The 62772-nt window shown below is 43.5% G+C and overlaps 3 protein-coding genes across 6 annotated transcripts in view; all 3 read right to left on the bottom strand.

Annotated features, from left to right (window-relative positions):
* Positions 1 to 2491: 2491 nt before the first annotated feature.
* On the bottom strand, positions 2492 to 21589 carry ercc2 (excision repair cross-complementation group 2). 2 transcript variants are annotated; one of them, XR_013791187.1, is made up of 24 exons: positions 21459 to 21589; positions 21149 to 21248; positions 18837 to 18914; positions 18557 to 18619; positions 16770 to 16883; positions 16243 to 16359; positions 15802 to 15918; positions 15332 to 15455; positions 14336 to 14432; positions 13791 to 13924; positions 13040 to 13208; positions 12551 to 12669; positions 11389 to 11458; positions 10058 to 10127; positions 8319 to 8420; positions 8083 to 8146; positions 7271 to 7392; positions 7068 to 7160; positions 5600 to 5672; positions 5381 to 5451; positions 5151 to 5294; positions 4419 to 4562; positions 2782 to 4008; positions 2492 to 2670 (listed from the first exon to the last, which is right to left on the bottom strand). XR_013791187.1 is itself a non-coding variant. In XM_079515072.1 (23 exons), exons 1-23 carry the CDS (start codon positions 21461 to 21463, stop codon positions 3916 to 3918), a joined length of 2283 nt encoding a protein of 760 aa, XP_079371198.1. In that variant the 5' UTR covers positions 21464 to 21589; the 3' UTR covers positions 2756 to 3915. The 2 variants fall into 2 exon arrangements, 1 of the variants encoding a protein (XP_079371198.1); XM_079515072.1 differs by lacking the exon at positions 2492 to 2670 and having other exon boundaries at positions 2756 to 4008.
* A 1657-nt stretch (positions 21590 to 23246) lies between these two features.
* On the bottom strand, positions 23247 to 32691 carry LOC306932296 (uncharacterized protein). Of its 3 annotated transcripts, XR_013791096.1 has the most exons (3): positions 32575 to 32691; positions 23641 to 25894; positions 23247 to 23427 (listed from the first exon to the last, which is right to left on the bottom strand). XR_013791096.1 is itself a non-coding variant. In XM_079514044.1 (2 exons), the coding sequence occupies exon 2, from the start codon at positions 25282 to 25284 to the stop codon at positions 24247 to 24249; it is 1038 nt and encodes a 345-aa protein (XP_079370170.1). In that variant the 5' UTR covers positions 25285 to 25894; positions 32575 to 32691; the 3' UTR covers positions 23247 to 24246. The 3 variants fall into 3 exon arrangements, 2 of the variants coding, with proteins under 2 accessions (XP_079370170.1, XP_079370171.1); XM_079514044.1 differs by having other exon boundaries at positions 23247 to 25894; XM_079514045.1 differs by lacking the exon at positions 32575 to 32691 and adding an exon at positions 26118 to 26240 and having other exon boundaries at positions 23247 to 25894.
* Positions 32692 to 49047: 16356 nt separating this feature from the next.
* zc3h4 (zinc finger CCCH-type containing 4) overlaps positions 49048 to 62772 on the bottom strand; it is a 19362-nt gene continuing 5637 nt past the window's right edge. The window contains exons 3-14 of the mRNA XM_079514989.1: positions 62733 to 62772; positions 61466 to 61682; positions 60599 to 60753; positions 60129 to 60240; positions 59390 to 59526; positions 58109 to 58204; positions 57847 to 57973; positions 57434 to 57543; positions 56169 to 56617; positions 55056 to 55402; positions 54591 to 54842; positions 49048 to 52694 (exon numbers count right to left, since the gene is read on the bottom strand). The exon at positions 62733 to 62772 is cut by the window's right edge and continues 74 nt beyond it. Coding sequence (XP_079371115.1) covers positions 50986 to 52694; positions 54591 to 54842; positions 55056 to 55402; positions 56169 to 56617; positions 57434 to 57543; positions 57847 to 57973; positions 58109 to 58204; positions 59390 to 59526; positions 60129 to 60240; positions 60599 to 60753; positions 61466 to 61682; positions 62733 to 62772 — 3751 coding nt within the window. The 3' untranslated portion in view covers positions 49048 to 50985. The remainder of the gene's footprint in view (positions 52695 to 54590; positions 54843 to 55055; positions 55403 to 56168; positions 56618 to 57433; positions 57544 to 57846; positions 57974 to 58108; positions 58205 to 59389; positions 59527 to 60128; positions 60241 to 60598; positions 60754 to 61465; positions 61683 to 62732) is intronic.

Below are 62772 nucleotides of genomic sequence, written 5' to 3'. Positions count from 1 at the left end.
TGACTAAAGAGGGGAGAATCATTTCAAATCTGGCCATGTGGATTGTGGAACGGGCCAGCAAGATAATTTGATTGTATTGATCCCAGGTGGTAAATTCACCTGCAAAAGCATCTTTCCTCAAAGGCAGTGCATTTGTTGAAATGTAAAAATAAGATAAAATGTATCTGTGATAAAAATGTATCTTGGAATGACAGTATCAATGAATACAAGTAGGTCTATATGTATTATAGCACGAGTGAATATCAGCTATATCTATTGCCAATTAATGTTTGACAGTGACACGGTAAACTTACACAGTTGCAGTCCAGCAGAAACCACCTAACTCCATTTTTTAGGTTTTAGATTTTTTTTAATCATAAATAAATGCTATATTGAACACCCTTTACGTCTGCGTCACACCAACCAAACCAATGGAAAGTATTAAAAAGTGCTTCGGCAAAATCCTCCTAACTCCATTGGATCCTCAAACTATCTGCCAAACCAGCTAACTCCACCCGTTTAGCCATCCTTTCTTTTATTTTAAATATAAGTCAGTGCTATTGTATTGAACACCCTTTACATCTGTGTGTTGGTTAAAAAGATATTGAACCAATGAAAAGTATTTAAAAAACGCTTCGACAAAAACCTTGGTGGTTTCTTCCAGACAGCAGATATAAATTACACTACTTTATTAGCAATAGATACTATACATATTAATCAGTCCAAGTGCATCTTTTTAAAGCTGATTTGTTTGATTTTTTTTTAAATCTTTATTGTATTTTCACATATTTCTTTCCCATACCTGTATGAAGCCTGTTTCTGTAGCATGAGGCAGCTTGATGTACACCCCCTGGACATGACGCTAGTATGTTGCAGAGACATACCCCAATCCAACCCTTGATGCGTTGGGTCCCATTTTTCAGAGTATTTGGTATGACCCGGTCAGGGAATCGAACCCCGACCTTCTAGTATCAGAGCGGACACTTAAGTTTAACCACAAGGTCACTGAGCTGGTCAACCTGCTGTATACCTGACCTGATACTTATATCTGTGTTTGACATACTTAAACTGGTGTTTAAGTATATAGCACCTTTCAAAAAAAGATCCCAAAGTGCTGCACAGAGCAAGATTAAAAACAACGGCCAACTAAATAAAATCACTAATTAAATAAGGGAAAAGGAAACAACAGACTCTGGAATGATGCACTGAATATCCACCCTGCAGGGATTGCATTCACAAATTGTGAATGCCCACATGGGAATTTTAAGTGTAGCCATGCACCAGCACTGGCCATGTTTGTCACACACAACATTGGTCCCACTGACATGCAAGTGGAAAAAGTCAACTCGTAGTAAAGAAGTCAACTTTTCCCATAAAATGTACCAAGGAGTACAAATCAGTGCACTCTGGGTCAGTTACCGAAGACAAGCACCAGCAGTTGCGTGACCGATGGAGGGGAAGATGTAGAACTAGGATTTGCATTTGCCCAGAGCCAGAAAAGCACTCTTCCCCAATCACCTGCTTAACCGTTCCAGAAATTGTGGCTCAAGTGCTGTAGAAAGTATTGGAAAGCCCAAATCCATGTCAACTTTTGACCACAATTCTAGGTAGGTTATTGACAATGGCTCTACATTGATGAAACCTAGTAGGATGAACATTCTTTGAATGTAACCTTTCCACTGTAAACAGTAAAAGCAACCACGAAGAACATGCCTGAATTCATTTCAGCCCAGGCCTCCCTAATGTCTCTAATTCCTTGCTCTGACAGAAACCTGGATTACCCCAGATAACACTGCTACCCCTGCTGCCCTCTCTGCTTCACATTAATTCACACCCCCATCCCGCAGGTCGTGGGGGTGGCACATGTCTACTCCCCCAAATGATCTCTTCCTATAGAGAACAGCTGTCATCACAGCCAAGAATAAACTTGTTATATGAAGGCCCCCCCCAACTGATTTGGAGCCCCTCGACAGTTCTTCCAATTACAGTAACCCTGCTAGCTGATTATTAATTATGTTATTAATAACTACTGAATCTGATTGTACATTTACTTTGTTAGAATGTTTGATGGTTGCACAACCGCACTAATCAATGTAAAAAGGAGTGTTACCAGCCTAGCTGAACCTGCTAGAGGAAATGTTACAAACTGAGAAAAGAGCTCATGCTGTACACTTTATACCTGACTCTCTGTTTAGAGTGCATAACCTCAACTCAATGACATTTTATGGGGTATTTTTGTATTTTGTATCTCGAAACCTGGAAGCTTGATGTATTGATGTTACTTTGAGTCTCGACGCCTTTGTCAGCTGTTTTACAGTTCACAATGCCATTTGTCTTGGTTTTATTACAAATGTCAGCTTCAATCTTTAAACTCAATTATACTATCTGAATGATAGTAAATTGTGAATGTTAACATAGTGTAATGTACTGCAGTGCATAGCATGATTTCTGTGCTGGCCTTTTAAAACTACTTCATCCCTTCAATTAAATAATATTTGATCAAAGCCACAAGTCAAGTTACGAAATATAAAATTTATATTCCCGTTTGCATTTAGAAAAGAGATACAAGCAACAAACAAAAAAAATCAATGTACAGATACAGTAGGATCAGAAACAGAGTAACAGTAGTCTTGTCTGTATGACAGACACTTCATTCGACCAATGACTGGTTTGGATCATGGCTGCCCACACCTAACCTGACTCCGCCAGATGGGGCAGCAGAGAGTACACTGGGTTCCCCCCCTCCTGGGAACCCAGTGTACTCTCTGCTGCCTCATCTGGCGGAGTCAGGTTAGCCCACACCCACAGATGACTTTAAACTTTAAACGGAACAGATTAATAATATTGTCAAGCAAACAGCAACAAAACAACCGCACTGTGTTGAACTGAATTGAACATCAGCTGTGTTTTAGGCAACAGACACTATTCTGTTAATATTTTCCACATCTCAACAGACACTATTCTGTTAATATTTTCTACATTTCAACAGACAAAGCTGTAATGTAATGTAATGTTTTTATAACAGTGCAAACACAAAAAACAATTACACTGAGGTACATCAACTTTTGCACATCCCAGTTGTGTAATGGCTTAAAAACCTGTAGTTGAGGTGAAATCAGAATTGTAGAACAGTTTGTTCTACTGTATATTAATCTGGTTGCTCTAATATGTTTTAATACTCTTTGGAGAGATCTGAAATACTGATTCCTTTGGATCTATGCTAGTGTTAATGAAGTTTGGCTCAACTGTGGTAGGCCACCATGATGTAATCATGTCAAGGCCTTCAAATGTACAAGGAATGCTCTGTGCTCTATGATGCAGGTGACTGTGCTCTATGATGCAGGTGACTGTGCTCTATGATGCAGGTGACTGTGCTCTATGATGCAGGTGACTGTGCTCTATGATGCAGGTGACTGCAGGATATAGCTTTTGTACAAGAGAAGAAAACGGCACATGGTGAAGCAGGAGTGCTGATCTCATTAGAATTTAGTTTATTCTATTGTACAAAATTATTTAAGTATTGTTTTATTCTACTTGGAAGTCAGAGTCTATAGAGTGCCTATAAAGTCTTTTAAAGTAAATTTAGCATACCTACCAAGTCAGTGGTTCTCTACTGGTTGGTCCCAAAAGTGGCTTGAAAGATGTTGTGGTAGGGTCTCTAACAAAGACCTCTAATCTGGAATACTGTATTATTTAACATATTGGGTACATTTGGTACTAAACACAAAATGTGTTTCAGTAATAAGAACCAGTTAAGACTATCGCTCTAGTCTGAACGTCACTGATTCTCTACTAACCCTGAGTGTGACATAAGAGGAAAATGGCCACTGTGGTGAATTGGTCCCCGGTCTGGGAACACAACGCAACAGTCTGTGCATCAATAACACTGAAGATCACCATCGTCAGGCCTGGCGTTGTTATGGTGGTTCTAGATCCTCAGGACTGGTGAGCGATCTGAGCGATCTTTTTCAGCATCTCCTCTGACTGGAGCTGCTCTAGAGTCAGCAGAGACAGACCCAGCTGGTCCTCCTGGTCGGGGGAAAGGAGCATATTATGCACAATAAAGAGAAAGACAGATATTTGAGTGTGGGGGTAATAAATATTATCTGTACATGATGCGTCTGTCATTTTGCTGTGCTGTGGGGTAGTACTGTCTGTCCCTTTTGTTCTGCTGTGGGGTACTTTAATACTAATAATCAAAAGTTGGCCTCTTCAGAAGGAAAATGTCAGCTTTCACAGAATGGATGGGGCAATTCTTTAGTTGACAATGACAATGTTAGAGATATCCCAACTGCAACTATTTTATTCTTTTTTTGAATAAAAAAAAGAAGTGATGTAACAACTGTACGACATCTTATTTATGCATGTGTGTGTGTGTGTGTGTGTGTGTGTGTGTGTGTTACAGTACATGCATGTTCACGTGTAATGCTGTACGGCACCTGTCTGAAAGGCTGAGCCATCTCTCGTAGGAAGTGTTTGGAGAGCTGGACGGTCTCGTCCACGGTGAGGTTCAGACTGCCTTCACTGATGTGCTCCTGGATCCACCTGGGAAGCTTCCCGCGCTTGTCGGCCCTGGCATAGCGCTATATGTCGGAGAAGAGAGAGGGATTTAAGAATCACTGAGCTGGGAAACAGCCCCTTCACAGCTACTTATTAAAACCAAAACCAGGAAGGAATGTGTTATATTGACTGCCAAGCACATCATAATGCGTCCCATCAAATCCAACTCTTGACTGACAAGCACAATATTGCATCCTATGGTCTTTTTAGTGGTTTACGCTAGAGCAGGGGTTCTCAACGTTTTTGGCTGGGGCCCCCCTGCCCCGCCCTGCCCCCCTCTCCACCCCCAATGCAAATTGTCCACTACAATAACCTTATTCATAGAGAAAATACATCATAAATAACTACTGAAACCAGATATAATCATTAAGGAAAGCATTTATGCATGTACTATCTGTATTGTGTATGTATGAAAACCCCTAATTTACCATTTTCCAGCCATTCAGTTGCAAAGAAATAATAATAAATGAATGAAGTGAACTGAGATGTTGTAACTCTCCTTCAATGGCTCTGGCTAGATGGCGCTCTTCACCAACGTATGAATGATACTAGGTTGCTACAACCGTAAATGAACCAGAAGTGAAAACTCTTTTCCCAGATTGTTCACACACCTTGTCAGCGAAGATCATGAGTCCGTAATCAGTCTTTCCCCGGATAGCTCTGCCCACACACTGAGCGGCGTGGCGCATGGCATCAAAGGTCAGGAAGTCATTCTCTCTGATCTGGAAATTGTCCCTGAGGTACTCCAGACGAGCCTGAGGGAAACACAAGGTTCAAATACTGATACCCAGATCTCAGTGATGGACAAGAATGAGGGGGACGGCGGGAACGGAGTCTCTACCTTGAGAATACGGCTCTGTGTGTAAACGTACGGCACTCCAAACATGATCACAGCTCGGCCAAAGTGATGCACTGTGGGGAACAAAATCATGTTTTAACGTCATCTTTAATAAAAAAGGGAGCATTAATGTCTATATTGGAGTGATTCAGCCTCTACTATTGCTTCATCAAAACAAAGTATGAATACTGACCAAGGTCTAAGGACATAAATATTATTTACCAAAGTCTATTCCTTCAGACACTTTTCCTCGGGCGACAGACAAAAGGATGGCTCCTCTGCCATTCTCACATGCCTAGAGGAGATAAAGAGACATGGCAAGTGATAGAGAGATAAAAAAAACTAAATTTTTAGTTGCTGTTTTGACAGTTTAGACATTGCCAATTCTCCCCAAGTTTGTATATGTTCCCCGTCACTGCTAACCCCTACTGTATGTCCTGGGGAAGGTGAAGACAACCACATGATTCTGACACACATGGAGTAGGAGTATGACAGTAGGTGCGTTTCCATAAAGCCTTTTTTTTGCGCATTAAGGTTCTTTCGCAAAATCTCCTGGATGGAAACACCTCAAAATGCGCATAAGTCTGCATTTTTCGCAAAAACACTTGGTGGCGGATTTTGGGACTATATCGAAAAAGTGAAATGCGCAAATGGGGTATGGAAACACTTGCGGAAAAGATTTCTAATGAGATAACATTGAACTCGCATTATATCGCTTTTGAACAGTTGGAAAAGAAAAAAAACACGATGGTGAGTAGTGGACTTGTGGAGTGATCGAACGGGAGGGTGGGTGGGATGTGGATACATAAATTATTACATTTACACAATCGAGTCTCGAAGCCTCTGTCTGCAGGCTGAGGCTATTTTGCTCTCCGCGGTGAGGGCGTTCACCGTTGATCATGAAGTTAGATCGGTGATATTTCTCCTAAACAGCTCGGAACGAAACGGACGAGAGGAGACTAGTAGTCAACAACAGAAGCGACATCAACACGGCCAAAATGGAAATGTACTGTCAAGTCGCAGGGCAGGGGTCCCGATCGTCCCTGTACTTCGAAAACGAAACTATACCAGCCCCTGACAAAAACACACGCCTATTTATTTAACTGCAGACAGCCTGTTTGAAAGACAGCCTGTCCCCGTGGCCCATCTGGACAGCGGACTTCATGCAGACCAACTTGAATAGCCTAAAAGAACGTCAAATGCACCGTGGTGAAGAACAAATCAGAAGTGTGTGTGTGTGTGTGTGACATGATACAATAATCGTGTAAGATTATCCTGTAGTGTGTGATGCAGATGCTATCAAATTTCAGACATCAAACGGTAAAATAAACGTCAGATAATATGCGCCTCTCTGCGCGTCTCACTTGACTGGTAAAATAGCACCAATTGCTTATTTAATATCTCCAAAGAAGCGCATTTTATCAGTGGATGGAAACAAGAAAAATACGCTTTTCTTTTTTCGAATTACTTACTTATTTGCTTCCTATTTTCGAAATGTTTTGATGGAAACCCACCTACTGAGGAGTTTCGGGACAGCATAGCACATGTGGACGGCACAGTGCATGTGGAGGGAACCAGCTATGCTTGCCAGTTCCACTCCTTACTGAACAGGTGCCCTAAGTAGCTAGTGCAGTGACGGCGAACTAGTAACGAAGCCGAAGGCGTGTCATATAGTGGTTCTGAGTCTGACCTCATTGTATAACTCCAGGGCCATGCTGGTCTCTGCAGCATCTGGAGTCTCAATGAAGATCAGCTTGTTCCTCTGGACATTCTCCAGGATACCCTACAAAACATGCATACAAGGACATCAAAATAAAACACACACACAAAAAAAGAGACATACATTTTTCCATACATGCACAATGTGTTTCAAAAGTGTTCTCCCGCACACACCTGTTCATACCAGGATGCCACAATATTCTCCATGTAAACGTAGCTAGTGAAAAACGCCACAATGCCATCCGGAACGATGGCCGACATCTCCAGGAGCAGGTTACCGTAGTTGCGGATCACCGCTAGGAAAAAAGAAATGTACATCTATTAAAGAGCAGAAGAAAGAACGTTTCATATGATCTCAGGGTCAGTTGATCCAAGGTTCTAACCATAAGGTGTAACATAAATTTGACCTATCTCCGTTTCATTACATGGTTTGTCTATAAGGAAGTACCACTATAAGGAATGCTGCAGGGTCCTAGCACGATGATATTTTTGATTGCAACAACACGTCATGTTTATTTATTAATGTCAAATACAGTACATGTCTATTTCATTGTTTCACATACTAGTAAAACAAATTATTTGGAATTTTGTTTAATTAAACATGATTATGAAGTAAGACTTTTAAATTGATTGATGATTGATGATTTCTACCATAGAGCCTGCTTGCTTGCTCAGGGGATAAATTGACCATCAGGTCAAAATTCGTGTCAGATCCTATGTCTGTGAGACATGACCTTTGACACAATCTAAATGTCTCAATAGAAGGGCAGGGAGACAAATTACAACGAGCCCAATTGTAGAAGTTATACTGTATGAACATACTCTACCATACAGATTGGACAAAATTACATTTCATTCATTAAAAAAGGTTACATATTAGTGCCGCTTTAAACTTGAGTTAGGAATCATTTCATGTGAATCGGCATAATTTGTTCCAGGTGGAGGATGCCTCGGTTTTGAATTAAATATCTTTCAGCTGTACTAACCAAAGTCTTCTCTGGTCTCAAACTTAGAGCTCAAGGCCACCTGGTCATTTCCCCTGCCCACGATCTACAGAGGATGAGGAAAAGAGTAAGACAGAAAGAGAGAGAGAAAGTATGAGAAAGAATGAGTTACTATTTGAGTAACCTGGAAATGTTTAGTTTTTTCACAATCTTCTTGGCTGTGCACCATAAACTGCTGTGTGTACATGTACGTGTGTTAGTTTATGATTATTACCCACCAGAGGACAGAGACATGTCCGTGCTAGGGTCATGGTGAAAGACATGATGGTGACAGGTCGGAAGTCAAGGATTTTGGGATAAATGTCCAGAGGAGAGAGAGTCTGAGGAGAGGTTACATGAATAAAAAGGTATTAGAACAGTGCAGACATTCCCATTCATAAAAGATCATAGTCATTTAGCTTAGCAGGCGCACATTGTATGGAGTCATGTGTGGCAACAATTAATTTAACCCATTTAGACCCTACGTCGAAATTAAAAAAAGGTCTTCTGAAAGAATATATATTCAAAGATTTGTGCCGCATTTTCACGATTTTTCAAAAATAGCAGACCTACAAGCTCGTAGCGCGCCACTCGGTGGCGCGCTATGAGCTTGTAGATCTGCTATTTTTCAATAGCTAAAGTATAAAATAAAGCTTAGTTAAAACACCAAAAGGGGTTCCCGCCCAAAATGGGCTAAAATACGTATTGATAAACCAATGAAATTCCAACATGCAAGTGTGCAATATCAACTAACAGGCTAGCTGCAAATATACAGTTGTGAAAATAACAGTTTTATGGGTGACAAAGAAAATCCCCAGCCATGCCCATCCACCTGCATCAGCATTATGTTCATGATGAACTTATGTGGCATAAAACAAATGATAAAAAAGGAATAGCAAGAGAATACGTAATAGTTAGCGTTGCGATAATTATTATTATTCAATATTGACCTAATCTCTCAAGAACAGATTCCGAGCTGCACCACTGAATCTGTCGGCAGGGGCATTCAGAAGGTATCCGGAGAACTCTCTAGTTTGCTCTCTCTCTAGTTTGACTCACCGCGGTTTAGTGCATTTTAGTTTTACTTCACCTTCATTTAATTGAATTGAATTGAATTGAATTGAATTGAGAGAGAGAGAGAGAGGAGAGAGAGAGAGAGAGAGAGAGAGAGAGAGAGAGAGAGAGAGAGAGAGAGAGAGAGAGAGAGAGAGAGAGAGAGAGAGAGAGAGAGGATAGTTGTTTAGAGTTTAAACTTTAGCATTCCTACTTCATCTAGTGTAACTGTAAACACCAAAGTACCGAAACAATGTAATTAATTAGTAAACAATATCCTGAATTGGTAGGCCTACTATCACATACAAAGAATTTTCGCTGCGGCGAGTTGGTAAACTGGCGAGTTCTCCGGTATCCATTCAGAAAGTGTCAGTGGGAATGAAAACTTAGGCACCCCACCGCTACCGGAAGAGGAGAGCCAACATCCAGTTATCCACATTCTATTGGGTTGCGCCCTTAGAGTATATATGAATAGAGACGGCACCCGGAGGAAACCCTGAGGCGCAATGGACATAGTGGCCGAATTTATTATTGCAGCGTGGGCCAAACACATGAACGCGCTGGTCCGTTGACTATCATTGCGCACGTTCATGATGACACGTGAACGCGGTTTCAGTGCAATGGCAGCGCGTTCATGTTCTTGGCCCAATCAATCCCAGAATGCACTCTGTTCCTACAAGGAGGGAGGAGTGAAATCTCCTCCCTCCTTGTAGGAACTTTGTAGGAAGTTTGAGCAACTTAATGCAAGTGGATGGGAGGAGAACTCGGGTGACGTCTCTATTCATATATACTCTAAGGTTGCGCCCCAGAGGCAAAATCAAAGGACAACAAACAGCAGAGGGCGCTGTTTTTCCCTTTTTGCAGATGGGTTCCCAGATTGTTACTGACCAAATATAATTTGACCAAAGAAGAGAGGGTTTCTTACTCCAGAAGTGATGATAACAGACTGGAATCGTTCAAAGACAGGCTTGATGGCGATGGAGGGGTCCATACAGCTGAGATGTTAAGGTACAAGGGAAAACACACACACACACACACACACACACACACACACACACACATTCATTGTGAAGAAAAGACAAAAATACATTAAGGCCACACAACACATGACCCGATTATATAGTACAATTCTAAGATCTATGGTTTGTTTGCAAGCATAATGTGGGGAAACAGTCAAGAGTTCAAAGATAGTCAAACCAGTGACACCCTGAGGGTGAGGTCGCGCTAAAACAGGTCTCGCAATACAGTTGAGTATATGGACCTTTTTTGCTTGTTTGTTTTTAATTGACGTTTTCAGGGCGTAAAATGTGTGCTAATTAGTAAGAGACTCATATATTCTTGATTCATTGCGCATAAAGTGAAATGTTTAAAACGTTTTTGTTTTAATCTTGATGATTATACATACAGCTCATGAAAATCTGAGACCACAAACAAATATATTTATAATACAGAATTGTCGAATATCCGAAATGTGTCAATTTAACCCATTTTGACCTGAGATCAGATTCTAAAAATGTCTTCTACATCCTGACAGTTTTCTGAAAAAGCTATGTTTCTATGTCAGTCGTTCTTCGATTTTTCAATAGCTAAAGCATAACATAATGCTAACACCAAAAGGGGTTCCCGCCCAAAATGGGTTAAGCACTCAATACTTGGTCTGGGGCCCTACTTTTGAACAAATGATTTCATCAATGGGGCCGCGGGCGTGGCATGGAGGTGATCAGCCTGTGGCAATGTTGAGATGTTATGGAAGCCCAGGTTTGCTTTTATATCATTATTACGGAAGAAAATGAACTTTTCCACGATATTCAAATTATTTTAGAAGGATCTGTATGTTATTAGGCCTTATTCTTTTTACTAAATCAATTACAATAGTAACAAACCTCAAATATTGTATTGATGTGCCCAACATTTGTCGAGAAAACATGTCAAACGATCTTTATGCATATTATAGACATAGGCAAAATTCAAGTGTGTTTGTCCATTTTGAGGAGTGGTGACGTTGTCAGTTTTACTTCTGACATAAGACGTTCCCGGTTGCCTTGTATCGTCTTAAATAAGGAATGGAGCAATGCAAATGATTCTCCATGTAAAGTGTCTGTGACTGTCATGAGGAACACATGTGATCCACACATTTCAGGGATTTACACGTTGGTGAATCACACAGCAGTTTTTGCTTAGAGAAAATACACCCTCCTTTAGTCACTTTATTTACGAGCAGCTTGGTGAATCAGGCCCATTGTGTTTGAGACTCACCTGAAGTGCAGTACAGGGTTAGCAATGGTAGGAGTTCTGTCCTCAAATGGCTCAATGATAATTGTGAAACCTTGAAGTGGGAAGGATAGAGAAATGCACAGCAGTAGAGGCAGCATTAGCGCCTCTCCTTGTCAAATGTCGCAATTAGATTTTCCAACTGACTTCAGTTCACTCGACATTCGACCAGGGGAAGCGCTAATTGTTGTCCGGGAATAAAGTTAAATTAGTTTAGCTCATTATCGGACCTTTACTGTCACTCATCCATCCATCTCTTCAAAGAGACTGAGGCATCAAACATCTTCAGAACACTTACCGTCTACAGTACACTGATTCCGGCCAATCGCATATTATTTATTTATTTAATTGTTTTGGTTCACCTTCATAGCCTATTTGGATAACACGCGGATCAGCCTCCTTCTCACAAAAGAGCGAGACTTTTGAGTATCGACGCAGCGCTCAGCTACATGCTATTAGATTATCATCAAGAGCTAGTGCAACTAGCAGAGATAGGGAGTGCAGTTGGATGACAGCGAGCGCCCGTTTTGCTACAATCGACCGTTTTTTTTGGTCGCATCACAGCAATTACTTGCAGTGGCACTGACGCTGCCAATTATATTTTAGGGGCATTTGCGACCAACATTGGAGCAATTTGGGGCCCTGAAACATACATACTTTTTGAGGTTATGAGATTATCTATTCTGTAAGTATGGTGGATTCATAGTGCTATTACAATATGAAAGAATGTAATCAAAATCAGTGTGAAACCCAATGAATGAGTATTGTGACCAGTACTGTGATCGACATTGTATGGCTACTTGACAAGATAGAAATTTTACCTGACCAGGTAGGACATTGGGTAGTATAGCTACCTGGCCTGGCAAAAGTTATTTTTAGAACTGTTCAGTGACTACTTCTGTTTCCTCAATCATGGAGCACAGAAACGACAGATAATAATATCTGGGATTTATATAGCGCTAGACACTCAAAGACGATAAAGATGGTCGACAATATCTGAACTTATACATCATGCCCAGGTAGCTATAGAACCCAAGGTTCTTACAAAGTTCAACATCACTTTAATACCATACTTGCAATGTACTACATGTAGTCCTTATACATACTGTGACATACATGTAGGTAAAAAAGGGCTTGTGTCTAGTACCTTGGCTGTAGGTGCTAACCAGGGTAGCAAAGTTGGAGATGAGAGTGATAGGAGAAAAATCAGCAATATCAGCAATCTCCAGGGTCCGCAGTAAAGATCGTAACCTCTCTGCACAGAACCTGAAGACATACAGACGAGACAAATACAAAGATGTAGTGTGCTGGAATGTAAAAGGCCTGACATAACATAATATAGTATGTTTCATTTCATATTTATTTATTTCATTTCAGTTATGGTTTTACATGATTATATTCATTTTACTTTGTACTTATTTTTTACATATTCCATACCAGAAAAGAAAAGGAGCAGGAAGAAGATAAAAGTATGTGACTGTGTAAGTTGTGTTTCTTATTTTACAGATGAGGCATCAATTTCACAGTTTAACTTTATCTTTTTAATTTATTGGTAAGCACCTGTGGACTGATATAGCAGTACAACATGAAACGCATTTTATCCCCTGCCACGACATGGTAAAACGCCCATACTGACCTGAGAGGTTTGCGGTCGATGCAGACCTTTTCAAAGATGTCTTTGAGGAACTGCGGGGTGCTCTCTTGGACCACATGGTGGACCCTCAGACGGGATTTCAGGTACTCCAGAAACCGTTTAAGGAAACCTACAAAGTGCTCCGCTGTACGTATACTGCCAGGGATCGCCTCTGGTCAAGGAGAGAACAGAGATTGGAATGACAGATGATGGTTGGTTATGGAGAGAGACAACTAGAATGCTGTATTGTCAAGTCTATTAGCCATCCCAGCAAACGTGTCTGCTCAACTATGCCATCATATACAGCACAACTCCAATCACTAAACTTTCTCAGTGTTCATCAACATTTGAGCACTTTATGAATAAGAATGCGTTATAACTCGATCATCAGGCAACAAAACTTGGGGCTGATGAGTGAGATCGAATAGTCGAATATTCAATTTCATTTTATCAGTTTGGCATCCTTAGTGGTAAAACCAAACCAAACCACACCAGACATATACTGAAAATGTCTCAATAGAAGAGAGAGCAAGGAGACGCAATTCTATAAGTTATATTGTATTAAATATACTCTACCATACAGATTGGACAAAATACACATTTATTTACTAAAGTAGTTATAGTGCAGCTTTAAGAATACATAATTGTTAGTTATCCTAGAGACAAAACAAATCTAATGTTGAGAGTGAGGGCATCAAGAATTAAATAGATAATGAAACGCAATGAAACAGATTGATAATCAGCTCCTTGGTACCTTTGAGGACTTCGTCTGGCAGCACTGGGTTTGACATATAGACATCCGTTTCTCTGGCAACGTTGGCTTCCTTCAGGCCCTCCACCATTCGCCTATACTCGTCCTTCAGTTTGGCTGAATCCGTCTCTTTTATCCTATCAGCAAGCAGAGGAGGCCGTTTACAACATGGACATGATGTTCTCTATGCTAAAGCATGAAGCGGACCATGGTGTTGCTGGATTTATTCTATTTAAAGGCAACAACAGTTGATTCCCCAAATTCTCCTATTATGTACGCCTTTAATATAACAATATATTTAGAAAATAAGACAGTGTTTTTTCCAATGGTCAAGGTGACTGGACGAAGAGCTCCACACACTGATTTTGTTTTAATCATCAACTATGGAAAATTAAAATATCTTTCTTTACAGCTCAATTACATGAGATTTACATAAAGCATACAAATTAGAGTTAATCTTCAATTCACAGAAATTCAAGGTTGAAAACATGAATAGTGAACAGATCCCTGTCTTTCCTTGCTATATCTGACCAGACTTGCCCTCTTACTTGTGTATGGTAGTCTGGAGTGTCTCCACATTGGTCTGACATTTGTCTAGTGTTCGCCTTGTGATGTTCACACTCATGGAGTCAATACACACATTGTCTGGAGAAGAGGAGAAAGAATGGGAAGGTGATGGAATAGAAAAACCCAGTTAATGGTGGGAGTTGAAGAGAAGAAAAGAGCTCCTTAGAGCTCCTTTTCTTATCTCAAAATCAACCGCTAACACATTTTCTTTTTTATAATTTTTATCCCACGATTTTGTAACCCATTTTTCACCCCTGTGTCAATTATCTAATGTGATCCTGGGCTCTACACACCCTCCGCCAACCTAGTCCCCATATATGGGGGACATGGGGAGAGCAACGGACTTGAACTCATGCTTCCTTCAGGCCTGAGTGTCCAAGTTGCTCCTTTAAACCTGACAGGGGGGAGTTTCCCTTGGACGTAGCGCGTGAAAGGAACACGTTATTCCAACCAGTTCCTTTCCCCTCCATCAGGCGCCCCGGCTGGCCAGGGGGAGGCAGTTTAGAGACCAGGATTACTGCATGTTTTTTGTGAGGGGAGAACATGCGAACATGCAAACTCCATACAGAAAGGCCCTTTCGCCAACCCCACCTCGGGTATGGGCACTGATGACGCGGAGGAAACACGCCGCCAGCACCCACAGCGTCCCGAGTGGGAATCGAACCCAGGACCTTCTAGCTGTGAGGCGACAGCACTACCAACTGTGCCACCGTGCCCCTTAACACATTTGATGGGGGCTGGATAGTAACGTGAGACCAACACATTTTTTTGTACTCAAACGACGACTAGTTAAAATGTATAAATGAAAGTAAACCACAGTGAAGACATCTATACTGGTATTATACCATTGGATACTATTAATTACTAATACTTAATGCATTGCCGTGTGTCCATCTGAGACAATTCCTGGCAAGTGGCAACCTTGGTTGATGTTGCAATTAACGATCATTAAACTGAATAAAAGTATCTTCCCTCACCTATGTTGTGAGCCTCATCAAACACCACTACCGATTTCTTGGACAGTTCCTTGGACACCAGGTCCGCGATTTTTGGGTCCAGGAGGTAGTGGTAGCTGTAAACCACAATGTTGGAATGCAGAAGCTGCGACGAAACACACATACACGCACAAATAAATATATGGTACATCACGTGTCTGTGGCGGGCGGGACGGCCAGATTATGAACAGATTATGCCCAACAACCACCCAACGCAGCACGTCATGCCCACATTCACATAATGGAGATACCCGTGGGTGCGTTCCCAGGAGAAGGGGGAGGGGGGGGGGACATAGAGCCTATTTCAACCATGCAATAACCTGGGTACTGAAACCTGAACCCCGATTGTTATTTGCACTCACAATACGTGTCGCTTCGCAATGCGTCAATTGCTAAATGTTAAGCGATGCTTTGTCACTTCACAAATCACATCCTAGTTTTCTTTTACTCACCGCATGACGTGCCATGAAATAAGGACACCAGCCTTTCTTCCTGCCATATACCTTCAGATCATCAAGGTTATAGATTCCAGGTGGGAGGGGCACCTGACGTCCGACTGCTTCAAAAGCCTACAACATACAAAGCACTCAATAAACTATCTAAATGATTCTCAAGTAAAGATAATATTCTCAGTTAAAAATCATCCTAACTGCATGAGCTGTCCACATTGCTTCGGAGATTCCATTAATATAACATTCATGGCATTAATTATACAACAGCACACACACACAAGGCACACCTGTATAATTGCTTACACTATAAGAATAGGTGAGATGTGGAATACGCTTCAGTCACTAACATCCCGGATGCAGTCAAAAACAAAACAAACAAGATGCTTCTCTTTGATACACTATTTGAAGGACAATAAACAAACACAGGTGTCTTCTTCTTACCTCATAGAACTGGCATACAGGCTTGCTGGAGTCGCTTTGGTTTTGTGCACGAATGTACGAGGCCGTCAAACTGTGGCACTTCCCATCTACCTCCTTCCCATAGCGCAGAGAACACACCTGGATACATGCAAAGGAGCATGCCATGGTCACACTAGATCAGTGGTCCAGGGACCACCAGTGGTCCTTGAGGGGGTTCCAGGTGGTCCCCAGCGTAATGATGGAGAGTTTGTAACCAAATGGTCCCTTATTAGTTCTTTAACTTTTGAGAGTGTAAAATGAAACCAAATACAGCATGGAATTGTGGACAAAATATTCTTTAGTTTTGGGTCTGAGAGGCTAAATGTCATGGTGGTCCTTGGCTCAAATGCAGAATAAATGATGGGCCTTGATACAAAAAGGGTTGAAAACCACTGCACTAGATCCATAAGAAGCCACAACTTTCACACACACATTTCCCAGGCCAAGATGGTGTCGTGACTACAGACACGCATACAATAGACACATCACACACTGCTTGCTGGTCCTACCTCAGGGTTAATACAGAGGTTCTTCCTAGATGAGAGGGCCAGTGCCAGAAAGTTGTTGGCCTGTCCAGTCTCTTTAGAATAATATTCCATCAGCTTCTTCAGCTCCTCCACCACCTCATCACACACACACACACAGGAGAAATGGAACAATAATTTACAACATTCTCAACATTTGCAATGAATTGTTATTCACCATTCATTATCACGGAACCTCTGTAACGTTGAATTAATTACACACAATGCTCAATTCTGTATAAGTGACAGAATTATAATTTTTTCAAACTGAGTGCATCCAGCTCAAATTCTCATTTACATTTGAAGACATAAACATTGGGCATCCGCTGGCCTAGCAGTTCAGGCTCCAATACGTCACGGGTTCGAATCCGGATGATCTGTGCTGCATGTCACTCCTCGTCTCTCTCTCCCCGTTTCTCTACACTATATGTACGGTACTATGAATAAAGGCAGAAAAGCCAGTATATTCTGTGGGGACTGAACCTGCGGTCCTGATAATTTCATTAAATGAATTAGTCACATGTCTATAACTCTTCTCTTGCCAATGTTCTCTGCCTCACTCTAGCAGCATACAGTTGTACACTAGCGCCACCCAGTGACATGTTCCGACATCACTGAATGGCACAAGAACTGTGGACCATGTAGAAGTGAACGTGAATAAAGTAACAAGACCAACTCACAAAGCAATTGCGCATGTACAAATTCCTTGCAGTTCCTTCTATACAGAGTAGACTGTAAATAAATACACATCAGAACCATATGCACAATGCATACTTGTACTGTCGATAATGAATAATAATGGATTACATTTTTATAGCGCTTTTCTATGCACAGTTCTTATTCAAAGAGCTTTACAATGGTCCATTGATTCATTCATACATACATGGGAGGTGAAGCCGCGAACAGTCGACGCCAGCGTCCTCACTTCCCACATTCACACACCAATGGTGGAAACCACTGGGAGCAATTAGGATTAGGGCTTAGGGGTTCAGAGTCTTGGACACTTCGACACTGTCTCTGGGGGAGCCAAGGATCGAACTGGGAACCTTGCGGTTACCATCCGGCTTCTCTGACGGCCACTCTACCCCTGAGCCACTTCCGCCCAATAAGGCCCTGTTAGCAAGATAACTTGATTGCTGATGATTTTATTTCTTCAATTGCAGGGGTTGATAATATAACTGGCTAGGTGGCCCGGATGTACTTTCCGTCCGGGCCAGTAGATGTAGTCATACACTGGCCTTTTTGAGCCAGTGGAAAAAATGCCTTGAAAATGAAATAAAGAATAAAGTCTAATTTCACATGAATCCCCTGTGGTAGTTTTGTAATGATTTCTGTGAAATCGTCTCGGTAATTACCGCTAAAGCAAAAGCGTAGGCTGGTCTGCAAGCAGTTCACAGCGCGCTCGCTCCCATGGAACGTGCTTGCTCACGTGCACGGCTTCTGCTTCTGTCATCGGTTTGTTTAATTAAAAGGTCCATAAACCCCCTCAGTACCAAGCTCAAAAGCTGGGCAAAAAACAGACTATTTTAGACCTATTAAAAAAAGAGCTTCTGACGAATGTCCCGGGCCCAGAGGGCCAGTGGCAAATTTCCCTTATTGAATGTCTACCCCTGAATTGACTACATGGCCATCAGTAATGATTGTACACCCATAAAAAAGTGGTGAAGTTCTATATTCATCATGACGAGCGTCACCTCCACCAACTATGAAGTATGTGGATGTCATGTGAATGAGGTCAGTGTTTCTCACAGTTTTATTTGTCAGCAACTCACTTTCTCAATCTCAGGAACTGTTCTTGAGCAGTAGATGAGTTTTGTCACTTCCAGAGGATAGGCCTGTCAAGAGAGAAAGATGACAGTAATTTAATTTAACACAAGTTGAACACTACCCAGCATTAAACAAAACAGAGGCACAAGACAGAAAATACAGTAAATTGCCTTGTTTTTATTTAACAATAATACAGGACAGAGAGATTATCCAACCCATTGAATGCTGCACAGAGACAGAATGGACAGAGCACTATCAGTCCTGGTAAACTTATATAGGACTCACCTTCTGGTAAGCAACGATCAGTGACAACAGAGATATCGTCTTTCCTGTGCCTGAAGGCATCTCCAGAACCCCATGTCCCTAAACATACACATAATGAGAACTGAGACAGCAAGCTAAACACACTCTCTCACTCTGTTGTGATTTCGGTTGACCAACCATGTGGTCCCTTAACCCAGCGGTTCTCACCTAGTGGTCCGGGGACCACCAGTGGTCCTTGAGGGGGTTCCAGGTGGTCCCCAATGATGGAGAGTTGGGAACCAAATGCACTTTTATAGATCTTTAACTCTAGTGTAAAATTAAACCAAATGAACCCACAGTAAACTAGAAAAAGTGCCCTTCTGGGCACAGGTCTCCACCAGGAGGATAGGAGTGTGTGTGATGTTTGGCAAAATGTTTAGGAGCAATATAAACGTGTGTGTGTGTGTGTGTGTGTGTGTGTGTGAGACGCGGCTTGGCCTGTTGTAGCGCCACCATGAGGCTGATTTGAAAACTGTCAAGTGGCATTTCTTCCAAAGCCTAGTGGGAATATGCATGCACAGTTTCACCACAATCGGACGCTGCATTGAGTAGTTGTGGCGATTTGTACAAAACGGGTACAAAGCGGGCTACTCCTGAAAAGTTTAGAAGCCAATCGTAGCCAATGAGGGTGGATTATGAGAAATCAAACAAACCCGTCTTGATCACATGACTATGAAGAGCATGTGTACCGATGTGCGTGAAATTTGGATAAAATCTGAAGGAGTAATATTAGAAAATGTGTTTTACATATGTCGGCCTCCTGGTGGCGCTATAAAGAGCAGATGTGAAAAATTCCAGGCAAAGGTTTTTCCTTGGCCTCTAGGGAGCTGGCATACAAAGTTATCCACAGTTCCGTGCAGTTAGAGGTAAAAGCACTTTTCGGCCAGTTATAGCGCCACCATGAGGCTGAGTTGAAAATGTTCATGTGGTATTTCTTCCTCTGCCTAGTGTGAATGTGCGTGCACAATTTCACGGAAATCACACGATGTGTTCATGATTTGCAGCATTTTGTTTGAAACTGAGCACTCCTGCAAACTTTGGAAGCCAATCTTAGCCAATCAGGATGGAGTCTGAGAAATCTGAAAGACCCGTTTCGTTGAATGGCTCTAGAGAGCCTGTGTACCAATTTGCGTGATGTTTGGACAAAATCTGTAGGTGTACTGTCCAAAAACTTGTTTTGCACAAAGCGGCCCCCTGGTGGCGCTATAACAGGCCGTTCTGGAAATGTTGGGGCAGAGGTTCATCGTTGGCATCCAGGGAGTGTGTGTGCAAAATTTGGCATCGACCGGGTTAACGGTGCCGGAGATTAGCTGTTCACAGACGGAAGGACGGACGGACGGACACACACACACACGGACGGACGGACGGAGTGCAAAACATACTCTCTCCCCATGCCTTCGGCCTGGTGGAGACAATTATTGTTAAAACATCTGCATTACTTGGTAAGTTAATTTACAAGAAGTCTACACGAGAAAGTAGAAGAATTTTTATTTTGATCAACTTTATCTCTCCTATGGTACCAACATCAATACAGCATGGAAATGGACATATTCTTTAGTTTTAACTTTTGGGTTTTAAAGGCTAAATGTCATCAAATGGAGGTCTGGTCCGTGGCTCAAATGCAGAATAAATAATGAGCCTTATACGGTATATGAAAAGGGTTGAAAACCACTGCCTTAAGAGCCTCCCTCTAAGGGTGGTGAGTGATGTTTCAGTTGAGTCGCACACGGGGACAAGATGACCACCAGGCAGTATCACACTACATGTTCTGAAGTTTATCTCACACACACACACACAATATATAGTATTGGACATGGACACACAACGTGACCAAAAAACAGAAAGTAGTTGATTGTCATGGCGTCAAGTATCAGTATCAATAATGGTCAGACCTCCCTGAATAAATAAAGGTGAAAGAAAGAAGTCTATTACCATAATCATAATTTCATAAGAGTCTCTCACTCTCAATTTCATAAGAGTCTCTCACTCTCAATTTCATAAGAGTCTCTCACTCTCAAACACATTTGTCTTTGGCTCTTACAAAACAAAACAAATCTCTCACACTCTACCATAATGTCACAAGGTAGGTATTCGTATTCTAGACCTATATAATTATGTACAACATAAACAGTTCTCTGGACCAGTGGTTGTCAAAGTGGGGTCCAGCTGTCCAGGGACTCTCAGTCTGTAACTCTGACAGTATCCAAAATATGGTTTCCATTTGGAAACTATCAGAGTTAAGGAGTCCCTGAAATATAAAGCTTTGAGAACTACTGCTCTGTCTGGACAAGTACCTTGGCATCCAGGGTCCTTTTGAGCTCCAGCATGTATGAATACTGCTCTGGATAGATGTAGTCGTACGGAAAATATACCAGGAGACCGTCGATGTTAATCCTACAATCGAACAGAACGTTAGGATTACATTTTATTTTAGAATTGTAATATATAAACATTATATGATAATTTTTTAATAAAATGCGTTGCAGCTTGGAAGCTTCCAAGCTGGATGGTCCAGGATGGATGTGTCAGAAGCCAAGGGGAAGGCTAACAGACTTTAGCTATAGCTACCATTCAAATCAGGAGTGACTAAGCAGGGTCTCTTACTTCATCTTGAATCTTACAGACAATTATCTTCTAGTCCGTCAAGCTTAAATAAGTTGTTGAAATATTCACTGAAGAACAACTTCACTACAACTCCATCACTTCTGTTCCCTTGAAGATCTGCGTCTGCGTCAACTGCCTTTTGCCAGAATTACTTCCGGGTTGCTCTTTCTGGCACCACGAGGTACAATATCGCCCCCTAGAGGTAGGGCAGCAACACTGGTTGCATTCTATTATGGCAGTAGTAGTTTTCAAATATCAAGGGGCAAGGGCCATTATATATTCAGCATTTGAGCCACATACCACCATTTCATTGTTGATGCCTCTCAAAACTAATGAATATGTCCACATTTCCAGTACCATAGGAGAGATATTAAACAGACAATAGTTGATACATTCTCTAATTGTGTAGACTTCTTGTAGGCTAAATGATATAACAAGGTTGGATGGTCCCACCTGACAGAGAGACGAGAACTGCATTGGCACCTGTTCTTGTATAAAGCCATGCTTGGAGATTGTCCTAAATACATCTCATCTTTTCTGAAATGGGACTCTGAACCCTACCACACCCGGTCAAGTAATTTCCCCAAATTCAAGGTACCAAAAGTTAACTCTGAACTTGGTAGATCTGCTTTTAGCTTCTGTGGCCCTAATACATGGAATGACCTGCAAACGACATTAAAATGTATCACATTGGTAGCCTACCCTTGAGTCGTTTTAAAACCTTGGTGAGCATACAGACACCTACAATATGTACTGTAGATATTGTATTGCTCGACGACACTGAAAATGAGTTTAATTTAGAGAATAAACAAAACTTGAATGAAAAAAGTACCGGTAATGCAGATGTTTAACAATAAGGCCCTTGAGAGCGTAAAATGAAACCAAATGGACCCTTTCATTTTACGCTCTCACGATAAGGGTCAATTTGGTTATCAACTCTCCATCATTTAGCTGGGGACCATCTAACCAGTCCCCGGACCACTGGTTGAAAACCACTGTTCTATGGTAATTTCTGTTTAAATTAAATGCGTCCCATAAATCTTTTACAGAGTCAGGGAGCAAGAGTGATACTGTTCAAAATTCACACCCAAAGAAAAATCACAATGTGTTTTATAGGACCATCTTTATTTATAGATTTACAGTGATATATACAGCATATATGACAACTGACTTATAGGCTAATGTGATGATGCAGAAAGTGAGGATTAGAGAGTCCAATGATGTTCTGCTGAAAAAAAGGGGGGGGAAATGAAAGAAAGGAAAAAATGAAAGAAAAAAAATGAAAGAAAGAAAGAAAATACGATCTATGAAACAGCACCTTTTCTGGTATTATAAAGCATTTAAAATAGAAAACAATGAAAACATATTTCTCTCTAAATGTGCAGATGAAATCTCGATGAAACAGTTCTCAAAAACAAGACTAGATGGCAGTCAAGTCATTAAACTTACATCTTCATTCTTCACCCTATACAGGAGGACAGTTAAATTCAATGTAATCATGTACAGTATATTAAAAAAATCACACCCGTGTGAACTGAGTGGTGTAAGGTTTTATATAGCATGATGAGCTGTGGTCTGACGTAATGTCTGACGTAATGAAATCACACCCGGATGTGATTTCAAAACTGGCTGTTTTTGTGCAGAGAAAATGACCACGGTTGCTACGGTCATCCAGTTCACCCGGGTGTGATTTAATTACGTCAGAAATTATTTTGAACATAGCAACCATGGTCATTTTTTTCTGCACACAAAAGCCAGTTGTAGGAGTGGTTTACACCACTCAAAAATACCCTGGCTTTGCAATATTAATATCAAAAGGCTAAAGAAAATAATGTTAATTTGAAGCTTGTAGGTGCTGAAATAGCTTTTTTGGGGGTTTTTAGGCAACAAAAAATAAATTAGTGTACACTACAATAGCTGTAGGCCTAGTTGCTTTGTAGGAGGAGTGAGCATTAATGTAGTGGAAATACTAAAATCACACCTGTGTGAAGCTCTTATCATCATACGTCATCATACATCATGTCATTCTCAACCAATGGCACATCTCCCACCCAAACACAATTTGCGTCCTCACTTTTGTCTTCAATGTTTGTGTTTACACAATGTTTGTGTTTACACAAACACTCAAAGCTGGGCATAGGAGGGGCTAGCGCTCCTCAGAAATAAAGCCATTCATCTCAACAGCCTGCCATTGTGAATTGATAGAAAGCTTGAATAAGTAATGTTCGAAACTAAAGCATATTACATTTGACACCATGGTGATTCCAGACAGGACAGACAGTAGTCCTGTATTTCATTGTGGGTTACACCCCAGCTGTACCCAGTTCAGTATAAAGATATCTAGATCCAATGCATGAGGCCTGAGAACAAGTCAGTTTCAAATAATAAGCATAGTGGTTATAATGGCAATCATCTCTCCGAGCCAAGAGGGATGCATTTTTATGATTCCATGAAGCAGATGGATGATATTTCCACTACAGGTTATCCACTGTTTTGTCTTTTGTCTCTTTCAGTCCTGGCGAAGGCTTATAAGGAACAGCCTATTGTCTCAGGTATAGTTTTTTATTTATATAGGACAGCACTTACATACAGCACATCCTTGATGCCTCTTCAGGCACCTATTATCACCAATGTTCATGCACCTCACACACTCCAAGTCCCTGCTGATCTGTTTCCCCCGTCACCCATCCCTGCACTTGTGTCCTTCACCAGCCTCTGTTGGGAGTTTCAAAGTATAATAATAAACCCTATAGTATACAATATATTTCAGAACACGTCTCTCCATCCTTCAGAGCTCACAGCGGTGATCCACTGGCTTGTAGCGGTCCATGATGCCTAGAACATCCTCCAGGATGGAGGGCCCCAGATCCAGGTTCAACCCGGCCATCGAGTCCGACCGGGTCACCCCCGATGTGGAGGAGGAAGGGGACGAGGAGGAGCCTGAGAAACAGTGGAGGGGAGTGGCGCCAGGACTGCAGGGTGAGTCGCTCCGTTCACTCCTCAGGTCCTCCTCATTGCTCAGGCCAGTGTCCGAGTCCAGGCTAATGCCCCGGCGAGGGTCCACGGGTCCGCAGGTCTCCGACATAGAGTCCTCAGATGAGACCTCGGAGAAAGAGCCGGAGGTGGGGACGAGGTGGTGGATGGACGGGGAAAAGGAGATGTCACGGCAGGGGTCTGAGGCAAATCGTCCTACCATGCCGTTCTCAAAGAGCGGGTGATGCTGCTGTTGGCTGTGGTTGTAACCATTGCTCTGGCTTTGTTTGTGAGCATTACTGTGGTTGTAGCTGTGAGCGTTTCCAGTGTCATTTTGTATGTGGTCATTTGGCTGCATCAGCTGCTGCTGCTGCTGGTGGGGATGTGCGTGGTTAAAGTGGGACTGGGAAGGCAGCGAAGGAGGAGTGGGGTCATCCTGGAGGTGGAGGCGAGGCGGTTTGGGGGGAGCCTGTTCATGGGTGACGAACACGGGCATGGAGATGGTGGTCTTCAGCATGCCAGTGGGAGATTTGTGGTAGTGATGGCCGTTGTAGGAGTAGTCATGTACACTCGGGTTTGATGTGAAACTGTCATCCATAATCCTCTCCATGCTGTTAGAGCGTCCTGGTCCGTTCTGCGGGCGATTCAGGGAGGCCAGCATGTCCATCTTACCATGGAGGAAATCCACATCCCCAAACATGTCCCCCTCTCCCTCAGGCCCCACGTGGGCGCTGTGGCGTACGTCACCAAGCGGAGGGCTAATCATGTCTCCAGACAAAATGTCCCGTAGTTTCAGTTTCTTCCCCCTCTTGCTAGTAGTCGTTTTTAGATACATGGGTGTCTTGGCTGGCATTGTTTTTCCTAATGTATGTGGCAATTTTGTGTAAAGTAATTCACACTCTTGTGACAAGTGAGTGTAGTCTTTGTTAGTTAAGAGGTGAGGAAAGGCTCCCCAGGTCCACTCAGCAAGTTGAGTCAGTTCCTCTACAGTTTTCGAGTTGGAATATCCAGAGAACAAGAATATAGATGTTAGTTTAAGCAGAAGTATAAATGCTACAAAAATAAATTCTTGTTGCTTTCTCGCTCTGGTGTATATACCAGTTTTCAGTTCTTGGCTATAAGCTTCTCCAAGTGAACGCCCAAGTATTTAGGTTATACAGAGTAGCGATAGCAACCCGGGGGGCTGTGCCTCACGCTAACATGTGACTATGGGGGAGAGGAGAAAGGCCTTGACCTCAAAACTGGTCTCTCTCTCACAAAGACGCCATGTCCAATGTCCAAACACTGGTTCCTCTCTCCTTCGAAACACAGCCACACTCCCAGTCTCCTTCTGCTCTCGTCCTCTGCTGATGACAATGAAGATGGGGAGTACAGTATGCTTTGGCTGCCTCACTGTCGTTTTCGGAGGTCTTCGACCATAGCTCAGAAGCTTCGGGAATGTGACATCGAAGCGCTATAGAGATCTGTGAAGAAAACGGAGAGAGAAAATAATCAAAGAGGGCAAAAGTCAAAAGTGAGTGTTTGTGTGTGCGCGTGTGAGCGTGTGTGCGTACGTGCGTGCGTGTGTGGGAAAATAGTCTAAATGAGGCTTGAGGGAGATGGATGGGGCAAAATGGGGGAGGAGAGAAAAAGGCTGGGACGGGGGAAGGGATTGATTGAGGAAGGGGAGAGGGAAAGATTTACAACCTCTAGTCTATTCAGTGACCCGGAGGACAGTAATATGAAGGAAAACACTCCAAGAATCCCATCACTGTTTGCTATAGGCAGGGTCTGCCTGCCCCAAATTGCCCAAAAATGTGTGCGTGGGTGCGTGCGTGCGAGTGAGTAAGTGAGTGACTTCAGGTCTCTGATTTGAGGGTGAGTGGAGGGTTGAGTCACTTAATGAATCAGCCTGGAAAATTGGTCACACCTTTCTGAGACTGCTCAGTTTTGTGGAAATACAAATCACAGCTTGGAAATCTGCCATATAAAAAGCTTTAGTGCGGGAGTCACCTCTATCCTCTGCGACGTGTGTAGCCTGTTATCAGGCACAATATTCTAAGATGTTTTGGGGGGAGTAACAACAGAGTGGATTGTAGGAAAAGTAAGACCTGCATAGGCTTTGTCTTTTTGTGACCCCTTCAATCAACTGAATTTAATTTTTGAATTTCTTTCTGTAAAAGAAAAACGGTCATACCATATATTGTACTGTAACTGTTTGTTTTTTGTTGTTTTTTGTCATCAACACTTCTGAATGAGGTAATTTTTCTCTTTACATCATTGTCATCGTTTAACCATTATAAAGCAAATACAGTCACAGATTATAGAAAATGAATGTTGAAATGCTCCCTCTGTTATAAGCATTCAAATTGTGAAAATTGCAACAGGTAAACTGGTCACTGGCATTATTAGCATAAGCTATATGCTTCATGAGTCTTCAACAAATCAAGAGCTAACAACTAAAAACATAAAGATTAAAGGTACAAAGTTTCCGTTGCAGTTTGCAGAGTTGAATTCTAAACACATGTGGTTCACACTTGCCGTTTCAGTAGGTGAGATTTAGAAGGCTCAAGGTATTTGAGTTTTGAGCCAAGGGCACCTGGCTGGCCCTAAGGTTAAGTACAATAAGGTAATAATTACAGGTGGGTGGAACAGAAGGAGACCAAATGGTACATGGGTCAATAGGCTATCTGGAGTGTGACCTAAAGGTCAGTCAATGGTATGGACTCTGGAGGCCTAGGGGTTCTTCAGACAAATATTTCTCAGTCAGTATTGACATGTTGCGTGCGTGCGTGCGTGCGTGCGTGCGTGCGTGTGTGCGTCTGGTGCGTGTGCATGTGTGGACTGGAGCACTTAAGGCTAAAGGGCTCAGAAACTTAACACATAGACTGGGGCCTGGAGGCTAACTTCTGCTTACCAGAAGTTCGCCTTACTAGAAGTTACTACGCTAGACCGCCTTGAAAAAGATGACTAAATGTCAAGGACCCCCAAATTGATATGTATTTGATTTTGGCCGCGGACCCCCAATCTTAAAATGTTTCTTGCCAGGAACCCCCAGAAGAGAAGATTGCACTGTGAGCTTGTATATCTGCTATTTTTGAATAGCCAACATATGTATCAAATATGGATAAAGCGGGTTCAAATTATTGTGATGCTGTATTAACACATTTTGTGTGTGTGTGTCCGGAACCCCCATAAGCAGTGACAGCTCATCCATTATGTGCGATCGGGCGAGAAAGGAAGAAAATATTTATTCTACCCTGTAACTCTGAAAGCTGTGATTGGCCATTGTACGGTCCGTGTTACACCAAAAGCTTGATAAACCTGTTTTATGACCACCCTGGAACTCTATAATAATTGCTATAGAGTGTTTGTTCAGTAACAGGGCCAGGGGTCTTTCCAGCTCTCTATTAAATAGAAAATAGCTACATTTTCAGGTTGGGATACCAATTTGATCCATTCAGAGAATATTTGTAGTCTGCACGTAGAATTACATTAGAAAATGCCATATGACAATGTCAAGTTAACATTAAGTTATGTCAAGTTATCTGATTATATGCCCGAAAGATTTGCCAGGAGCCACTCTGGAGGTCGCCGCCGGACCCCACTTTGAGAAACAAAATGATGTGATGAACAGGTGATGTCGTGACATGAGAAAGTTTGGGATCTTGTGGATATCAAAGGATATTGGATAAAATAATTCATAATTCACTTGACAGAGCTTGTCTCATTGTGTCAGGGTGGTCACTCTCCAGCATTACAGCTGTCCTTGGGATGTGATGTTGTTGACACATTCTGGATTTTCTTCATGAAATCTATGTCTGTGTGCTATCTATCTGTCCCGGGCATAACTCGGGCTAGCCTGGCGCAGCCAGACTTCATCCGCCCCTATTGCATATGCATATGCCCCGAGGCAGCAGTGCAGCGCAGTGGTATATTAGTATCGCAACGCGAGGCTAAACTCAGGCACCATCCGACCGGTGCACCAAAAGTTGCATTTTGGTGAATTAAAACATTATTCTGAAATTATTTTGGGGCGGCGGTGGCTCAGGGGTAGAGTGGCTGGATGGTAACCGTGAGGTTGCCAGTTCAAACCCGGGCTCCCCCAGAGTTACTGTCGAAGTATCCTTGAGCAAGACACTGAACCCCAAATTGCTCCCGATGTGCTAGTTGGTGCCTTGCACCCTTCAGCTGCCATCGGTGTATGAATGTGTGTGTGAATGGGTGAATGTAATGCACAATCTATGTAAAGCACCTTGGATAAAGGTGCTATATAAATGCACCATTTAGATTTTCAACTACCGTCTAGTGAATAAAAGAACAGATAAATTGTAAAGGTTATGATTTATGTTTAGCCTTTTCTGCCACACTGTCGTATACAACGAAGTATGAATCAATCAGGCTTAACCACTTAAACCCCAGCATCCGTATTCTGGGAAAAACCTTCACAGAAAATAGTAGATCTCTATTGTCAGCAAAGATATTTAATGTGGAGCGAATAAGCGAGCTAATGATATGCCTTTTCAGAGATATCATACATATCTATGATTTTGCAGTTCTACACCTTAATTTATACTTCTGTAGAACGAGGGTCTAAATCTAAATGGACTGTTACTTATTTTTGTTTTAGTTTGTGTTACTGTGTAGGTGGTTGTACTGTTAAGTAACTTGGAAAAATAACCATAACAACTGCATTAAAAAATATTGTGATAATATCTTGTATTGTGATACTGCTTGAAAGAATATTGTGATATTATATTTTTCTATATCGTCCACCCCTAACTGGCCATGGACCAGTTGGTCTAATATGAATACACACAGCTACCTGCTTCATTCATCAGCTCATAGGAGACACACCTCTGTGATTATATAATGCTAATGAGTCAATATAGCCTTGGCTGCCACTGATAAAGAGATGGTCCTGATGGTCCCATTGTTTATAGAAGATAACATCTGACAGACAGGGTGTGATTTGCAGTTCCTGAGTGTGTTTTCCTGCCCTGTAGGGTGTAGGCAATAGGTGTGTGTGTGTGTGTGTGTGTGTGTGTGTGCGAATAACAAAGAAGAGCACTAGGGGTGCACGCTCTTTCGCGGCTGCGGCTCCTAGGCTCTGGAAGAGCTTGCCCCTTTATATTCGATCTGCCCCGTCTATTAATGTTTTTAAATCTCACCTTAAGACTCATCTTTTCTCCCTGGCTTTCAATCCCTCTTGAGTCCATTTTAGGTTTTGCTTTATCTTAGCTCTTTTTTGTTTTGCTTATTTTAACCTTTCATGCTTATATTTTGTCAACATTTCTGATTGTGTTTTCTCGTTTACATTCTGTGTTCTCTTGCCTGTCTATGTTTTTTCCACTGATCTGTACAGCACTTCGGTCAACCTTGGTTGTTTTAAAACGTGCTTTATAAATAAAGTTTGATTTGTGTCCTTTTCTTCTCTGCAGACTGAGAAATCAAACATTTTAATGTAATCAACTTGAATATTTTCTCTCCAACAACTACCATAGCCTACTTCTGTCTGTCTTCCTAGCTGTCTCTGCAACCCCCCCCCCCCCCCCTCTCTCTCTCTTGTGGAAAACAAAAGTCAACATATTATGTTGGAAGTGGCTAGGCCTCAGAAGAGGAATTTACATCCAAGCTACATTGGAAAGCAATAATGAATCATCTATATCACTTTCTTGTCTTGCTATAATTAAAATAGGCCTATATATTTACAATTTAAAGAATTAAATCAATTCAAATTAAATCATCGTATTCTTTCTAAGACACTGCAAACACACCGATGTTGTTGTTTCACAAGGAGGATCTAAATGGCCCCCATTTGCAGCTTGTTGTATAGGTGACAGCGTGGTCGGGTCGAGTTATTTTGGGCCATGCAGGTGAGAGACAAGATGACTAAGGCAGTGGTTCCCAAAGTGGGGTCCAGGGACCCCCAGGGGTACTTGAGGGAGTTCCAGGGGGGACCCAGCTAAATGATCATTTGTAACCAAATGGACCCTTATGGGACTGTAACTCAGAGAGTGTACAAATTACGCTCTCAGAGTTAAATTAGCATTGATTTTACAATATAAATTGGGGGTCCCAGAGATAGAAATGCTATTAAATGGGGTTCCGTAGACTAATGCACGTCAAACTGGGAGTCCTTGAAATCACTGCTAGAGACATACAAATCTTTTCAAATGGGGGTCCACGGGCTAATTAGTGTCAATTTGGGGGTCCTGGACCTTGACATGAAAACGTTTGGGAACCAGTGCCACTGGACTAAGGAGCGACCCTCTGTCTGACCTGTGGCGGTGGCAAACCAGTGTTGCCAGATTGTGTAAAATAATCAACCAGGTCCATGAAAACAAGCCCAAAAGAAGCCTGACTATACCGTCCTACAGCCTATCTTGTAGATCTGCTATTTTCAAAGCAATCATGGAGAAAAACAAATGACAAAATGTGGAATATTCTTTGAAACACAAATCTTATATGGCGGTTCCTGGTAGGCTCTATGCTGGCAGTTGGCACAACATATTTTTAGATGTAGGGTCCTTAGTTGGACAAATACATTCATCTGGAGGTCCTTGACATGAAAATGTGTGACAATCAGTAACAACATTATGAAACAAGCCCAAAATAAGCAACTACACTATAGAAACAAGCCCCCAAAAACGCCACAACCAGCAACTACCAAAATGTACAAGCAATTTTACAGAAAACAAGCACAGAGTCGCAATAATAAGCGGACATGGCAACACTGTGGCAAAAGCACAAATGTGCGTGTAGCCTTCTGCCTAGGTATACACAATACAGTAGGCTATACACGAGTAGACGCACGCTCAAGAATCAAACGCCCGCGCGCACACACGGTTCGGCTAGCCTTCCCTTTTATTATCCAGCTCGTCACGCGTATTTGCGCACAGCACAGCAGGCGGTTGTTGACAAAACTTGGCTTGTCTGTCTGATCTGTTTTTTATATACCAGTAAAATAGTTTAATAAGTCACCGGCGCCCCGTTGGCCGTTATGCTGAGTTGATGACTTTAATGACGTGTTTTATATGCTACTACTGACTGCCTCGACATCGGGTAGCCTACATCTATGAGACAACAACTCTGAAGCAACATTGCAACAATAGTAGGCTACCTAGTATCTGTCAATGCTGTCATCCAACATGACATGGAAAATAATGAAATTTCTGAACTTAAAATCTTGTATTCTGCCTATCTGTCCCCCACCCAACCCCCCGCACGCACGCACGCACACACACACACACACACACACACACACACACACACACACACACACACACTCATTATGTAATAGCTGGTCGCCTGGTCTGTGAGATCATCCTCTCCCCGGGGGCCGGGGCTCCGTTCGTTTTCTGATCGGTGCCAGCTAGTAGGTAAGGGACGGGTAAGGCTACAGTGGAACATGTGCCTAATCCAGTCGAACACAACACACAGCGTGGCTATTTTAGAGGAGCTTAATAGGCCTACCTGTTTCCACAGTGGTGACAGTGTGGGCGAATCAATGACTCCCGCCGAGTTTCAGACTCGTTCGTCTTTCTTGTGCTATCTCCGAACCAGCTTGGGCCAATAATAAATAACTACACTTTATGTTGGTCAACCATGTGGTTGAGCACCGATAACGCCCATAAAATGATGCGATAACAACATTCCAGTCGGGCGAAACGAGTCCCTGTGGTGATTTTCTTCAAATTGGTTTGATGATTGCATTATGGATGGATGGACACTTTGTTTGAATGCAGGTCTCACATGTGTGTGTTAGGCTATAGCCTATACCAGTACACAATGACTCACTTGTAGGCTAATCGTCTTACAAATTCTTAGACCCAATCATCATCATAACCTAGATTGTGGAGAATTGAGTGTGTCATCATCCCCGAGCACGCAGGGCCATGGGTTGCGCGCGTTGCGCACTTAAAATCACGGTGGGTGTCAAAAACGCTCTGCATTGTGCTGGGAAACAAACTGTTACAAAGGGCATTTCACCTCTTTTGATTGTAATATAAAGGAAAACAAAAGTCTTTTTAAACTGGCGGACCGGCGACCGCACATCGGCCACTGACCAGTGACCACTGACTGGATCGAAGCTCACTGAAAAAAGGCTCACGAAAGAATGGGCAAATAACTTAGCTGTATCACAAATCGCTGGTATACTTGCCTAATTTGGCGTCGATTATCGCGTGGAAAGAATCGCTGTAGTATATCCAGCAGCTTGTCCGTTGTCTTCAGAGCAGGTAAACCTCTTAACTACTGAGAGTGAGTGTGTCTGTGTGTGGACACTGGATTGGAACTCTGACGACAAGCAGAGCGCTGGAGGCACGGAGAAGGGAGGGGCTCTTCAACTGTGAATGAAGAAAGTGAAAGGAGGAGGAATGACTTCACTGCCACCCAGATGATGATGCGCTGGTTGAAGTTGGACGACATGGCTGATGTGATCACTTTATAAGAACTTTAAACATTTAGAACTTTGACAACCAGACTATAGCCCACTAGGGCTGTAGATAGATATAGATACAGGCTACATTTTCAGGTGGGTAGCCAGTTTCGTCCAATCAGGAGAAAGCCTATACTTATCAGCTTCAATTTCATAATTTTCATAGAGATCCATGCAGTTCCAACTTTGTCTGATTGTGATTTGTCTGAAAATGTAGCATATTTTCTGTTTACTAAGGGATGGAGAGGAGACACATCTCTCTCGCATGGCCTATTAAGGAATAATGAGACGTTTATTGGGCCTTACATATAATGTGTTGACTCAGGGCCTGCTGGTTTTGGAAACGCGATCCGCACATGGATGCGCAGATTGCGCACTGTGCATTATGGCTTGGCTAATGAGCAATTAACAAATGGTGGAGAATGCAAACGTTTGCTCTTCTTGAGTGAAGCAGACTGCAGACACGTCTCGTTTACAGTACGCACGGGACGCTTTTGCGAGGCCAAATTAAAACCACTTGTTATTTACGCATCCATCCAGCGCCGTGCCCTAATCTGCGTCTGCTAGACAGGCGTCTTTTTCGCTGAATTGGCATGGTGTAAATGCATGCAGAGAGCAGAGCAGAGCAGTCTCCAAACATATTTTACTTTTATGGTCGTGCGTGGTTTAACTGCGCATATATACAAGTTGAACTTGAGCAGTTGCCAATGACGTTCGGAAACCCAAATCCATGCCCCCCCCCGTGCCTCTCTTTGTATCTCCACTCTATCACACACACACACACACACACACACACACACACACACACACACACACACACACACACACACACACACACACACACACACACACACACACTCTCACTATTTCAGAATGTTAGGCATATACTTTGAAGTAGTGATGGAATGCGCAAACAATTGGACCGACATGCAGACAACTAGGCCAAAGACGTTCGTGGCTGTATCATATCCTGCAAACACACACACACACACACACACACACACACACACACACACACACACACACACACACACACACACACACACACACACACACACACACACACACACACACACACACACACACACACACACACCAGTAGTCAGAGATGTAATGAGTATAGCCAGTCAGTATGAGGTATCCATGGGGACCTTTGTCTTACCACATGTACACTATTATATTACACACTCGTTCTCCATCTCTGGCTCTTTTCCTCTCTCTCTCTACATGGGGTGACTGTGGCTCAAGAGGTAGAGCAGGTCATCCAATGATCCATGGGTCGGTGGTTCGAATCCCGGCTCCTCCTGTCTACATGTCAAAGTGTCCTTGGGCAAGACACTGAACCCCAAATTGCTCCCGATGTGCTGGTTGGTACCTTGCATGGCTTCCGCCGCAATCGGCGTATGAATGTGTGTGTGAATGGGTGAATGTAATGCACAATCTATGTAAAGCGCCTTGGATAAAGGCGCTATATAAATGCACCATTTACCATTTACATGTCTCTCCCTGTCTGTCTTCCTCTCTGTGTCTCTACGTTCACCCCTTCTCCCCCCCCCCCCCGCACTCACACACACACATGTAAATGTGTGTGTGTGTGTGTATCTATGTAAAGCGCCTTGGATAAAGGCGCTATATAAATGCACCATTTACCATTTATGTCTCTCCCTGTCTGTCTTCCTCTCGTTCTAATCAAGTTAAAAGTCAATTACCCTTCTCTACCTCCCTCTATCTCTCTATTCTTTGCCCTCCTCCCCCCTCTCTCTCCCCCCCAACAGCCTGTCTGTCTGTCTGTCTGTCTGTCTGTCTGTCTGTCTGTCTGTCTGTCTGTCTGTCTGTCTGTCTGTCTGTCTGTCTACAGTGCTGCTCTGTGATGCACCCCCCTCCACCCCCTGCTGTGTCTCTGTCAGGACCATAGAGGGGACCAGTAGTCTCCGGGGAGCTTAGCATGGGGCCAGCCTGGGGGGGCCTGATGGAAACTGCCTGGTGGAGGTCTTTGTGTGTGTGTGTGTGTGTGTGTGTGTGTGTGTGTGTGTGTGTGCGTGCGTGCGTGCGTGCGTGCGTGCGTGCGTGCGTGCGTGCGTGTCCCTGTGCGAGATGTGTGAGAGAGAGTCAGCAGTGTGTATGAGTGATCTCTCTGACATGCACATAAGGTTTATGCCATGGATTGAGCACTGGAGTGGGGTTTGTCTGAGCAACCGAAAGATTGTATGTAATGGGAAGAAGAAGAAGATTGCATGTTCCTCCCTTCATACATAGTTTTTAAGTGTTTTTATTTTGACACTTGCTTTGGCAATGTAAACATAATGTTTCCCATAAAGCTCATTTAAATGTAATTGAATAGTTAACTGTCCTGTCCAACCCAAAGAACTACACAGTTCATTGTCACCCTCAGCGTTGGTGCTGCTATAGTCCTACAACCCATTTACCACATATTCACATGGTGGCCATTTTGCCCATACGTCAAGAAAGTATGATCCTATGACCACACAACCACAGGAAGTAGATGGAAACATGCTGGGAGGGAAAGGAACATGCAGCCGCAGAGTGTAAAGGGGACAGGCGGACAGGGAGTGTAAAGGGGAGTGTAAAGGGGACAGGCGGACAGGGAGGGCATCCAGATCTGACCTTTCCCTTCTTTGTTTGGAGGTTATGTAACAGCCTCTCTCAACAAGGTGTCATTAATCTGTCCCCATGCAGGACAGAGAGAGAGAGAGAGAGAGAAGACACACGATTCAACAAGGACTTCATTGTTGAAAGAATTACTTCTGCCTTGTGTTCCCTTATCTCTTTTCCCACTATATTCGATCAAAATGTCCCATGATTGTTTCAAAGTGTTACCGACCTGTTAATGTTTCTGACACTTTGCTGATGCTGCTATCCATATAGTGAAAAGCCACAGTACTCTGATAAGAAGTCACATGCTTGGTTGGAGAATATCAGAAGCGTTTTCCAAGGTTCAGGAACTGTTTGTATTATTCAAAGTGTTATCTCATCAACAAAAGTTATCATTATCTCTAAAAACTATTAACTTGTTTAGGTATTTCTCTAATCACATTTTTAACCCATTAAAACTGGGAAAGCATCCGTGTCATTTTAGATTTTTGCGTTGGCTATTCAAAATTAGTACAAGCTCCCAGCATGTCACTTTGTGCCGTGCTGCAAGCTTGTATATCTGCTAACTTTGAACATTTTGGAAGACGTGAGAACTACTGACTTAGAAGACATTTTATATCAGCATTAGGTCTTAATAAAATCATTGAAATTTCAATCAGCAAATCACCTTAGCCATGATGTGACCCCTTGCTACAGAACTCTTGGCATACACTACACTATGGTGCTTTATAGCAGCAAGCAGTGCTTGACCCTGCTGTGGTTGGTGTATGTACTGTATGTGTGTATGTGTGTATCTATATGTAATGGGGCACATTAACCGGCAGTGAAAGTCATGGCCGAGTGACAGCTGAGACCCGGGATTGAGCGGGTGACCTCATAGCATGGAATTCCTGGGAATCCATGAGTATATACAACTCTACATGTGGTTCCGTTTAGAGGACTGTGATTGGAGCGCACACTGCAGAAACTCATGGCAGGCGGCGGAGGGGGCAAGCTGAAAGAAAAGAGAAAAGAGAGAAGCGGGGGAGAGAGAGAGAGGGTGAAAAAAGGTGTGTGTGTGTGTGTGTGTGTGTGTGTGTGTGTGTGTGTGTGTGTGTGTGTGTGTGTGTGTGTGTGTGTGTGTGTGTGTGTGTGTGTGTGTGTGTGAGTAACAAAATTCCCAAATAAGAGGGAGGTTGAGAGAAAGAGGGTTGTTAAGCTCAGATATGAGTGAGAAAGCCATGAGAATTGATGACATAAGAGAGGGACAGGAAATTATCTGTGTTGTCCAGCTGCGTTCCTGTGTCACCCTGACTCACTGTGCATGTCCTTGGTGTCATGGTTTACCATTCAACTGTATTTTCTTGACACTTTGTACTCATAAATGTACAAATGGAACCAAATGGACTCTGGCCATTTAGTTCCATTTGTATGTACACTCCCACAGTTATAACACTTGGGAGTTTGCTGTGTGTGTTTTATTTACTTCACATTTGGCTAAAAGTGCTACAACACATACAGTATAGCTTTTGTTACTGTTATAATATTAGCATTCAGCAGCAGAACAGTTAAGTTTTAAAGCTACTAGAAGACAGGAGTCAGCTCCCTGCATTAATGAGAATAAAAACAGCTCAATCAAGTTTTGGGAAGGAATTGCAAACCTGTGATAAGTCCTTGAAATCTATGGTTTATTTGTATTACTGTATATAAATAGCATGTGCCAAGAGTTATTTCTTCATGGAACATTACTTTGATACTAGACAGTGGATCTTTATCTGTAGTCAGACAATCGCCCATGTTAGAATACATTTACTGGACAAAGATTCAAATAAACTGCATTGCAATGCATTGCAAGTCATTTTCACCCTCTGAAGAAAGTGACGTCACTGTTTTATATATAACAATATTCTTATTTTTATCTCTTTATTGTTTCCCTCTTGCCTTTCGCAGACAAAATAACCCACCGTCTCAAATTTTATGACTTTTAATTTTGACCCACAGGGTCAAATTAAAAGTCTCATATACTGGGCTTTTATAGAAAATACTCTCAGTTTTTCCACCAGACTTAGTTTCCAGTGAGTGTGGACTGTGGAAAGCATAACAATGAGTGATGTAACAGAGGCGATTGATGACAGAGGAAGAGTGAGAGAGAGAGAGAGAGAGAGAGAGAGAGAGAGAGAGAGAGAGAGAGAATGGGCGTCTCTAAATGTGTCAAATCTGCCTCGAAATATTGTAGTGCTGCATTCAATGTGAGCAGATAGCACAGCACACGCACGCACACACACAGCACACGCACACACACACGCACATGCACGCACATACACGCACACATGCACGCACGCACGCACGCACGGCACGCACGCACACACACACACACACACACGATACATAACATTGAAACGGACGAGCCTCTTTCTGACCACGTTTCCTAATGTGTTCCTTCTCTCCCCCACCCCTCCTACATTCCTGGTCAAACGTTCCTTTCCCTTCTCCTCTCTTCCTCGTTCCCTCTCTCACCCCCCCCCCCCCCCACCCTCCCCTCCCTTTCTCCTCCTAAGGGCCGATGTGTCTGCCATTGCATCCTCCCTCAGTTTCCAGAATCTCCACATACCCCCCCATACTCCTCCTCATGCTTCTGTGGCCTCCCTTCCTCTTTCCTCTGCTCCCTCCTTCCTCCTCGGCTCCTGCCTTTCAAGGCCCAGAGGCTTGGCTCAGAGGGTCAGGGCCCGGGGCAAGCAAGAACAAACACACAGAAATAGACAACAACAGTGAAAGAGAGGAAGGGAGTGGAGGGGGGGGGGATGTGCGACGACAACAAGCCGTGCCAAACCTGGCCGGATGGTTGGGCTTCCACTTATCACCAGGCAGGGACGAGGACGTTGATTCTTTAACGAGCTAGGACACTGAGTTTGTTGCATGTGAGCATTGTGTGTGTGTGTGTGCGTGCGTGTGTGCCTTTGTGCGTGCTCGCATGCTGCGTGTGCATGTGCGTTCATGGGCATGTATGTGGGTTAGTGAGATTTACTGCTGGCCAAAGTCAGTGTGACAGAATAAAGCTGGGAAACTCTACGGCTGAACACCAAGACAAACAAACATTCAACTCACGCCTCATTGACACCCTGGATGGCTTCCAGCAGTGTGTGTGAGTGTGTGTGTGTGTGTGTGTGTGTGTGTGTGTGTGTGTGTGTGTGTGTGTGCGTGCGTGCGTGCGTGCGTGGGTGCGTGTTGTATCAGTAAATAGAGAACCATACACTCAATGTAGTTCAAAATGTCTCATCAGGGTATCACTTGGAGCTCCATTGAGTGTTCTGTGCATTTACCTATACTCTCTTATTACGTTATGTGTAGTCAGGACTCAGGAGTCCGGTTGAGTCTATTGAGAACAAGTATTTGTTCGCATATGCTCAACGCAACGGTCATACTCCTATGTACACACAAGCGAGTGTGTGTGTGTGTGAGTGTGTGTGTGTGCGTGCGTGCGTGCGCGTGTTTATGCATGTATTTGCAAAAGCAGCAAGTTCCTAAGCCTCTCTGGGAAACCAGGCAGCTGGAAGTCTTGAATCTCTTGCCAGTGTTTACCTCAGTAAAAGAGGAAAGCACTGTGGTGTGTGTGTGTGTGTGTGTGTGTGTGTGTGTGTGTGTGTGTGTGTGTGTGTGTGTGTGTGTGTGTGTGTGTGTGTGTGTATGTGTATGCGCGGGCGTGTGTGCATTCTTAAGCAACACTTGGAAACCGGTCTCTTGCCAGTGGTTACCGCACTAAAACCTAAGCAGAGATGTGAGATCATATGTATGTGTCTGCACATATGCTATGCATACATATATCAGTGTATGCATGCGCGTGGTTGATCGTGTGTGTGTGTGTGTGTGCATGTGTGTGTGCATGTGTGTATGATCATACACTTTAAGAGAACATGTACCTGGACATGTGCCAGACACAGGCGGTCGACGCCAGTTTTAGTCAAGCAGGGTAAATCTGTCCTACGGACTGGTCAGTCTGTTCCACAACAGGATATGGAGATGTTGATGTTGTGGAGTTTGGGATCCGAGAGTAACGGAGGTTACCAGAGTTCACGCTACCTCATGTGTTTTCACAATCACTTCAAATCATTCCCACATGTATATAGGCCCATTGATTGTCAGCTAGATTATCTATTGTTTAACATTGTTTAAGTCAAGGGCTCTGGTGGTGCGTGGTGGCTAATTCACACTGCAGTGACAGAGGAATGACTGGTGAATGGCGACTCTGGTTATGAACTTCGTCTAGTCCGTAAACTCCGTATCGTAGATTTGCCCTAGATGTCCAGCTCTGGGAACCACATGAGCATTATAGAAACAGGGATCAGTTACTTACCTGCAAGGAAAATAAATGTAATGTATTAAGGAAGATGTATTCTGTTTTCTTCATATATGTGCTAAGTCTAAATATGTGTGTGTGTGTGTGTGTGTGTGTGTGTGTGTGTGTGTGTGTGTGTGTGTGTGTGTGTGTGCGTGCGTGCGTGTGTGCGTGCGTGCGTGCGTGCGTGCGTGCGTGCGTGCGTGCGTGCGTGTGTGTGTGATTTGATGTACTGTATGTACCTGTGTAATGTCATAATAAGAGAAAAAGTACAATAAACATTTTGAGAAAACAAAATATTTTCCCTCATTAAAAGGTCGAGAAAAGAGCTTAATTGTGGCTGAAATCTTGGGGAAATGCAGACTTGCCTTCCTCTCTGTCAACAACTACTCTTGAGTTGGCCTAAGGTACTCGCAGTTAAATACTCAATGTTAAGGGGCACGGTGGCACAGTCGGTAGTGCTGTCGCCTCACAGCTAGAAGGTCCTGGGTTCGATTCCCACTGGGGACACTGTGGGCGCTTGGGGCGTGTTTCCTCCTCCGCGTCATCAGTGCCCATACCCGAGGCGGGGTTGGCGAAAGGGCCTTTCTGTGTGGAGTTTGCATGTTCTCCCCGTGTCCCCTAGGGTAGGTACCCTCACAAAAACATGCAGTAATCCTGGTCTCTAAAACGACCTCCCCCTGGCCAGCCGGGGCGCCTGATGGGGGGGAAAGGAACTGGTCGGAATAACGTGTTCCTTCCACGCGCTACGTCCGGCCAGGGAAATTCCCCCCTGTCAGGTGAAAAGAAGCAACTTGGACTCCTCATGCATAGAAGGAGGCATGAGGTCAGTCCGCTGCCCCCCCAGGTTGGCAGAGGAAGTGTAGCGCCCAGGATTACATTAGATAATTGGCACTGGGTGAAAAAACTGGGTTGCAAAATCGTGGGATAAAAATTATAAGGAAAAAAAAAAACTCAATGTTAAGTGTACATGTTAAGTGTACAAATGGAATTACAAAGTTACAAATGCATGGAATTAACACTGTTACTGTGTACTCACACCCACAGTTCCTCTCCTCATACTCCAAGTGAGATTGGTATTTCTACCAGCCAGAAAACGCCAAAGTGCTTTAGGTAAAGTGATTTAAGTAAAGTGTTGTACAGTAAATATCACATACACCATAGTTTGACTTTGACACGAGTTACCCAAGATCACACATGTCAGACTCAGAATTAAGATAGAACACAAGGATAAGTCTACTGGATCAGAAGGAGTTTATAATAAAAAAAAGAAAACTACCCACGTAAACAAAGATTAACAAAACAGGACCACACATGAACACCAGCAGGAGAGCATAATCAAGTAACTCTGTATTCAATCAATGAATGTATAATAAACTAATAGAACAACAGCAAATAGAAACCAGTTATGCAACATGAGATATTAACAACATTTAAGACAGACAGACAGACAGACAGACAGACAGACAGGCAGGCAGGCAGGCAGGCAGGCAGGCAGGCAGGCAGACAGGCAGGCAGGCAGACAGACAGACAGACAGACAGACAGACAGACAGACAGACAGACAGACAGATCCAAGTGATGGCCAGAAAGACAGACAGATTGGGGCTTGTCATGGGGCCAAGTGAAGACTGCCGACCGTATTGAAGTCGGGTTTCCCTTTTACAAGAATACAGCACATTGTTTGTAAATTTAGCAAAGCAATCCATCATGGAGTTGACATTGGAGTGTCCCTCCCTGGCCAATATAGAAGCTAAAGAGGAAGACCGCTATATAGGGGTTAGGCAAACAGAGGATCAAGGCTAGTACACATACTTGCAGTAATGTGATTTACTTTGGCGTTTGCATACTTTGCATAGTACGGCTGAAACACTGACTTTCATTGAAGGAGGAGGAGGTTGACCTTGTCATTTGCACACTGACACTGATTTACTTATCTTGTAAAGTGTCATCATCCTATCACTGTCCTTGTCCTATTGGGCATATTAACCAGAACCAATTCCTGTATCCTACATACTGGCAATAAAGTGATTCAGAGTTCTAAGAACATGAATAATTGCCAAATACAATGAATCAGTACAATGAATTAATTTGCCAAAACAAATATTGGACTTTCATTAACTGATAACAGACAGGAACAGAGGTACAGTAACTATGTCTGGTACTATTACAGACAGAGTGGGCGGAGTGGGAGTGGGAGTGGGCGGTGGGAAACCTGGGTTTCTGTGGAAACCCTGAGACGGGATATGTGATGTCGTTGGTGTTATCACACGGGCTCCTCCCTTTACACATGTTCCTTTGAACTATAGGATACAGAGTACAGATTACAGATAATGTTGAGAAGAAGGGAACAGAACAGTGACATGGAAGAGATGATGAGGAATTGTGGAAGTGGGGACAGCTGCGATCGTAATTCTTTAATAAAGGAAATGAAGGGATTGTTTTTTAAGAAGAAAAAAAACGTATTACAAATATATTTTTGTTTTAATGTAAGGGTATCATTTATTGATTTCAATAGCTGAATAGAGATGAGAGTCAGAGAAGTCAAATTTAGCCTACTGAGGAGGTGAGGGTAGTAGAAAAGATGGGCATATGACAAGAGGGAGAATAAGGGAAATGGAGAGGAGAGAGAAGGGGGAACACAGTCCTTCCCAGGAGCAGTGCAGTGATGGGTGGAATTCTTTCAGCAGGGACAGGAAATGGGGGCGGAAGGGGTTGAAGACTTCATGTACTTTGTGTGTGTGTGAATTTGCAGCATTTGCAAGCCAAGGCCATGTGGGAATAGCAAATGTGAAAATCCCAGATATTTAGCATAACACACACAGAGCATACATTAAAAAGTCCTTAAACGCGCACAAATAAACACACAAATAAACACACACACACACACACACACACACACACACACACACACACACACACACACACACACACACACACACACACACACACACACACACACACAATTGGTCATAATTGACCCCATGTGCGTCAGACAGACAGTGGGACGGGTTGACTCAATCCAGAGCCATGCTCTGCTATACTGTTATGGATATGAGTGATCATAATGCTGTGAGGTCTCATTGTACATGGAGGGGTTACAGAGGCCCTGCCTAGGGCTCTATCAGACATTTACAGAAACACACAAACACAAGCTGTCAACTGTGTGTGAGGGGCCAGCACTGTCCTATAGAGGGACACACGCACGCATGCATGCACGCACGCACACACACACACATGCACACACACACACACACACACAGTCGCACGCACGCACGCACGCACGCACGCACGCACGCACGCACGCACGCACGCACGCACGCACGCACGCACGCACGCACGCACGCACGCAAACACACACACACACAGACACACACACACACACACACACACACACACACACACGCACACGCACACACGCATGCACACACACACCAGAAGCACCAGAAGCATGTGGACACCACAAAGAGCCCTGTCACATGTAGAACAGATACATACCAACACAGTGATGTCAGTTTGTTCATCACTACTATACACTGCACAGCTATTCAGCACAACTGCTACAGCTGAAGGCCGGCAGCGATCTATTCTCAAACTATCAGTTTTTGTTCAAGATCGTAAACGGAGATATATAGGCATCATCCAGATTGTTGAAAAGTGCTTTAGATATTTCATTTAATTTGGTCTGGATAATGTTCTTTGAACTGCAACTGTCCAAATGCTGATCTGATCTGGTTCTGTAAACTGTATCTTTTGTGTTTTAAATGAAATCTACTTTGAGTACAACTTGCATGGGTGGAGTTTATTTGTGACGTATAATGTGGATGGGATGACATCATAATATTATCTCAAAAATACCAATTGTCCCAGAAGTGTTTTAGTACACTGTTAAGACAAAGGAGCAGAAATATGATAAAGCTGTGTCTAAGACACAATATTACAAAACAGAATGATCAGACCGTACAATTCTATCAGGTCAAGCGCATACAGTTCCTACATTCCACTGAATATGAATGACTGTATGTTTCCACCCGGGTCAAATAGTAGGCTATTTTCCAATGCCTCTGTTTTCTTCTTATTTTTCTTCTTCTTCTTCTTCTTCTTCTTCTTCTTCTTCTTCTTCTTCTTCGTCTTCTTCTTCTTCTTCTTCTTCTTCTTCTTCTTCTTCTTCTTCTTCTTCTTCTTCTTCTTCTTCTTCTTCTTCTTCTAGGGGCCAACAGTGGCCGACGGCCGTACATGTCCCACAAAGGTTAGACTAATTATTGATTTTTTACTTACACCAAGTGAAAGCAACAATAGACTCTTTTTACAGCAAATATTTTGATGTATTTAGATGGAGGAGTGCAGCTGCAGATATATATATATATATATATATATATATATATATACAACTAATGCTGGGTGTGTTTAATTTGGGTGTTATTTTGTGCACCATAACACTCTTCATGCTGGCATCTAAATTAAACAGACCCAGAATTAATGTTCTAACCTTCAGCTGCCTTTATCCATGAGGGATGTCCAAAACGTTTTAATGTTATAACCTTCAGCTGCCTTTATCCATGAGGGATGTCCAAAACGTTTTAATGTTATAACCTTCAGCTGCCTTTATCCATGAGGGATGTCCAAAACGTTTTAATGTTATAACCTTCAGCTGCCTTTATCCATGAGGGATGTCCAAAACGTTAATGTTATAACCTTCAGCTGCCTTTATCCATGAGGGATGTCCAAAACGTTAATGTTATAACCTTCAGCTGCCTTTATCCATGAGGGATGTCCAAAACAGACAGATGTTAGAGAAATAACCTACAAATGGAATAAGAGAGAGGCTATTGAGAGAGGCCTGTAGAGAGTGGCATGGGTAGAACAAAAAAACACCAGTGACTAAGCAGCACTATAGTAGTAATCTGACAGCAGCTCTTCATATAATCCACTACCAGTCAGAACAAATTTCCATTATTTCCCAACTTCCTTTTCATTAAGTGCAGTGTGTGGGAATCTTATAGATTATAATGACTTTTTAGAAGGAGTGTCTTCAAGGATAATGAGAGAGAGAGAGAGAGAGAGAGAGAGAGAGAGAGAGAGAGAGAGAGAGAGAGAGAGAGAGAGAGAGAGAGAGAGAGAGAGAGAGATGAGGGTGGGATGAGTGAACAAGAATGACTCAGACAAAGAGGCCCTGGAGAGATGAGGGTGTGTGGGTGGGAGAACGAAAAGTCAGTAGTATCTTCAGAATCCACACAGGTGCCCCCATCCGTCTACAATCAGTACTGTAGCTACAGTACAGTGGCCCTCTCCAAATCCTAGCTAGCCCATGTCAGCCTTAAGAAGATTATCTTTTCTATATATACACTCACCACAGAGAACTTCTCTGAACACAAAGCAGATTACTGGCAGAAGATACAACACTCACACAATTACCGTATTTACGTTGCATGGCCTTTGATTTTCTTTAGCCTTGTGTTAACTTCTTAATAATGTTTCCTTTTTTGGAACATTTAAAAACAATACATTTGAAACAACAGCAAAACATTGGGTTGTGCAGTTGAAATTTAGACAACCCTGTGGGGTTCATAAAGTTATATGTTGCAAAAACAAATTTGCAACATATAATACAACAATAGATACACAGTATGAATGAAAAATAAAAAATAAAATATTAGTAGACTAGGGATGCCCTGATCACGTTTTTTGCTCCAGATCCGATTCCGATCATTTGATTTTGAGACATACCGATACCAATCTTTCCCGAGCTGATCTTTATATTTTTATATAACACTTATGCCATATCACAATAGCAAATATCCTAATGTATGTCACTCTAGTGTAGTCTGTTGTGTTACCTTTAAATTATTCAAAGGCAAAATGTGACTATACTTTTATTAGAATGACTGTCATTGTGTTTTTTTTTCTTTCTATGAAAGCATGGAATCATAGCAAAACTAGAAGAAGTGCCCTTCTGGGCACAGGTCTCCACCAGGAGGATAGGACTGTGTGAGATGTTTGGCAAAATGTTTAGGAGTAATATAAACATGTTTGCCTTTGATGGAAATTGGATGATTTGAGGCATTTTGTTCCAAAAATGTGTTTTGCAAAAATCAACCTGTTGGTGGCGCTATAACAGGCCAATGTGAAAAGGGTGGGATATATTCCTCAGCCTAGTAAGAAAATGTGTGAAAGATTTCACGTAAATTGCATGCTGCGTTCATGATTTGAGGCTATTGTTCAAAACGGGGCAATCTTGCAAACTGTGAAAGCCAATTATAGCCAATTAGGATGGAATATGAAATATGGGACAGATCCAACTTGAGCACATGACCATAGAGATACTGTGTAACGATTTGTGAGATTTTTGGACAGAATCTGGAGGAGTAATGTAAAAAAATGTGTTTTACAAAAGTCGGCCTCCTGGTGGCGCTATAAAAGGCAGATGCGGAAATTGCAGGTCAAAGGTTTGTCCTTGGCCTCTAGGGAGTGTGCATGCAACGTTTCACGCAGATCGGTGCAGTTTTAGGTAAAAATATGAAAAGCTGCCTCATGGTGGCGCTATAACAGGCCGTTCTGGAAAATGCGGGGCAGAGGTTCATCGTTGCCATCCAGGGAGTGTGTGTGCAAAGTTTGGCATCGACCGGGTTAACGGTGCCGGAGATTAGCTGTACACAGACGGACGGAAGGAAGGACGGACACACACACACACGGACGGACGGACACACACACGGACGGAGTGCAAAACATACTCTCTCCCCATGCCTTCGGCCTGGTGGAGACAACCAGGCCACTGTCAGGTTGTGGCCTCCTGGAGGCGCTATAATAGGCCAATGTGAAAAGGGTGCAATTTGTTCTTACACCATTGATGGTGTAAGAACTGAGGCAAGATTTGAGGCATTTTGTTCCAAAAATGTGTTTTGCAAAAATCCACCTGTTGGTGGCGCTATAACAGGCCAATGTGAAAAGGGTGGGATATATTCCTCAGCCTAGTAGAAAAGTGTGTGAAAGATTTCACGTAAATTGCACACTGCGTTCATGATTTGAGGCTTTTTGTTTCAAAAGGGCCAATCCTGCAAACTTTGAAAGCCAATGTTAGCCAATTAGGTTAGAATATGAAATATCGGACAGAAACATCTTGAACACATGACTATAGAGATAGTGTGTAACGATGTGCGGGATTTTTGGACAGAATCTGGAGGAGTAATATCATAAAATGTGTTTATCAAAAGTCGGCCTCCTGATGGCGCTATAACAGGCTGGACATTTTGGGGCAGAGGTTCATCGTTTGCATCCAGGGAGTGTGTGTGCAAAATGTGGCATGGACCGGGTTAACGGTGCCAGAGATTAGCTGTTCACAGATGGACGGACGGACACACGGACGGACGGACGGAGTGCAAAACATACTCTCTCCCCATGCCTTCGGCCTGGTTGAGACAAAAATAGTGTATGTGCAGTGTGTGGGTGTAAGAGTGGAAGATATGTTCAAGATATTTGAAAAACAACCATGGATAATTCTTTTACTCTTCAGAGAATTTGTCAGTTGCATTTTCTTTCTTTCTTTTTTTTATGTTTTTTTTTTTGCGGCTCCGCCTTTATTTTATATTCTTTATAGAGGAACAGACAGTAGGCTGACAGGAAATGGGGAGAGAGAGATGGGGGGGTGACATGCAGTAAGGGCCGTCGGGATCGGGAGTTGAACCCGCGGCACACTGCACCTTGGCTACTGGCCAAGGTGCCTGGACCGCTGAGCCACGGCCCAGGCCGTCAGTTGCATTTTCTATTTGGATTTTGCACAATATTATTTAGCGGGGTCAGGTCTATGCCAGACATACTTGCTGTGGAACACTGAAATGGTGTCACTGGGTAGCCTACATTAGAGTCTATGACAAGCGGACTTGCAACCAGATGGTTGAAGGTTTGCATCCATTAACTTATTGGACTATCTATTCTAGAGGACACATGTACAATTGTATTGTAAATATTGTACCATAATTGAGCAAGGCAGTTAACCACAGTACTGCCCAATTGCCAACAGTAAAAATGGAAGTCGTATGGGAATCTCATAGGAGTTAATAGGTATAGCATAGTATAGTTGCGACCGAAGGCATCCTTCCTCTTCGATATGTCCCTTTTGACTGATACCTGTCCATTTAAACTCTAGACGGGCCTGCCCCAAAGTTATTTGTGCAGCCGCAGCCGGCAGCAAGCGAAAACTAGAGTTCTCAACAGGCCCGAAAATTAAGGCCCGGCCCTACCTGGGCCCTCATCAAACCCTGTACACTCAAGACACTGCCCGTGACCCCGCTGCCACCCTTAGATCTCGGCGTCTTACTGGTATACTGTTAGTATAGTAGGTAATAGTATAGTATAGCATACTGTAGGTATAGTATAGGTTAATAGTATAGCTATAGCAGTGTGAATGGATGGATGTATTGTGATGGAAAAAGAAAATACATCCTCAGCAAAACGTTACTAGATTACTGTACTTAAGATAAAATAAATTCTGATAAAGTGAGGCAAAACTGTGGTTATGAGACTTGCTTCAACACATGTTCTATGTTGTTGACACAGTTCACTGACTCACTGACTCACTGACACACTGCTGATCAGTGACGGTTCAACAGAAATCCAGAGAATAAGCCACTGCTGTTGTCATCATCAAGGACCATGTCTTCACAATCAACTCAATGTGAAACTCAATTCATTATTTTAGTCACCAGTTTCACCGCCACAAAAACAACGTGGGTACTGTACAGTATTTCCCCTGGACAGTCTGTGTATATAAGATTAGCTGAGTCACAAGGAGTGTGTTAGTTACAGTACATGTTAAGACAGTGGGGAGGGGGGGGGAAGAGTGTGTGTGTGTGTGTGTGTGTGTGTGTGTGTGCGCACACACACACACGCAAGGACTATTTCGGAACTGGGTGAATGACTACTTCAACTGGTCGCTCTGGAGCCAGTGTTGCAGGATGGGAGGAGATCAGGAATTGAGTCACACACAGGGAGCACGGCATGACAGGAAACTGTTAAAACAGGTTATGTGAATGATGTCTTGAGCTTCCTCAAGTACCACATACACCCCCACCAAGACTCCAAGTACCACATACACCCCCACCAAGACTCCAAGTACCACATACACCCCCACCAAGACTCCAAGTACCACATACACCCCCACCAAGACTCCAAGCGTAGCATCGTTTGAATGTCCAAAGCTAAAATCACTACTAATACATATCGCACCACTTAACACAAGAGAAAAAAGAAGAAAAAAACTCTCACATTCACCTTGAAGTGGTTGATCATGTATTGCTTTTATTTAGATACTTTCACAACCTCACCTATAGTGTACAATTAGAAAACGCAACCCTTCTCCACAGAGAAGTCAGATTTACAAAGGGCGAACACGGCCCTCCCAAGAAAACAAACAAAAACAATAAAACAAAGGAACAATAAATTGTACATTTATTTTACTTGACTTACAGGCCTTTCCCCTTCAAAGTCCTCACGGGATTGAGTTAATAGTAGATGTTAGTTTGAATCTTTATACACAAAACATACAAGTCTTTTCTGCTTTCTTTACACTGATATAGGTTGCTGTATCCCAAGAGGTGAACGAGAGTAATAACATATTCCTATAATATAAAACAAATAATTTCAAAAGGTCAAGTGAGAGTATAAAAAAATAAATTAAAACAATATTTTACGTGAGATGGACAGAACGCGCCGGTAGCATCTCAACTAGCTGAATTACTCCAACTGGTCGTACAATCTACGCCTTGAACTTATTAAAGCAGGATAAGGAATGGACAAAATAATCATTTTCTGAGAAAAGTTTATAATTTTGTCACTGGAGAGGGGGCTTAAACTTCTCAGAATCCTGAGAAATGAACCATTCCGAATTCCCACATTCCTCTTCATCTCAAGTGTGCAATTAGAAGCATTTTTGCAGTTGCATAGTAGCTAGTAGCTACATATCAAATGGAGTGTTTAGCCTGATTTTTACTTTCATTGTACGGCCGACAATAACTGACAGTTTCAGAGCAACATCAGCTGGAAGAATGTCTCATCTTCCACTATGATGGCCCCGACAATAAGCGTGCCAATTCTTACATTAGAGATTTGAAAACACCACTCATCTGAAAACTTTTGTAAGGCTTTATTTGAAGAGAATTCTACTATAATCCATGATAAACTTAAAGCCAAAGGGTGAATGAACTGCACATCACTAAGATTAAACACTTGAGGACCAATTGGTCAAGCATCAAATTCTGTAAGTACTTGAAAGTCCCAACTCGTTCAACTTAGTCCTACAGCTAAATTGCGGATCTGCGTTTTCCCAGCTTGATGCATTTAATGACAGCCTATGCTGACTGGCATATAAGAGCACAACACAAGGTTGAGAGTATTTTATGGGATTTTCTGAGGTATGAACAATGAACATTAAACAAACCAACAAAATGAACATTAAAACGTTAAATATTCCTCAGAGTTCATCCTCAGAGTAAACAGACTGACGGCACAAATGAGTAAAACAACTTAAAACAGTTTTTTTTAAGTAAAGCAGAGTTAATTTCTTTTAATGTCTAATTATTTCCACAGGAAGATGATGCATGGCAGTGTGTGCATGCTGATGTGATTTATTAGAGTAGACAAAAAAAAAAGAACGGCAGTTCAGACCGCGACAATACGTAGGACTCAAGATGAATATTGCAAAATAAAAGAAGTAAATGAAAAAGTCAAGTGCATCATTGTCGGAAAAACATGAACGCGTGAAATTGATGAAACGTGTGAAATTGATGAAAAGCTATGAAGAGATGGCTAGCTAAAGGTTCAATGCATTTCTGCTGCCCGTATAGTTAATTAAGCATGGAGATGATTAAGAGAAATCATTTATTTATATATACATCTTTCGGTTTCCTTTAAAATAGATATTTGTCATCCAACCCTCCCACCCACAAAATCCAAACTCTTTTATAGAATCTGCTCTGCAACACTGTCGTAGGTTATGTGTATGTGTCTGTATGAGATGTGTGTGTAGGTGTGTGAATGACGTCATCACAAACGTTCATTAAGGTTCGTCTTGAACCAGTCCGACAGGCAGGTTGTTGCCTCAGTGCGCTCTTCATCTCCCTCCTCTTCCTCATTGTTCAGTGTTCAGAAATTCTAAAACCACACGCCTGACCGACCTGCAACATGGACGGGCTGCGAACTGGGCTGGCACAGTCAGGGGTCACTGACAGAACGGTGACGCAGTGGGATCAAAGCCCTTGAAAACCTCCTTCAGTGAGGCATTGTCCTGTTCCACGGTGGCCTGGTCAGGCTGAGCCGGGCTGCTGCCCCCGAACGGACTGCCTGTCCCGCTGGGCTTGGCGGCCTGTTTCACCATAGTGAACAGAGAAGACACAGGCAGGTTGTGGACCCCGACGGGTGCCTGTTCTGGAGTGGCTCCAGGGGGGCCCTGACCCACGGCCGCGGAGGCCCCAGCTACAGCAGGCCCGCCTTGAGGTGCAGAGTTAGGTGATGGTGCAGGCTTGGGCCGCGGCCTGTTGTAGCTGTTGTATCGATCTGTTGCTTGCTCTCCGCTTTTCTCTGGCTCTGGCTGATCCAGTGCAGACTTCCGCACAAACAGGGGCTCTTTAGACTTGGGTTTGACTGTTGTGATATCAGCAGGCTTGGAATCAGCACTGGATGAACCAGGAGAACCATTACTAGCACCAGGACTGTCTGGTTTGTTAGTCCGTGGATCATATAGACTGATGCCACTTAGAACGCTTGCACCCCCTGGCGCCCCTGCCCCAACTCCACGACCTGCCCCACCTGAGGAGAGCAGTCTGGGGTCATAGGGTGCAACAATTGTTGCAGAAGAGCTGCTGGAGGTCGACGCCGGAGGGGTAGAGGAGAGAGGAGGGCTAGGCGAGGGTTCTGAAGGCTGCTTCAGAGCTGATTTCTGAGGCTGCAGACGGGGGTCGATGGGGGCCTTACGGGCCATGCGTGGGTCAACTGGCTTATCTACAGGTGCAGGTGGCACTGAGGGAGGAGGGCCCAGTAATGATAAAGGAGGAGGCGGCGTGGGGAGGAGGGGGGTTGAGGACGTTTGAGACGGGCTCGAGTTAACCGTCTTCAAGATTCGCGAGAGCAGCTCAAAGTCCGGGATAGCAGAGGCTGAGGGGGCGGCAGGAGTGGGAGGATCGAGGGAGGGAGCTGGAGGGAGGACAGCGGGGGGAGGCTGGGTGTGAGGGAGCGCCGTGTGGAGCTGCTGCTGGGCGCGTGAGAGACGTGGGTCGAGGGATGAGATGGGAGGGATGCCCGGTGGGAGCGGCAGGAGGTCCTGCTTGGGCAGGGGGATCGGAAGGAGGTCCTCGGGTGACCAGGTGATGTTCTTGGCGAAGGCTGGGACATGGAGCATGATGTCTTTTTTGATGTGGCTGAACTGTTGGAGCCGGCAACGGGGGTCTCTCAGAGCCATGCCCATCAGAGGGTCTAAGGGGATGGGCACGGGCTTGTCCCTCAGAACCCTCTCCGTCTCCTCTTCCTCGACTGCGGGTGTCGTGAGCGGCGGTGGTTTGTAGACTAGTGGAGGTTCCGCTTTAATAGCAGCAGGAGGGATTACAGTGGAGGCGGAGGAACCAACTGGGACTGTGGCTGCGGCTAGCCGGGCCCGTCTGGGGTCGGCTGGGGGCCCGGTGGATGACGGGGTTGGGGCAGAGTCTGAGGTTTGGCCAGATTCAGATGCCCGGGAGAGCCGTGGGTCCCGGCCCAAGCGGGGATCCGCGGGCCGGGGCGGGGGGTGAGCGGGAGATGCCTTCTGCAGACGAGGGTCACTGGGTGGGCCTTCAGGTTTGGGAGGCGGCTTACTCTGCTGCCGTAGTGTCTTCAGGATCGAAGTCACACTGCTACCGCCATCCTCATCCTCACTGGAGTACCAGTTCCCCGAGTCACCTGGGATACAACCAGAGAGAAACATTCATTATTAGTTGGCTATAGTAGTTGTCATTGTCTCATATCTTACTCTACAGTCTCAGAGTGTCAATGTATGTTAATCTGTCCACAATGATTCTATATGCTGCCATCATCAAATCACAGCACATGTCCATGAAAGTTCATACGCGAGACCTAAAACTCAACTTATATGGTGCAATTTTGTGGTCAAAGGATAACATCAGCGACTATGCAGGGTCCAGTGCAGTGGAAAGCCAAAGTAAATGGTAGAGTAGAGTAGAGGCATGGTGAGCTGGGACTATTAATGAAAAAGAGACATCCGACTGTTCTAAGTTTGTCTATTCTGCCAACTGCAGGTGGGTCAAATATTTGACGCAATGATTTTACTGTAAATGTACACAAAGCACAACTAAGTGACAAATGCTACCTTTTGTTCACTTGAGAAATGTTCATTTTCCCCAAGACTCATTGTTCTTCCTGATATAAACTCTTTAATAAGCTGTTGGGAGCCAGTAGTCTGGTGTCTGGGACACAGTTACACAACCAAAGGGATGTTTACATTACAGAGTTCAGCAAAACCAGTCACAGGCCTGTCAGACGCGTTTCCTGCTACCAAAGTGATATGTATAGATTTAAAGCAGAACTACCCAATAGAAATGCAAATAATACCCAACAATGGAATTATAATGGCCAGCTGTAACAATGTACAGACACACACAACAATTACAAATACAATATGTTGTGTGAATATACCAATACACACAGATGTCTAGGTTATGTTGCAGTTGCACACCTGCATGTGCACGAGACACATACACAGACAGTAAAATCCTTTGGTTTTATTTAACTCAGATGACTGTATAAATAAGTTAAATTAAAACGAGGATTTTACGGCATATTATGTACACAGACACAAAACAACATTCATCAGACCACGAGTCAACATATCCGTGAAATAGCCCATGAAGGTCCCTGCTGTTTCAACAAACTATGACTGGGATCCGCGGGTTGGATGCTGGCAGATAGTCAAATCTGTACTACTTAGACTCAGAATTCTTATAAAACTGCTCATAACATTGGCCCGGTTACCCAAAGGACACATGGTGTAAGAGGTATGGTGTAGAACATGCTCAGGTGCGCTCTAGGCCGCACACAGAAGCCTGTGAACATAGACATTCCGTGCATAGATGTACCACGCAATGGACTGCTGGACAGCTGACAGTAGGCTCTCTACTAAAAAGAAATATATATATCATTTTTGTTTTGTTTTTAAGAGTAAAGAGAGCCTACTGTCAGCTGTCCAGCAGTCCTAATATTATTAAATTAAATTTCAGAATGGCCTGAGGCCTACCATATACCATCTATGCACGGAATGTCTATGTTCACAGGCTTCTGTGTGCGGCCTAGAGGGCATCTGAGCATGTGCTACAGCTACACCATACCTCTTACACCATGTGTCCATTGGGAAACCGGGCCAATAGCTGCTCCTGTTTTTCATTATGGCAAGTAAACTAAACTTTCAAACATTTATGCATGGACCTGATAGGAGTCAATGGGTTCAAGTTACGTCCAACTTCTCAAAATGGTAAACTAAACTTTCAAACATTTATGACTGGACCTGATAGGAGGCAATGGGTTCAAGTTAAATTCAACTTCTCAAAATGGTGGTTGTGATAATACATGTTTATATCCATAATTGGCTTGAGTGAAGTTTGGGGTATTAAAAAAAAAACAGCCTTTCAGGCCCGGTTTGAGGCTGGGTCATCTATACCAGTGAATCTCAAAGTGGGGTCCAGCTAAATGACTGTACAGATATTTATGGTGGTCTGTGGCCTATAACGCATACAGAAATGGGGTTCATTGAGTGAAAAAGGTCTGTGGAACACCGATCTATACCTTCGGTGTCTCTGCTCTTCTCGGGCCTGCGCGCCTCCTCCTGCTGTTTCTGCTGGATCCTCATGAACAGAACACGTTGGGCAGGAGGCAGAAAGTCAGGAACAGACATCCCTCCCTGACTGGCAGAGCCGCCATTTGCAGAACCATCTGGGCCTCCTGAAGGCTCCAATTTGACTGCAAATCGACCACCCCCTCCTCCTCCTCCTCCTCCTGGCCCTTCATCCATTCCCCCATAGCCCTGGTAGCTGTCAGCTGGGAAGGAAGAGAGAATCATGATACTGTTCTAGCTTCATTTTCTCACATTCCACACCGGCACAAACTATGTTTCCCCAAAGACAAGAAGTATTGGAAAATACATCTTAAGATATTAGGCTCCCCTTAACATGCCTCCATATGTTCATGTTTACTGTGCTTTGTAGATTTCCGCTCTTTCAGCCACATACATTGATAAAGCTTTATTCTCACCTTCCTCCATCTTGATATTTCCTTCCATATTCATGCCCTGCTGCTGCTGCTGGTTGAAGAAATTTTCAAAGAAGTTTCCTCCACCCGGGGGAACACCTGGTGGCATCATTCCTCCATGAGGTTGCCCGTCGGGACCAAAGCCTCCCATCATAGGAGGTCCCCCGGGGCCCATGTTAGGTGGCCCCTGATTCATTCCCATGCCAGGGGGGCCCATGTTCTGCATGTCCGGGGACATCATGCCCGGGGGTCCTGGTGGGCCAGGAAAGCGGGGCGGCGGTCCTCCAGGGGCTGACCCGGGTGGCCCGGGTGAGCCATCCCCACTCTGGTTTGTAGAGGGAGTCTGACTTCTGTGACAGGAGAATTTGAATGAATTATTAACAATAGAGGTTTAATGATTGTACTATCAATATCCCCCTCTCTTGTGTTCCCTTCAATAGCATCCAGTTTCTGCCTGCACCCAGTCCAAAACACAGGTTGCCTACAAGGCAACCAAGGGCATGCCACCCCCTTACCTTCAGGACATGATCAAACCCCACACCCCTTAATGCGCACTTAGATCAGCTGAAGTCACTTTCGTAAAACACCCTGGCCAACACACCACAAGTATTAAGGTCCCAAGTTGCGTAATAAACACCCCCTCACAAGTCAGGACTGCAGTCATTCTCCATTTACCACAGCAACCTGAAAACTCTCTTCTTCAGACTCTACCCCCGACACTTCTCTTTCCTTGTAGCCTTTTGAGGGGTGCTAGCCCCTCCTATATACAGGTTTAATGTTTGTTTTTAGTTCAATGTTTGTTCTAAAAATGCCATTGACAATGAAGGGAAAATTTACATCATCTTGTCCCTAACACAAACATTAAACCCCATTAACAATAAAGAGAATTTAATGTTTGTTTTGACACCATTTGTTTTACATCACCTAATCATAGCAACATCAGTTAGACTTTGATTTTTTTCCACCTATTTTGATCTATGGTAATAATATGAATGCAGCTATACTCATGGTTAAGGCCTTAATGTTGGCAAAATGTATTCATTTAATACTTTTGAATGACCTGTGGAACCCTTGTAATAATAGATAACATAACGTGTACTGTTTCTGATCTCTCACCTGACAGCCAGTTTCTGTGCCAGCTGTCCGGTCGGCTGGACTTTGATCTCAAACAACGAGGGAATCTTCTTTCCTCCACCTCCTCCTCCACCACAGGGAGGTGGGGGGCCCATAGGTGGAGGAGGACCGTTTGGGTTGGGGGGGCCTCCTTGGTAGGGACTCCCATCAGGGCCAGGTGGAGGGGGACCCTGACAGGGATTGGGACCAGACATAGGTCCCTGAGGGCCCTGGTTTGGTACGGCTGGAGCTCCAAATTCACCAAATTCCCCCCCAACTGGTGCACTGAACTCCCCAGGGCCAGTGCTGGCATCTGAGGGACCAGGTCGAGGAGGGGTGGGCAGGAGGCCGACTCCTGGAGGGGGTTTAGGGAGCGGGTTAATACCCTGCTTCTTCAATTCCTCCACCTCCTTCTCATCCTCTGCTCCAGCCTCTGCATCCTCCGCCAGCATCTGTGTCATAGACAGAAACTCATACAGTTCACTTACAAATATAAAATGAATGTAGCCACAAGAAATACATGTGAAATCCTAAATCTAAATATTATAAAATAGTATAGACGAGATTGATTTCTCATTGGAGAGGTAAGGGTATTGAGAACATAAATCTTTAATACTTAACCACATCGTAAATCCTATATATTTAGTTGAACGGGCTCCACCAGAGGTCTATACTTTTATTATATTTTCGCCAAATATTATGACAAGCCCAGAAATGTGCATTGGGGTTCATGTGGTTAAAACCATAGACATAGAAAGGTAGACGCCTCATTCGCCACTGCAATTCATTGGAGTGACATGTATTGCACTGAGGGCAGAAGTGCGCCTTTATATGGCGCATCCCCGACGTCCAGTCACGTGACTCACGTCTCTTCCTGGCACCAACCAAGGACTGTCTCAAGAGGACGTGACGCGAAGACCGTACGGGCGACGCCATGTTGCTCCATGGTGCTCCATGGAAGGAAAGAAACATGCGCAATGGGCTATATCTTAGAGTATATAGGGCTATATGCAGCCAACACTTCCGCGTTCAGCTTCCTTGGTCTCAACTGCTCATGTTTCTTTCCTTCCATGGAGCACCATGGAGCAACATGGCGTCGCCCGTACGGTCTACGGTGGCCTTCGCGTCTCGTCCTCTTTAGACAGTCCTTGGCACCAACACGGAAGCTTTCCCTCACTTGCCTCAGAGCCGAAGAAGGCGTCTACTGGTTAGAACACTGTATTGTGCAGGATTCAACCTCGGCCGGCACCTCATCCTTGACATCCTACCTTGTTGAGTAGTTCTTGAGTGTCGTCATTGAGGGAATCGTGGGAGAACATGCACTCGTCCCCGTTGACGCAGTTCCCGGTGGTGTGGAACAGCTTACAGGGGAAGTCGCGTAGCAAGGGGAGTCAAGGATCTCATTCAACACAAAGTTACAAAGTTGAAATTTTGTCCTAGTTTGATGCTTGATTTGTGTCACACAACAGGCTAGGTCTGGCTAGGTAATTGGAATGTGGGTAAGTAACACAAACACGTAGCTCCTAAGCCCTTGTAAGACCATCACCAAATACTTGTTAATTACTTTCGATCTATACTTTGAAGTTACATGTCCCTTTTCCCCATTTCTATAAGTAGTGCAAACATCTGAAATGCATACAAAATGTTTCTTTGAGTTGAAGGACAATAGATTGATCCATACTGCAGTAAAGGATATCATGCATGTAGGGGCAGTTCTCAGCCCGGGCACAGTACCCAGTGATGTAAAACTTGCACAGCTCCTTCTTCCTGGGAAGCTCAATGTCATGGCTGAAGTTGCAGTGGTCCCCCTGGTGGTTGAAAGAGGTCATAACAAAAGGTTAGGAGGTTTTCTAACAAAACATGAAAAAAATAAAAAAGGATTTTATTTTTCTTCTGTGTCGTTAGTTCTTCAGTATCTTATGTAGTGACTTGTTTTGTCTTACCCAGGTACACCGGCCCTCTATGTAGTACTTGCAGATGGCCTTTCCCTTCTTGTCCTGGTGCTTCTCATTATTCCTCCTCCCACCACCACCACCTCCTCTTCCTCCTCCTCCTCCTCCTCCTCCTCCTCCCATTCCTTCTCCATCCATGCCTCCTCCGCCTCCTCCGCCTCCTCCACCACCTCCACCACCTCCACCACCACCTCCACCACCTTCCTAAAACACACACACACACACGCACACACACACGCAAGGAGGAACATAGGGGAAAGAAAGAAATAATATAATAATATATAATATATACAATGAGTAATTTTATCCAGCAGGTAATGAAATTTCGTTCTGTACTTGTATGGAATGACAATAAAAGTGAATAGTGGCTGGGTTGCAGTCAGAGACATTGACCTTCAATAGGAAATGCTCAGAGTGCTTACGTTTTGGAAAAGTAGACCAGTTTAATTCATATAAGGATGGTGTGAGAACGGTCTGACATATTTTGTTTGCTTTATGATCCAATAAAAAGCAAAAGCTTTTGCACACCTACAGGCGACAGGTGCGTAGGAGAGGGTACGGTGCCCGACAATGAAAAAGGAACAAACACCCGCACACTGTCTTCAAATGCTATCTTTATGTACATACTGATAGCTTGATGAAGGCCGCACAGGCTGAAACGTTGCCGTTTCCCTATTAACACCCTCCGCGCCATTGCCGACAATTAAAGTCAATTGAAGCCTAATTTTGATAGTGACGCTTATCGCCATTGCCGACGGCCTCCGGCAATTGAGCTTTTATAGCGCGTTCGATTGCTCGAGCCAAAATGCTACTCACGTTAGCCGGTTAGCTAGCTGTGTTGTTAGCACAGAACTGGATCGCCCATCTTAGATCGTCGTCGCCATAAGCATCCATTCTATCCATTTCTTTCAATCGCCTGTAACTCCTATTCCTTGTCCCAGATGGCATTTTTGGTCAAAACAGCGTTTCTTTGACGGCACAGAGCTGACAATCTAGAGCTCTCCGGAGCTCCGGCCTGGATTCACATGTAAACAAGGCCCATCCAGCTGTGTGAAAACTCCTAACGTAGGACTACCGGTTGTGGACTGGAAATGGCGGATTTTCAAAATAAGAGCTCAAATTAAAAAAATGCTGGCGTGAATTAGATCCTAATTTTTCAATAAATGATAGCGGTCTAAGTGTTAAAGTTGGTTCACTGCATTTGAAGACAGTGTGCGGGTGTTTGTTCCTTTTTCTTTGCTTTATGATCCAAAACACATCAGAGAGCCTTACCCCATTGTCCATGTCTCCATTGTTGTCTTCCTCATTCATCCCATGGTCTCCTCTTCCTCTCCCTCGGTTGCGTTTATTGCCTCGGTTCATGCCCCGCCCCCCTTTGCCCCGGCCCCGCCCGCGGCCACCTTTACCGCCTGGAGTGAAGGGAATAAGAGGAGAGGATCCATGAACACGTCATGTGTACAATTCAGAGTACAAACTTGCATCAGGTGTGTTGTGTTTTTGAGTGCAACCACTCCAAGGAACAGCAATGACTGTGACTCGTGTTGACCTATGTTTGTGTGTGACTCATGTGTGACTCATGAGTACCAGTAGGGGCGCTGTTGTGCCAGAAACAGAGACAGAGAGATAGTATTGCACTGTTGCCTGCTAATGAGAGAGAGAGGGGGGGGGGGGGGGGAATTTGCACCACTCAGTTCACACGGGTGTGATTTTCTTTTAACTATTTGATGTTGCACAGATGAAACAAGTAGGGGTTTCATTTTGAAAATGGATGCCACCAACTGCTGCAACAGGGGTCATTCAGTTAACAGACCACAGTGTGACATATCTTTATTATAGAACAGACCACAATGACATGGGACTGTTGGGACAGTGACGTGACTTCTGGGTGGACCATTGGACCAGTAGTTAGTTACAAGTGATTTCTCTCTACTTGCTCACACATGGTTGCTCTGGAGAACACAGTCATATCTGAAATGGAACTATTAAGCAAGAAAGAAAGTTGTGAGCTCACCTCTCCCTCGCTCCTTGAACTTCCTGAACTGGTTGACATCTTTATAGTCTTCATATTCTTCATCTCCCATGTTGTTGTCGAACTTGTCGTAGTCTTCTTCACCACCACCACCCTGGAAAAATACATTTAATCACGTGTGATTCTTATCACTTTTTAAAACAATTTGTGTAGATTATTAGCAAAGTAACTCATTTGTTGTGTTTTTGCTAAAATTGCACTGAGACAGCTCAGCTATCGAACTACTACCAGTTTGTTGATGATGATGATATGTATTATTGTGTACATTTTGTATGCTATGTTGATTAATTGAATAGATACAGTATGATCACAATGTCCCCAGGACTTTTTTGTGCTATCCTTTTAGCTTTAATGTCTTACTGTAACATGTGCGGTCTACATTTCGGACTACTAGTTGCCATAGTTTGTAGACTATCTCCAACAAGCTGATAGTACTGAAATGCAGTGCTCACCTCAATGTCATCTCCCCCATAGCCGTCCCCGTCATCGTTGTCTCCTCCCATCATCTTTCCTCCGCCCCGCCCCCCTCGTCCTCTGCCTCCCCGCCCTCTCCTCCCTCCCCTCATCCCGCCACGGCCTCTCTGGTTCTTCATACGACCTCTGCCCCCTGCACGACAGAGAGATAGAGAGAGAGAAACATTGTAAAAACTGCTGTGAGACAAGTCCAGGTGTGCCTGAAGATTGCATTGCCAACACAAGTTCAATGCAATATACAACTACACAAAAAGTTTTTTTTTCCCAGTCCTTTCACAATACAGAGGCAAATTCTATACACTCAAAAATATATTTTAACCCTATTTTCCTCCCTATTATATGCATGTCATTATAGGATCTACAAGCTCACAGTGCATTGCATCGCTACACATAGTGACCTGGTACTGTAGAGTGTAGATAGGCTAAACAAAATTGGCATTAGTAAATCAAAATAAATGTATTTTCATTTAGTGATGAGTGAACATGTTTTAGGTATTATTTTTACATGGATATGAATAGTGATTTTGACTTGCCCTTTGGTGTGCCTTGATTTCATTTACTTTTAGGCTCTTTTAAATCAGTTCACAAAGGTGGAGTGAAGTTTTGTGTGTAAAGAAAGGTTTGCTATTGCACCATGTGCAATGTCTTTCATTTTCTACAGTGCCTGTTAACTCTTTAGCAAGCTGTGTATAGTTAACGGATTACACAAGCTTAGTATCTATGTACACAGCAGCACATAACATATCAGACACTCCCAGTGTTCAGTTACACAGCTTTAAGTATATAAGTATATTATAGTCAAACATTACCAAAGGTTTTGGGGGGACCAACTGTCCTAGACCCACCTCGACCTCGAGGACCGCCACCTCCTTCCTTGGACTTGCGGTACTGATTCAGCTCCTTGGCGAAGTCATCATCGTATTCATCTCCCATAGTATTCTCCTCCTCCTCTTCTCCCTCAAAGTTCTCTTCTTCATACTCGTCTCCATAGCCTCCATAGCTCTGCTTGTCCATCTTCCTGTAGTTGCCCTTCTTGGAGGAGCCTCCATAGCCCCCGTGAGGCTGGAGACCACAGAGAAAAGGACAGTTAAGTCTAGGCCGGATGGCATGGACGTGGAAAGTGTTGATTGATATTGGGGGGGGAATACTTGCATTTAATTAAGTTACAAAGAGAAGACCAACATGCTACAAGTTCTGTGCTCAACAGTGGTATAAACTGAATACGAAAAAAAGATACCTGGTCACTTCAAAAGAGACTACCCAGTACCCATATAAAATACTGGAGCACTCGACTGTCAATTGTTTGACTCAGAGGAAGACCCCTTCTAACCCATTAAAACCGGGAAAGCATTTTAGATTTTAGTGCTGGCTATTCAAAAATAACAGGGATATCACAGTGCAGCACGAGGCCACTTTGTGCGGCGCTGTGCGCTTGTACATCTGCTATTTTTTGAAAATCTTGAAAGTGTGAGAATTACTGATTTATAAGAATCGTAAATTATCACGGAGGAAAGCCGGGCAGTGCTATGCTCTTGGAATGAGATGCAATGACTAGAGCCGAAGCAGTTTCGCGTGCATCACAGAAGGAGCATTGCCAACTTACTACAATCGGGTAGAAAAACGACACAATTGCCCGAGAGAGTAGACCACTACAATTTAGGCACACCACATACATACATACATAAATAGTCATCCAAATCTAACAGTAGAATATCTGTACAATTAAACTATACATATACACTATAGAATGCTATGACTACATAATAAGCTAAATTACATATTTTAGGCCTGGGCCATGGCTCAGTGGTCCAGGCACCTTGGCTGGTAATCCAGTCTGGCAGTGTGCCGCGGGTTCGACTCCCGATCCCGACGGCCTTTACTGCATGTCTTCCCCCCATCTCTCTCCCCATTTCATGTTAGCCTACTGTCTGTCCCTCGCTAGGGCACTACTGTACTACTTCATAGTACTACTGTACTCTGAAGTAGTCTGGTTTCCAGGACTGGAGTTGAAAGGAAATAATTTAAAGATGCTGCTGTTACATGGAGAAGGGGAGAGTAAGATACTGACACTATTTAACAGTGTATGGAAATTGGCATCCTGTCTTTACTCACAGGTGGAGGATACGAAGGACTGTATTCTCTACTGTACTTC

This window comes from Electrona antarctica (assembly GCF_951216825.1).
Source record: "Electrona antarctica genome assembly, chromosome: 11".
Taxonomy (NCBI): Eukaryota; Metazoa; Chordata; class Actinopteri; order Myctophiformes; family Myctophidae; genus Electrona; species Electrona antarctica.
This window is presented reverse-complemented; position numbering and strand designations above follow the sequence as displayed.

Bases quoted from the DNA above. Each gene is read 5' to 3' on its own strand.
- LOC306932296 (XM_079514044.1), bottom strand. From the start codon at position 25,284: ATGCCAGCCAAGACACCCATGTATCTAAAAACGACTACTAGCAAGAGG.
- ercc2 (XM_079515072.1), bottom strand. The intron at 5,295-5,380 runs GTAGAGACTCCG...TGTTTCCCTCAG, and splicing joins CACAGAGCCGTATTCTCAAG to GCTCGTCTGGAGTACCTCAG. The intron at 4,563-5,150 runs GTGTGTGAACAA...TCCGACATATAG, and splicing joins TCATGATCTTCGCTGACAAG to CGCTATGCCAGGGCCGACAA.